Source organism: Chenopodium album, chromosome 15 (assembly GCF_948465745.1).
Source record: "Chenopodium album chromosome 15, dcCheAlbu1.1, whole genome shotgun sequence".
Classification (NCBI taxonomy): domain Eukaryota; kingdom Viridiplantae; phylum Streptophyta; class Magnoliopsida; order Caryophyllales; family Amaranthaceae; genus Chenopodium; species Chenopodium album.
In genome coordinates this window covers 30,899,146-30,971,234 of record NC_137848.1, presented here as the reverse complement: position 1 = coordinate 30,971,234, position 72,089 = coordinate 30,899,146, and the positions used below count along the sequence as shown (strand labels likewise).

Here is a 72,089-nt window from a genome sequence, read left to right as displayed (position 1 = left end):
CATAGCCCCCATTGTTTCTTTAGTAACCGTTAGGTATAGGCGAAGAGGAATTTCTAGAAGTGCGGGTGCTAATATAGGAGGATTAGCGAGATAGGCTTTGATCTTATCAAAGGCTTTTTGATATTCTTCGTCCCATATTATCGTCACGTTCATCTTGAGCTTCTTGAATATTGGTTCACATATCGTGGTGAGTTTCGATATGAACTTACTTATGTATTGCAAACGGCCAATAAATCCTCGAATTTGTTTCTCTGTCTTAGGCGGCGGCATTGACATGATTGCTTTTATTTTGGTTAGATCTATCTTTATTCCTCTAGAGCTAATGACATAGCCTAAGAGTTTTCCTAAGGTAACTTCAAATGCACTTTTGGCTGGATTTAGCGTCATATTATATTTTCTTAGTCTTTCAAAGAATTTCCTTAGGGCTATTTGATGTCCTGGTCGGTCCTTTAATTTTACAATCATATCGTCCACATATACTTCAACTTCTTTATGCATCATATCATGGAGTAAGGCAGTTGCTGCTCTTTGTTAAGTGGCACCTGCGTTTTTCAACCCGAATGGCATTACTGTGTAACAGAAAGTGCCCCAAGGTGTTATAAAAGTAGTCTTTTCCATGTTCCTCTTCTGCCATGAAGATCTGTTTGTACCCTGCATATCAATCCATAAACGAGAGAAGCATGTGATTTGCCGTATTATCTACTAAGATATCGATGTGTGGTAAAAGGAAGTCCTGCTTTGGACTTGCCTTATTCAGATCTTTGTAGTCGACACACATTCTTACCCTATCATCCTTCTTAGGAACTGGTACCACATTTGCGACCCATTCGGAGTGAAACCTGCAATTATTTGTTTTTGAAGAACTTCTTTTATCTTAAGAGCAACGTCGGGTTTCATTCGACGTAACGTTTGTTTTACAGGTTTCACTCTTAGAATTAAAGGTATAGTGTGTTGAGCAATTTCTCTATTTATTCCTGGCATATTTTCGAATGACCAAGCAAAAACATCGATAAATTCTTTTATTAGATTAATTAAATTGGTTCTTTCTTCTTGATTAAGAGTTAAACCAATTTTAACCTCTCTTTTAATAGTTGGGTCTTTTGAGATGTAAACAGTTTTAGTATCTTTAATTATTGGTGTTTTATTTTCAAGTGTTTCCACAACTTTAGTTATTTCTTTGTCATTTTCGTTGTTAGCAAAGCAATGCTCATCATCTTGGGTAAGAGAATGACAGGAGGAGTAAGCAAAGGATAACATATTATTAAACTCTGAAACCATTACATCAAAAAGAGATACGTCCGTTGGGACTTGACTACTAACTATCCTAGGAGTAGGTTCTAAACTAGAGGGGATAGAGGGAGATGCAACTATGGGAGATTTAGAAGACTCATTAACAGAAGACTTGAATCCAGACTCAGACTCAGACGACTTCCACCTGCGTAGTCACCTTCACGGTCTTTCGCCATCCTTAAACTAGTCCTTCTGCTGGAGTATTGAGCTTTGAGGGGTCAAAGTTCTCACTTTGCAATACCTTTTGGATAAGCGTGGAGTTGTCGTCAACATGCTTACGCTCATTCTTCTCATACCCAAAGAGGAGTCCCATAACATTGAAGTCGAAGCATGGAGGTGCTTGCTCTTTGTGGATGGGAATTAGGATCTCATCTAAGAAGTTGCAATCCAAGAATATTTCGAACCCTGGTTGTCTTATCCCATCTTTGACAAAAGGTTCAGGGAATTCAGGGCATGGATAATCTTCCCCCTCTTTATGAATTTTCCATTTAGGGTGAGAGGATAGTGATCCATTAGGATTGCTCTTTTCTGGGTATGAACATTTCTTCATGCATTGAACTTTTCTTGGGCTCGCTTAAGATCTTCTAGAGTTGGTTCGAAACCAAGTCCAAAAGTGTCTAACTTAGGGAGGCCAGGTAGTCCCATTTGATTTGCTATTCCTTTCTTCTTCCCTATAGTCATTCCAGGGAAGTGTCCTTATTTCCTAAGAATAGCATTGACTGTCATATTTGAATGGAGGTCGTAGCGAAGAGGGGTCTTTTCATCTTCCTCGATTAAAGAGACCTCTTCAGCATTAAAGCCCCATAAGTCTTCATCGTGCTCCACATTTATGATTGGTTTATCAATCGCTTTGATTCTCATAGGGGAAGCATCGATTGTGACAGGAATTCCTCCAACTATAGCCTTAACTTGTTGATGGAGGGATGAAGGGATGGTCTTAAGGTCATGAAGCCAAGGGCGTCCCAACAATAAATTGAATGATGCTTTAATGTCTACCACTTGAAAAGTAGTAGCATGTTCGATGACTCCCGCCGTGACATTCATAGTGATATTCCCAAGAACTTGACGACGAGTGGTATCGTAAGCTCTTATGCTTTGTGTTGATGGGGTCAAATCCTCATCTTTTATTCCTAACATTCTTGCACTTCGGAGTGGACAAACATTAATCGCCGACCCATTATCTACAAGAGTCATTGGAACGTTCATTCTTTTGCAAATAACTGTGAGGTTCAAGGCCTTATTGTGCTTGTCACCTTCAGGAGGTAAGTCCTTGCCAGAAAAGGTGATTAAGTGGATGGGACTGGGAAGATCACTAGTGAAGAAGTTAGCTAAACCTTCAGGTGAGGTTTTCGAATCTATTCCTACTTTAGCCAAGGCGTCCATTACTGCGAGCCTATGTTCGTGGGACGTGGCTAGTAGTTTCCATACATTTATCTCAACCTTAGTCTTTTTCCATTGTTTGACCACATCGTTGTCTTCTATGAGTGGTATTGGGACTTGTTGAGTGGTAGGAATGGGTTGATTTATGATGGGAGGTTATATTCTTCCTGATCTTGTGAGAACATCTATAGGGGAATCTTCTTCATCCCAAATGTCGTCAACCAGGTAGATTGTGGAGAGTGGGGTTTCTTCCATGTCTTTGAGGTAGACATCCTCATCCTCTCTTTCCCAAACTCCAATGTACTAGCATCTTTTCCCAGCTTAATTTGAACCAACTTTTTACTATCAATCAATCCTTGGACTAGATCTTTGAATTTGAAACAGTGTTCTATGGAATGTCCTCCAAATTGATGGTATTGACAGTAGAACCTATCCGTCCTTTTCAATGATTCAAATGGTCTTAGCTCGAGAGGTTTAATCTTTCCATTCTCGAAGAGCATTTTGAAGATGTTTGCGTAGGAGGTCCCAATAGGTGTATATACTTTGTTATTCCTTTTGGGTGGTTCGACTACATTGAAAGAAAATGGTTTTCTTTCAGTAGTTTTAGTGGGCATCATCTTTTCAATGATACGCTTATTTTCAGCCAATTTTGCTTGCTAGATGGAATCACGGAGTAGGCTCATTTCCTCCATCATTGTGTTTATGAGAATGTATACATCTTCCTTAGAGGCAAGCTCTTTAGTTGGGGGAAAATCACTCATGGCATCGAAAAAGGTTTCCTCCTCTTCTTCGCTAGCATGCATGAGTTACTTCAATCGGTTTGATGAGTAGTGATGGGTGTAGACACCTGATTGTGTCTCCCCAAAAACCAAACCTAGTGATGAATATCTTTCACGTCATTGATTATCGAACGAGGTGAAATGTGAAAGAGTCTCATGAATCTCTCTGTTTTTAATAAAAATACTTCTTTTTGTTTTCGAAAAACTTTCTTTTCGTACCCTGTTTATGAAAAACGTCCAGTACAGATATGTTTGGTCCATGATATGGGTCCAATAATTTTGTATTTGTATGGGGCTAAAAATTAAAGACCTTTCCAACGATATATTATAAGCCCAATTCCGATGAATAATAAGGAAGTTATGGCCAAAATACTAAACTGAGCTCAAACCGGATTTTACATACAAGCCCATGATCATGTGGAGGGTCCAAAGGCTTAATCACATTCCTAAACTAATTAGGATTTATTAGAAGCTTCTATAACTTTCTAAGAGATTTTAATTATCCTTTTTTGAAAAGATAAGATCAAAGAGTTTAAAATTGAATAAAACTCCTCTTTTTTAGAGTCCTTGTTCTGTGCGAAATGGAATATGTTCAGATATTATTTTCGTGCCTCATAATTTTTATCCAAATCTTATATGGTTTGATAGATCTTGAAATTATCTTTCCAATGATATATTATAATATTAATTCCGATCTATAACGAAAAAGATATGAAAAAATACGAAACTCTAACCAAAACTGACACTGTCCTACTATTTCGGCCATATCTTTTATTCTATAAAATATTTTATCTAGTTCCAATTGAGTTGGAAAGTAGACTTCAAGAGCTTTCCAACAACATATTATTTATCTTATTCCGACTTCTGGATCAAAAGTTATGATAAAAACAAAAACTGTTGTCCATCGAGTTTTATTTCGATTCGAATTCAGATTCTTTTCTAATCCTTCGACCCTCTTTTTTCCCTATAAATAGAGGTCATATCACCCCTTTTTCAATCATCAACAAGTTCAATCATCAACAAGCTTGATAAACCATCATCTATTCTATTCTCTCTATCTTTAAGCTAGAAGCTTATTCTTTCGCCCTCTTTCTAAGACTTGCCTTTTCAAATAAAATATACTCTCATCACGAGACTTAGACACACCTATCCAAGCTCGAAGTTGCCTTCACCCTAGACGTGAAAGGTTGATAATTTCTAAGGGTTTGGTCCCAAATCCCTATTTCAATTATTTAAATTAATCGTTTGATTTAATATTTTCCTTGAAGTTACTAACGTGTGTATTCTTTTGATAGAAAGAGATACGAGGCAACAAAGTAAGTAGTTTTATTTCTATATCTTTATAAAGCATGATTAGATTATTTTGATTCCTAGTATCATGTTAAGATGTGTCTTTATGATTCCTAGTATCATGTTTAGGGTATTAACTAATATTTCTAATATCATATATGTTTCTGGTATCATGCTTAGGTTGCTTCCTATTTCTTCTATCATGTTAGTATCATGTTAGGGATAAAGCTTTAATCTTTATTGTTTAGTAACTTGCTAGGATTTGTTATTAATCATGTTAGTATCATGCCTATGATCTTGCTATTATTATTATTATGCTTTATTGAGATTCTGATGATGATGATTTGTTGTGTCAATATTATTGTTGCTTGATATTATTATTGTTATTGCTTGATCACGCCCTCTCTTGCATGTTTAAAGTGAATTTGTATTTGAAATCATGATTAATAAGATAATTAATAATTTTATTTAAGCTAATATGATTTTAATTCAAGTGATCGCCAATAATAGATTTGTTTGTGCATTAATATTCAACCAACATAGATTAAACAGGTTTAAGGTTAATATATTGGTTGTATGTTAGACAGAAAGTGCACATGAATATGAGGAGAATAAAGTATAGGCCTATTTAAGGTAGTTTTAATCTCTTTTAGGTTGGATTTTTCATCCCCGAATATCCAATCATGGTTCAGGACCACTATGGAGTTAGCAATCTAATGGATCGTGAAGGGGTGTAACCTTCACCCTGTGAACGGTTTACAAGTTCCTAAAACTTGTTGGCGACTCTTTTGCTCTAACTTCCTTCCCTTTGGACACCACCATGCGTAAGTGTATGATCACAGTGGGGCTCAAGTGTAGGATGCTTGAAATATTCCCTACAGTTTTTGGTGACTCTACTGGGGAGGATTTCTACTTTAATTCCTAAAATTTATTTTGGCAATAATTTAGAATGAGTCGATGAGACTCGAAAAGTTCTAAGTATTATGTGCGTAATTTTGATTGACATTATTGACATAAGCATAAAAAGGTCCGCATTGGATAGACCATCTGTAATGCGTCAAAAACGTAAGCTTTTTACTCGTAAGAAATTTGGGAAATATCTTTCACAGCTAGAATTGAAAAAACGCTGCGAAAACTGGAAAATTTTAAGAACACAGAAAGCTGCTGAGCCATGTAGGAACTAGCGTTGAGAAAACAGTTCCCATCGCAGTGCGATGGCTCTATCGCGATGCGATAGCAATATCACGACGCGATAGGGCTATCGTCTCGCGATGGTCCCTGTTGTATCGCACCATGTTCTTCAAATACCGAGCCAGAAATCTGCCTTTTTGCTTTGACCGGTTCTAGTACTATTTGCTCGATTTCACTTTCTGATTGAGTTTTTCCCTTTTTTCTTAACCCATATGTGTTTTACATATGGCTATAACCCTTTGGGAATTCACACTCCATCTACCCAATCGAACGCTCATTGCAACGAAGGGTACATCCGAGTTTGTGAATTCACCAAACCATGGAAACAAGTTTAACTTGTGGGGTCCCATCCATACGCGCCAACCCTTCCAAAGGTAAGGCTTTTGTGCGATGCATCCGAACTCATAACAATGGACCCTGTTTGAATTATTATAATCCTTTAACTTTAGAGAACTAGAGCCATGGTTAGTTTGCAAACTAATTGCATCATGTTGTGACTATTTGACTACTTGTGCATTATTTGCTTGTGCAAATTTATATGTGATTAAACTAATCGTTCGTTTTGACTTGTGTTTGTAATTAAGTCTTAACAAACTAACCCATGACTAAAGGACTTTTCTTAATTAATTGATTAATTAATTTGAGCTAATAAATATGTCTAAAATCGAGTCATAGTTCCTTTGAGTCAACCCGGATTTTTATTCCTGTATAATGCACAAGCATCAACTTGTTTTGGTCATAACCGGAGTTCTATAAAGAGTTACAAGTCTTACAACCTATGGATCTTTAGCCCAGAGTTTTATTTCATTTGGCGTTGGTTTCGTCCGATTCGGAGTCACAGATCAAAAGTTATGACCGAAATACCACAGCCTGTCCAGTTTAGTGTACATACGTGAGGTCTTAACTTAGTCTTTGTTCGAGTCTAGTCACATAGTCTAGTCACACAGTCATGATACGAGTCTTGAAAATATCACTTATACTCACTAGTATTAGCACACACTTTGTACATAATCTTTCACACCATGACCATGTCTTAGGCTCATGCATGAGTCGTCTTTTCCATCATTTGAGTTGGGGGTCCACTCTATTCCTAAATTTTTCCATTTCTCTCCATCTACATCATCTTTCCAGTCTCTACATGCTTTCTCCATGCATATCACTCCCCACATTCTTCCATGATCTCTTCTCATCTATTGCATATTGAATTGAGTTTGAGTCAAATAATTAACAATAAGTATCCATAACTTTCCTTTCCACAGCACTTGGTCAAGGAGATAAGGGTGGTTAATCAAGGACAACACCTTCATTCAAGTATTACTATTTGATAAACCAATTCGACAAAAAAGGAAAGCTAAGAAAATGGCGTCCCAAGAAGAAGTTAATGAACTCAGACAAAACATGATTAACTTGACCAAGATGTTCAAAACTCTCGCTCTTTAGGTCAATGATCCTAGCAAACAACAACAGCTTGAGCGAATGGAAGAAAGCTTGAGCAAAATCTCCAGTGATTACAAGTTTTAGAGGATTAGCTCACAAGGGGTCTTAGTGGACAAGGAACTTCTTCCGCAGAAAATGACATCCCTAAATTCAAACCAACTGATAACCCTTATTTTCATTTAAGAGCTTTCGAAATTATAATGAATATTAAGGGAATTGATAGGAAAACTTTCCACTCGTTATTTTCACTATCCCTAGAAACCTTTTGTCAACAATGGTTCTTCTCCCTTAATAAAGATAAAATCTCTTCTTAGGACTCTATAACAAACACTTTCATTGATAGATACAAGTGCAACATTCAAGTTGAAACTGACCATAGGGAACTTGAGATGCTAAAGAAAAAGGAAAACGAAGGATTCACTTCCTTTTTCAACAAATAAAGAGAAACTTCCGCTAAAATGGTCGAGGTCCCTACTGAAAAGGAGTTAGTAAGGATGTTCATCAAGAATCTCCAAGAGAAGTATTCAAAGCATTTGAAATACCAACACAACCTGAATACATTCAAGGCCGGCTATAACATAGGCATTGACATTGAAGATGACCTTGCAAAACAAAAAGCTACTAACAATAATAACAACAGTGGCTGGAAAGGAAAGAAGAACGATAATCCTTCTTCTTCTGAACACACCTACTCTAGTAACAATGTTAGTACCTTTGAACTCAATGAAGTCTTAGCCATGAATAATCAAGGACCCAAAAAGCAACTAAGGAAAGAGTTCAGCCCCGTTGGGATGAGCTATGATACTGCTTTTGATCGACTCCATGCCTAGGGACTCATTACTCCCATTGGACCTATTCAAGATCCCGTACCTGAAAGTGGTTGCCTAGTTGGAACCCAAATGCACAGTGGAAGTACCATCAAGGTAGGGATCATACTATTGAGAGCTGTTGGAAGCTAAAGGAGGCCATCCAATATTTGATTGATAATAACAAACTTTCCATACCTCCAGCTGGCAAGAAGACCGAGTGATGATAAAGCACAAGACACAAGGCGGGCTACAAAGACAAGATTTCATGACCTTTTTTTTTCTTTTTTATTTCTCCTTTCCCCAATAAGTCTAGCATAGGCACCTTTTATTTTTCCTTAGATTTATTTTGTAGGTTTTTTCTTTTTTTTTCCCTTTAATAGAATGAGCATTTCTTTTCTTGCATACATCATTGCATTGCATTAAAAAAAATTACATGTAGAACTGAGCATAAGGTATACTAATGATTTGAGGCACCCCTTGTAGCCACATCATATCACTTTTCCCTTTCAAATGTATAATTCCTTTCTTGATAAACCACTTTGAGCCTCGTCTAACGATAGACCTTTTTTCTTCAACCCACATCTACCTAACCTTGGGATGGGATGGTGTGCAATATATGTAATTTTAGAAAAGACAAAAGCTTGAGTGATTTTACCTAGATCTCAAAATTTCAAAAAAAAGCAAATAACAATAAAAATGTGCAAACAGGCAAGTGTTCCAATGTCATTGACATGAACATGTCTTTGATATGAACACGTCTCAGATTACATCTCTTATCGAGTGCTCGGTATCGTTCCTGAGAAACATGAATGCCAAGTGAGTGATAGACCGCATGATCGGGAGTGCCCACATTTATTGAAAAATATTCAAATATGAAAAATGCAAAAGCAAAAAAAAAAAAAGAGAGAGCAAAAAAATAAACAAAAGAGAGTTTAGAAGTGAGAAACCTCAAGCATACAAATACAAATATTCAAATGCAAGGTTACACACCTTGGGGGCTTATCTAGAGTCTTGAGCCTTTATCCCCTTCTTCTTCAACCTTTAGCCTAACCACGTCACAACCCTTCAAAGACCTCTTTGAGGTATACACACACTTGTGCGAGGTTCGGCTAGAGCTACATTCGGCCTGATTCCTAACGGATACGTAGGCGACCTCACATTGGGGTGCGGCTATAATAAAAATGCATTCATACATTCACATTCATATTTACATTCATGCATGATCATATCAAAGGATTTCCAATGCTCATCCCTATCCACTTAGAGCTAGACTTGGGGGCTCGATCCCTACTTTATTAGCTTGCCTAGCCTAAGAGTCACCCTTATTTGACTCGTCCCAAAATATTTTTCCATACACTTAGCCTTTGCGGCCTAACTTTAGTGTCACTTTCACACACATCACGGATACATGACCAAATAATCCTTCCTTTAGGTACCCTTTGTCATGAAATCTTAACACAACGATGAAGCACGCCTTGTCATATCAAGATCACTCATTATCATAATCATCATTGCATCACAAAGTATGAAGTACTTAGCCTCCGTGCCTAAGTTACCTAAATACTTTCATCATCGAGTCAACAATTGAGATAGCCTAGGATGTTACAATCCTTGCACCATGAGATACAACATCAACGCTACATTGACTAAACTCATTCAACATGCACTCTTAAACCTTCACTTCTTCCTTTTTGCGTCATTCTTTTTAGGGAGAAAGTCGGCACCCTCCACAAAAATGACGAAATTTTTTTGCTTTTTTGCATTTTGAGTCAAGCACATCACAATACAATGCACACACGAGTCATGTACATTAAGTCATGTCGTGTCTTATCACATCGAGTGGAGTCTTGCACCTTGAGTCATGTTGAGTGTATGTATCAAAACACATTAAGTCGAGTTCACACAATGAGTTGAATAGCACCAAGCTTAGGTCAACCCTAAGAAAAACATGAGCAAAGTCCTATAGCCTAAAATATAAATGTAGGTACGCTAAGTCCAAAGCTGAACAAGCAGACAAAGCTCTAACTTAGGTTCAAGCGCTTTGCAATATAAGCCTTACAGCACGATGCACCCCAACGCAGCACAATGCACCTTAGCGCAGCACAATGCTCCCTGACGCAAAACGAGACTCCCTGACGCAGTGCGATACACTATGACGCAGTGCGATAGACCTGTCGCTGCGCAATGGCTCTGATTTGCCCGCGTCAGCCTTCGATGGTCTCATAACTGGGATTGGTTGGTCCGTGACCAATCCATTTGAGTCTCTTGATGAGAATTCGATCTTTTTGAACAAATGATAGATATTTGTTTGGTAATCTGCTTAATTATAGTCTTGATTGATCAGCCTGATGATGATCATACTTTGATTACATATTGAATGAATACTTTTGATTAGTAGTCAGCTCAATTACAACTTGATTGATGATCTGCCTGATGACGATCAAATGAAGCAGATTTGAAAATTGATTAAGAACATTTGAGTAGTGATTGATTATAATGAAGCAGATTTGAAAATTGATTACGAATTGATTTGAAGATTTTAAGAATCTCATAAATGATTCTTAGGATGAATTTCCAAAGATGGATAGGTCAATTATTTCTAAGATTAAAAACAAGAAAATTTGAAGACTCAAGATGAGGAAGCATTTGACAGGAGGCTCTAAGATTAAAGGGTCTCTCGCTTTGATTTGAGAAGGGCGATTTGAGATGAAGCGGTCTTCGATAGCTTTCGCTATGATGGAGGAGGTTATCATTTGATTTGAGAAGATGACGCGAGATGGGCAATCTTCGACGGCTTTTGCTAAGATTATGGAGGTTGTCACTTGATTTGAGAAGATAGCACGAGATGAGCGATCTTTGATAGCTTTCGCTAAGATTGTGGAAGTTGTCACCCTGAATTGAGAAGATAGCACGAGATGGGCGATCTTTGATAGCTTTCGCTAAGATTGTGAAAGTTGTCTCCTAGAATTGAGAAGATAGCACGAGATGGGCAATCTTCGACGACTTTCACTAAGATTGTGGAAGTTGTCAACCAGAATTGAGAAGATGGCACAAGATGAGCGGTCTTCGACGACGTTCGCTATGATTGTGGAAGTCGTCACCCAGATTTGAGAAGAACAGTTCGTGATGAGGCGGTCTTCGACGACATTCGCTATGATTGTGAAGGTTGTCACCATGATTCAAGAAAATAGCTCGTGATCAGCAGATCTTCGACAATGTTCCCTGGGATGTGGAAGATTGTCACAACAACAAAACTAAGGATCGTTACAAGCAGAATGGTCTTCGACGACATTCCCTAGGATGCGGAGGGTTGTCACAAACAACTGAAGATGACTACAAGCAGAGTCACCTTCGATGACGGAAGGTTGTCATAAAAATGGGAGATGGCTACAAGCAGAGCTATCTTCGACGATGTTCCCTGGCTTGCGGAAGATGGTCATAAAACAGCAGAAGATCGCTATAAGCGGAGCAATCTTCGATAATGTTCCCTAGCTTGCGGAGGACTGTCACAACAAAAAAAATTGAAGACAGCTACAAGCGGATCGGTCTTCGGCGATATCCCCTGGCATGAGGAAGGTCGTCACAAATGCAACATTAAAATCGGTTACCCCGAAGACGTGTACTCGATGGTGCAAAATACGCGTTCCTTAACTCTTTTATCTGTTTAACTAATGCTAGTTTGCAGGTATCAGTGTTACAAGAATGATTTAGGATCGCAAAACATTCTGAATCATTCTCCATCCCTACTGCTACTTTGACTTTTGTTTTCGAAACTTATGTTTCTCCTAACTCATTCAAAGTGGGGGCTTCTGTAGACACCTGATTGTGTCTCCCCAAAAACCAAACCCAGTGATGAATATCTTTCACCTCATTGATTATCGAACGAGGTGAAATGAGAAAGAATCTCGTGAATCTCTCTGTTTTTAATAAAAATACTTCTTTCTGTTTTCGAAAATCTTTCTTTTAGTACCCTATTTATGAAAAACTTCCAGTCCAGCTTAGATTGGTCCATGGTATGGGTCCAATAATTATGTAGTTGGATGAGGTTTGAAAAGATCTTTCCAACGATATATTATAAGCTCAATTCCGATGAATAATGAGGAAGTTATGGCCAAAATACTAAACTGAGCCAAAACCGGATTTTACCTACGACCCAATGATCATGTGGAGGGTCCAAAGGCTTAATCCCATTCTTAAACTAATTAGGATTTATTAGAAGCTTCTATAATTTTCTAAGAGATTTTAATTATTTTAATTATCCTTTTTTGAAAAGATAAGATCATAGAGTTTGAAATTGAATAAAACTCCTCTTTTTTAGAGTCCTTGTTCTGTGCGAAATGGAATATGTTCAAACATTATTTTCGTGCCTCGCAATTTTTATTCAAATCTTATATGGTTGGATAAATCTTGAAATTAAATTTCCAATGATATATTATAATATTAATTCCGATCTATAACGAAAAAGATAAGAAAGAAATACGAAACTCTATCCAAAACTGACACCGTCCCACTATCGACCATATCTTTTATTCTACAAAATATTTTAATCGGATTCTAATTGGGTTAGAAATTAGACTTCAAGAACTTTCCAACGACATATTATTTACTTATTCCAACTTTTGGATCAAAAGTTATGATAAAAACAAAAACCGTAAAAATTGTTGTCCATCGAGTTTTATTCCGATTCGAATTCGGATTCTTTTCTAATCCTTCCACCCTCTTTTTTCCCAATAAATAGAGGTCATATCACCTCTTTTTCAATCATCAACAAGTTCAATCATCAACAAGCTTTATAAACCATCATCTATTCTATGCTCTCTCTCTTTAAGCTAGAAGCTTATTCTTTCTCCATCTTTCTAAGACTTGCCTTTTCAAATACAATATTCTCTCATCACGAGATTTATACACACCTAGCCAAGCTCGAAGTTTCCTTCGCCCTAGACGTGAAAGGTTGATAATTTCTAAGGGTTTGGTCCCAAATCCCTATTTCAATTATTTAAATTAATCGTTTGATTTAATATTTTCCTTGAAGTTACTAACGTGTGTATTCTTTTTATAAAAAAAGATACGAGGCAACAAAGTAAGTAGTTTTATTTCTATATCTTTAGAAAGCATGCTTAGATTATTTTGATTCCTAGTATCATATTAGGATGTGTCTTTATGATTCCTAGTATCATGTTTAGGGTATTAACTAATATTTCTAATATCATGTATGTTTCTGGTATCATGCTTAGGTTGCTTCCTATTTCTTCTATCATGTTAGTATCATGTTAGGGCTAAAGTTTTAATCTTTATTGTTTAGTAACATGCTAGGATTTGTTATTAATCATGTTAGTATCATGCCTAGGATCTTGCTATTATTATTATGCTTTATTGAGATTATGATGATGATGATTTGTTGTATCAATAATTATTATGTTGCTTGATGTTATTGTTATTGCTTGATCACTCCCTATCTTGCAAGGTTAAAGGTAATTTGTACTTGAAATCATGACTAATAAGATAATTAATAATTTTATTTAGGCTAATATGATTTTAATTCAAGTGATCGCCAATAATAGATTTATTTGTGCATTAATATTCAATTAACATAAATTAAACGGGTTTAGGGTTAATATATTGGTTGTATGTTAGACAGAAAGCGCACATGAATATGAGGAGAATAAAGTAGAGGCCTATTTAAGGCAGGTTTAATCTCTTTTAGGTTGGATTTGTACCTTCATCCCCGAATATCCAGTCATGGTTCATGACCACAATGGAGTTAGCGATCTCATGGATCGTGAAGGGGTGTAACCTTCACCCTGTGAACAGTTTACAAGTTCCTAAAACTTGTTGGCAACTCTTTTGCTCTAGCTTCTTTCCATTTGGACGCCACCATGCTTAAGTTATGATCACAGTGGGGCTCAAGTGTGGGATGCTTGAAATATTCCCTACAATGGGTCAATGTGATCTTCCTCATCAGAAATTGCCAAGGCGTCTGAAAGTGGAGCACTATTAATACTTGGCTTCTTGCTAGCAAGAGGCAATGGAAGTTTATTGCTGTCAATTAAATCTTGAATGCCTTCTTTCAACTTCTAGCAATTCTCAGTGTGATGGCCACTGCCTTGGTGGTACTTGCAATGTGCATTGGGGTTCCAACTAGCCGTCCTCCTTTCGACTGGTGGATCTCCAAATGGTCCGATTGGAGTTATGAGTCCTTTAGCGTGAAGGCAATCGAACGCTGTGTCATAACTCATGCCAATAGGTGTGAAATTTTTCCTAAATGGCTTCTTTTGTCCTTGATTGTTCATGGCAAGGACCTCATTCAAGTTAAAGGTACTAACATTGTTTGAGTGGGTGGTTTTGGATGAAGAAGGATTGTCGTTCTTCTTTCCTTTCCAACCATTGTTGTTGTTATTAGCAGCTTTTTGTTTTGCAAGGTAGTCTTTGATATCGATACCTATGTCATAGACGGCCTTGAAAGTATTCAAATTGCTTTGGTATTTCAAATGTTTTGAATACTTTTCTTGGAGGTTCTTGATGAACAAACTCACAGACTCCTTTTCGGTAGGAACTTCTTCCATCTTAGCAGAAGTTTCTCTTCATTTGTTGAAGAAGGAAGTAAACCCTTCATTTCCTTTTGTTTCAACATCTCAAGCTCCCTATGGTCAATTTTAACTTGGATGTTGCATTTATACTTATCAATGAAAGTGTTTGTGATAGAGTCCCAAGAAGAGATCTTCTCCTTGTCTTGGGAGAAAAACCATTGTTGACAAACGGTTTCAAGAGATTGTGAGAATAATGAAGGGAAGACCTTCTTATCAATTGCCTTAATATTCATTATAGTCTTGAAAGCTCTTAAATGAAAGTAAGGGTTATCGGTTGGCTTGAATTTAGGGATGTCATTGGCATTGAACTTCTGCGGAAGAAGTTCTTTGTCCACTAAGACCCCTTGTGAGCTAATTCCCTAAAACTTATAGTCGTTGGAAATTTTTCTAAGGCTCTCTTCCATATGCTCAAATTGTTGTTGCTTGCTAGGATCGTTGACTTGAAGAGCAAAGTCTTCATCATTTCAGTTAGACTATTGAGGTTTTGTCTCAACTCATCAACTTCTTGTTGGGAAGCCATTATTACGAACTTTTTCCTGTGTCTGATGGGTTTGTCGAAGAGCAGAACTTGAACGAAAGAGTTGTCCTTGATTAATCGTCCTTCCCTTCTCGACTAAGCTCTATAATATTAAACCATTGACTTAATGACTTGACTCAAATTGACTTTGATTTTGATTGGTTTTAAAAGACAAAAAGCAAAAAAAAAAACATGCGGTGCATTTTTTTTAGGAATCAAATTTATGGTTCAAACAACATGGTTATGTTGGGAGGATTAATATCCGACTTACCCCCAAAAAAAATGACGAAAAACACGCGCACACAAGACTTCCTATACATGGTCATAGTGAAACATATGCAAAGTGTGTGCTTTTAAATAGTGAGTGAAGTGGCATGCTTGACGCTTGTGTAAGACCATGGGACTAAGTGACTAGACTCGATTAAGGACTAAATATGACCTTGGTTTATTAATTAATTCATCAATTAGACTCGTCGTGAAGACCTAAGCAAAAAACTAGACCATCGCATAAACAATGGGACTGTCACGATGCGACAGAGCCATCGCGACGCGATATCACTATCGCGTCGCGATGGAAACTAGCGTGTCACGCCACAGGACAAATTTCCGCGTCAACATTGAGACGCCAGTTTGAACCTGTTTCCAGTGTTCTACTCAAAAGGGATAAGCCTATAGTCGTGCTAAGTCATGTTTAGTAAATTTATATTAGACTTTAATTACTCATATTAATTAATTAATTAAGTAAAGTCCTTTAGTCATTAGTTTATTTAGACTCAATCACAAGTCAAACAAACAGTTAGCGTAAACACATACAAGCTATGCACAAGTAGTCAAGTAGTCACAACATGATGCAATGAATTTGCAATCTAACCATGGCTCTAGTTCTCTAAAGTTCAAGGATTATGATAGTCAAAGAGGGTCCATGGTTATGAGTCCGGATGCATCGCGCGGAAGCCTTACCTTTGGAAGGGTTGGTGCGTATGGATGGGACCCCGCAAGTTAAACTTGCTTCCATGGTTTGGTGAATTCTCAAACTCGGATGTACCCTTCGTTGCAATGAGCGTTCGATTGGGTAGATGGAGCGTGAATTCCCAAAGGTTATGGCCATATGTAGAACACATATGGGTTCAAAAAAGAAGGAAAAACTCAATCAAGAAGTAGAATTGGCCAAACGGTGCTAGAATCGATCAAAGCAAGAAGGCAGATTTCTGGCTCGATATTGGAAGAACTTGTCGCGAGATAACAGGCACCATCGCGAGGAGATGACCCTGTCGCGACGCGATAAGGTTATAGCACCGCGACAGGGTCATCGCACTGCGATGGGCACTATTTTCTCAACGACAGTTCCTACATGCCTCAGCAGCTTTCTGTGCTGATCAAAATTTTCCGATTTTTCGCAGTATTCTTTCGATTCTAGTTGTGAAAGATATTTCAAAATTTCCTACGTGTAAAAATCCTATGTTTTTGACGCATTATGGATGGTCTTTCCAATGCGGACCTTTTTATGCTTATGCCAATAATGTCAATCAAAATTACGCACATGAATATTTATAACTTTTCGAGTCTCATCCACTCATTCTAAATTATTGCCAAAATAAATTTTAGGAATTAAAATAAAAATCCTACCTAGTAGAGTCGCCAAAAATTATAGGGAATATTTCAAGCATCCTACACTTGAGCCCCACTGTGATTATACACTTAAGCATGGTGGTGTCCAAAGAGAAGGAAGCTAGAGCAAAAGAGTCGCCAACAAGTTTTAGGAACTTGTAAACCGTTCACAGGGTGAAGGTTACATCCCTTCACGATCCAAGAGATCGCTAACTCCATAGTGGTCTTGAACCATAACTGGATATTCGGGGATGAAGGTACAAATCCAACCAAAAGAGATTGAACCTGCCCTGTTCTTCTCATATTCATGTGCGCTTTCCAATCAACATACAATCAATATATTAATCCTAAACTTGTTTAATCTATGTTGGTTGATATTTATGCACAAATAATAAATCTGTTATTGGTGATCACTTGAATTAAAATCCCATTAGTCTAAAATCAAATATTATCTTATTAAGCGTGATTTCATGTACAAATTCCCTTTAAACCTGCAAGAGAGGGTGTGATCAAGCAATAACAAAAATATATCAAGCAACATAATATTGATACAACAATCATCATCATCATAATCAATCTCAATCAAAGCATAATAATGTTAACAAGATCCTTGGCATGATACTAACAAGATTAATAACAAATCCTAGCATGTCACTAAACAATAAAAATCAAAGTTTTATCCCAATATGATACTAGGAATTAATAAAGTAATCTGAACATGATTTCTACATCAAAAGAATAATAAAGAAGTAATCTAATTACTTACTTTGATGACTCGTATCTCTTTCTATCAAAACAATACACACATTAGTAACTTCAATGGAAATATTAAATCAAACAATTAAAACAATATTTGAAATTAGATTTGGGACCAATCCCTCATAACTATCAATCTTTCACGTCTAGGGCGAAGGCAACTTCAATCTTGGCTAGATGTATCTAAGTCTCGTGAAGGAGGAATCTTGTATTGTGAAAAGGGTGTAGAAAGGCTTAGAAAGAGAGAGAAAGAATAAGTTTCTAGCTTTGAGAAAGAAAGAGAATAGATGATTGTTGATGATTTCAAAACGGAGAAAATCGTTCATATTTATATAGAAAAATGACCGAAACGATCAAAAAAGAGTTAGAATTTCAATCAGAGTAAAATTGTTCGGTCGCGACGCGACAAAGCTAGTCGCACAGCGACAGGCCTATCGCGACGCGATGGGCTTTGTCGCAGCGTGGTGGTGCTGTATGATAAAATTCCGTACGGAGTCTGTTTTCCAATGTAATTGGGTTGATTAGAGTCTGTACTTATCTTTAATTGAAATCTGATTTAATCTTTTAAAACACTTGTTTTATTCCAAATAAAATCCTTTCTCTTTTCAAAATCAAATAAAAATATAATCATGTAATCCTAATTCCATTAGAACTTAAACCTTCTAGATTATTCTAGAAGATTAAAGTAATTCCTAATAACTTTAGGAATAATAATTAATATTAACAGACCCTCCACATGATCATTGAGTCACCCGTAAAACTCATTTAATATCCATTTTAGTATTTTGGCCATCACTTCCTCGTTATAACTCGGAATTGGGCTTATAATGGAAAGGTCTTTTCAAACCCCATCCAACTACACAATTATTGGACCCATATTATGGACCAAACTAAACTGGGTTGGACGATTTTTCATAAATAGGATATGAAATGAATGATTTTCGAAATAAGAAAAACATTTTAGAAAACAGAAGAATTCACGAGACTCTTCAACATTTCACCTTATTCGATATTCAATGACGTGAAAAGTACTCATCACTGGGTTTGGTATTTGGGGAGACACAATCAAGTGTCTACAATTACATTATATACGTAGTATATGTTTGTTTATCATAGAAAAATACCTATTATAAAATATATGAAAGATATGTTAAAATATTTTCATTGAATGCATATAGAATATACTCATAATAGAGTTGCCAAATTGAAAGTTAGATATTATAGGATATATAAATTAATATGCATGAAGATATGAAATGAAAAAAAAAAAAAAGTGAAAGTGGTGAGAAATTTTTTAATCAGAACATGACAAGTGTCATGTCAAATTTGCTTTTAATATGTTACTAGTTCTTTGCCCGAGCAGCGCTCAGATATTCACAGGAAAAAAATTATGTAATGTTTATAAATTGCTATAAGATTGTATTTGTTTATGATTGTTTATACATTTTAATATTTTATTTTTTTTTTGGTATGATTACATTTTAATATCTAATTATGTTATGGATCAAATTATTATAGATTAGATAAATTAATATAAATGTATCTCTATTTTTGTAATTTTCTTACAAATTATGAATTTAAAATTGAGTTAAATTTTTTTTTTTAATTTGTAAAGAACAATACATTTTATAGATCAACGACTAAAGATTGTAGAGAATATACATTTTATATATTTTAAAAAATATTTTATTTATTTAAAGTTGTTATTTTTCGATTTTTTTAGGCTACTTTAAAAAAAAAAAAAAAAAAAAAAAAAAAAAAAAAAAAAAAAAAAAACAATTATCTTACTATTTTTTATGGAAAAAAAAATAAATTTTGGCGGGAAATATTTTATTGTGGACACGACACATGTAATTTAGGGATAATGTTGGTGATTACTTAAGTACATATTATTGACTAGCTTATGGTCCCGTGCAATGTACGATTTTACCAAATTTTATAAAGAATTTCAACAATTTAAATTTTTTTTTCTCTTTATAAAAAATTATGTGACAAATGTCAATATTCTTTATTAAAATATTTCGTAGTAAATTTTAGGTTGTACATACCAGTATGATATACTCCGTACAAATTTTTTTATCAAAAATTATGCATATCTTTTTAATAAATAAAAAAAAATAAAAAAACCGCATTTTATAACATTTTTTTTTTGGTAAAAAAACACCTTATAAAAATTTTCTTGTGAAAGCACACCTAAAACCACTTTTTTTTTTTTTTTGCGAAGTAACAGCTTAACCCGATTTTCGGTGTTTGACTTGGTTTTTCGGCATTGACTTTGCACGTGTAGGTCACGTGATCTCATAAAACCATCTTCCTTTATTTTTTTTTCTCTTTTCCCTCACCAATACCACCTCACCACCACCACCTCTCTGCCCAATTCATTACCACCCTCACCAACACCATCTCACCCAATAAATCTACTCCCATGAAAATTCCACCCCCGTTAATTCACCCCCATCCACCCAAAAACCCCACCCCACCAGCTCACTCCCTTCCTCCATTGAAGCCCAATAGAGCAAGCACATACCTAAAAAAAATGAAGAAATGACCACATTGTTGTGCATCCTAAACACATTGATATTACTCCTAATTCCATTGTTGGTGGGCAAAAATAGCGTAGTAACCCTAGTTACAAAATCTAATTTATGAAAATTTGAAGACCCACAATAATTTACAAGAAATTTCAATAATTACAACAACTTACCTTACTCGAAATTAGGTTAATTGCTACAATTCACGCTTAAAAATAGAGTTTCCAATGGTAAGTAATTGGGACTTTGTTGGAGAAGAAGGGAGGAGAGAGAAAGTTGAATTGAAGAAATGGGGGTAAACTGGAGGGGAAAAATAGGGGAAAAAAAAAGAAAAGGGGGAACTCACAGAACACGTGCTTCTCACGTGCAAGTCAATGCTGGAAAACCAAGTCAAGGGACGGAAACTAGGGTAAAGTTTGTTTTTTTTACAAAAAAAAAGTTGTTATAAAAGGTGGTTTTTTGTAAATTTTTCCTTTTAATAATAATATTTTTCTTAATTTTCTATAAGTAGTTGTAAAAATGTGATTACGTTATTTAAAATATATGGAAGATTTGAAAATATATATATATATATATATATATATATATATATATATATATATATATATATATATATATATATATATATATATATATATATATATATATATATATATATATATATAAAGTGGGAAAGAAAATATTATAGTGAATTAAAAATCTCTCAATATATAATTTTAAGAAAAAAAATCCAATATATATAAATAAAGTAAGAATTTTTAGAGAGCATCTGGAGCACTACGTAAGAAATATACTTGATTCAACCAATAAGAAAAGATTTGTATTTTATTTTTAAAAAAAATTATTTTTCCACCTAGATAAAAGTAACGAATTAGATTTGATATATCTAAAATTTTAATGCCACGTATATTATAATACACGAATCAAATTATTATAAGGAAAAAAAAAGAAAGTAAAAATATAGGAAAATATTAATTTATTAAATCAATACTACGGGTATAAGAAATTCAAAAAAATATAGAAAAAGATAAATCTCCAATAATAAATAAATATTCTAATGATAAACGCTTATAATAAAGTTTGATATCTACCATTATAAGATAAATTTTGATAGTATTTATGATAAGAAATAAAAATTGTTCGTTAATTATAGTTAAATTAAAATTTTGATACCTACCATTATAAATTGACACGTCATACGACACAAACAAAATTTCGTAACAATAAAAACCTAATCAAACAAATTTTGTGTTAACTATTTCTGGTCATTAATGGCCGGGTAATGTTTAGCTTAATTTTTAAAATCATATGTTTAAATTTGTATTTGTATTATTACTTATATTGTGTTAATTTGGAACATTTAACGATTATATGTTTATGTTTTCTTTTACTAAATATTTTTTACATGCACATCTAACGCATCATATGACACAAACAAAATTTTTATTGGTAAATATATTGATTTATTTATTTTATATAAATGTAAAGATTTAATTTATATCAATTTCAATTTTGCTAACATTTCACGGTTTCAATTTATCCATAAACGTAGTAAATTGGTGTAAAAAAAATGAATAATGATTTAGGATTTTAATTATTAAAATTATAAAAAAAAATTATCTTTCACATTAAAGATTTTATATAACGGATAAAATATCATATTTACAATTTATTTATATTTAATAAATTCATTATGAATTACAATATAAAAATTAAAATTAAAATTTTTGTTATGAAATATCGTGTGGATGACCATTATCCTCTTTTGTATCATTCTGGAACAATCTAGATAGGGTTTATATTCTTATCCAATCAAGCCCTACCTATATTGTATGTATGTATATATATATACCTTATCATATGGAATGAAATACACAGATTAATTCTCCGTCAATCTCTCTCATATTTCTTCTTATTTTATAACACGTTATCAGCACCAAAGCTCTAATCTTGGTATATAATTAACAAGGAACATCCTACAAATTGATGGATGTTAAAATCTATAATACAACACAATATTCCCAGTGGTGATATCTAAAATTTAATAGGCGATATCGTGCGAAGATGATCCAAGAAGCCATTGTGAGCCGATCAGCAGGGAAGTTTCCTCATACTTTCATTTATTAAGCTTTAATTTTACAAAATATATTATATTTGTTATGTTGAGGGTTGAGTTAATGTTTAATTATAACTAAAAGTTATTAGTGTAACTCACCTTGGTGAGTATGTTCGGCAGAATACGTTTATGTAGCTTATTTGGCGTGGCTAATATATAATTGACTTGTTGATTTAAACTTAGGAAAAAAAAAATAGTGAAAAACACAATTTGTCCAATAAGAGAAGAGACGATGCGTGTAGATTGTTCACTCATTGACGAAAACATCTTCTAATCTGATGATTATCTTATTTGCTACAATTGATGCCAGTTATCCTAAAAGTATATCTTATAGTGCTTCCCACGCACGTGTATTTGGAGATTTGGAGTCAGCAATATGAAGGCATCTAATTACCATGACCTAAACCGAAATTATGGGCTTCAAATTAGAGAAAGTCCAATTGAAATTGTTATTTGTGTTGTTAAAGAATACCTCAAAAGTAAGGTACGCATTTACTATCATACATGTATTATTGATTTGTGATTGTCATGGTAATTAAATATAGTTAGCAGTAAGAATTAATTGATTAATAATGGTTTATTTTTATTTTTCGATATTGTGTCGATACCTATATTCTATAGAGTATATGTGAGTTATTTAACAATTTGTAATTGTTATGTTAAATATTGTGGCATGCCGACACTATTCTAATTAATCAGTTAGGGTATCTTGAATTTGTTTTTTTTTTTTCCAATTTTAGTGTGTCATGCATACGGAGAAGTAGGTTACGAAGTACTAGAATTGCATTTAGTTGGATCAGTTATCTCCTCGATTGTGGTACACTTTAAGAATAACCTAGTTTTCTCGGAAAAGTTTAATTTGGTTACTTCTTGGTTTTATGTAAAGTATAATAAATGAATTTTGCTATTATATTTTTTCTAATTTATGATTTATTTGCTGATGTTGGGATTATCAAACTTATATAGCTTTATCACGTGATTTTGTTATGTTTATATGATATGTTTACTATCAATAATATAAGATTATCTATTACTCATCATCATGACAATTTATTATAAATATATTTATCTAAACTAGATCCTAAGTCTTTATTTATAGTATTTTTTTCATGATATGTTTATATCTTATACTACGTATTGTAGATGGCATGTGTTTTACATTGGTTGAATGCTAAGAAAATTTAAATTAGTTTTGATTCATTATGGAGTATTGTTACGAATCTTATATCCCAAAATTAGAGGATATACTTCACCGTATTAGGAGTTTTTGATAAAATTTGTATACGTAATTCTAGGAGATAACTAGGTGGAATTTATGTAAATTAAGAGTACTCTGATTACGCACACGTGATCCTTGGCTTGAATCAAGGATAGATTACACTTTATTTTGCTATCACTTGTATCTATAGACAGTGAAGTGGAATATAAAAAGCAGAGAAAATATTGAGTATGGATTAAACATCATAGAATATTTTTATGGTAACACATTGAAGTCTTTAACTATGATTGAAATATTATTTTTACTTTTATGAGTGATATTACTTACACTTGAATGACGCTATAATTTCATTGACCTCATGAATAATAGGTTTAAAAATATTTACGTCATATTCAAGAACTAATATTTATGAGTATGATTGGTTAATGATACGTAGCATTATATTATTTCTTATATGTATGATTGCTAATATTTGCATGATGTCATAATCTCTTTCCAACTCTGGGATGGAATTAATGATTTTATATATTACTAGATTTACTCATTACCAGTAGTGAATGAGAATTTATAGGATTAAATTATTTCTTATGTTAGCATGTTTGCATGATGTTATTTTGATATAATTCATTGAAAATTTATGAGAATTACGGAAACAATTACATATATTAGCTAATTGAGCAAGAAATAGTATTATGAGTTCAAATATATTAATCCACGACATTACTTGTGAGAAACTTATTTAAATGTATTTTTATTATGCCCATACTTATAAGTGATTAATATGATTAATATAATTGGGCACGAGGAAAATAATAACTTTGCTTTGTTTGATACATGCATTGCTAAAAGAATTTATGGCTTGAGAAGAAGATGGATTTAAAGATTGTTGGACTAGTTTTATACCCCCATATGCAAGGATTAGGGGGAGATAGTGTTTATTCCACTGTTTTTTATGTAATCCTTGCACATGAATAATTAAATATGTTAATGGTCAGTTTGGTACATACACTAGCCTAAACATCAATAATTTATTCAATAGAGTTGGCCACATGATAATAAAATATGTAGCATGATATAACCATCCTGAAGATGGATATGAATAAATGTCATTACCTATAAAAATAGCTATAAATGTACATATTAAGTTGATGTCCTAGGTGGACAAGATCAGTTGCTATTGAACTAGCACACCTGAAGTGTGGTAATGCAAAAGGTTACAACGATAAGAATCTTTAGAAGAGGAAAGAAGCACTAATTGACAATGCAAATTTGAAAAAGTGACACATTTTATGTATCTCCTGAAGAGATCACTTTTAATACAATAAAATGTAATATGATGATTATATAAAGTACTCCAGAAGAGTATAAAATGTTGTCCAACAAGGTTAGCATGTATCAAGATTACAATCAATGCTCTAGTGGAGTATGAGTATTAGTTAATTGTCTTGCCAATTGTAGAAAGAAACACATTGGTGTACTTATATCACATCATATTCATGGCCATGCATAAAGTATCTCTAATAAGGTGATCACCATGCCAATATTATAAAACTGACCATAATTAAAATACTAAAGGAAAAGTGATTGGATGTGATAATAAATAAGTAGGTCATCTGGGGTTTAATAAATTCCCGTTATGAAAACCTGAAGTTTCATATGAAAGAAATAATGTGCTGACACTCTCTCAATGTTAGATACGTAGTATATGAAATGAATTGAATGGCAAGACATAACATTGAGATTGAGATATATTTGAATAGTGAATTTTTAGTTTATTTTGACGAAACACTTCAAGAGATTGTACATATATATTTATAAGTTTCTAGGATAGCAACTTTGTATGGGCATATGTAATGGGTGGCCAAAAGTTCACCAGAATAGTTTATATTTTGTACAATTTTAGGTAAGTAGAAGCTCACTGTATTAGGTGACTGAAGCTCACTAAGGCTACTTGTACGTTAAAATTTTGAGTAACTAATATCTCATTATTAAAGTCTTTTGATGATCCAGAAGATCATTGTCTAGTGAATTACATACAAGTGACTATATTTTGGGACTATTATCAGTCAGCACAAGAATAAATTTAAGAAATGATGAACAACTGCACCATATACTCTCCCTCCATGGATAATATTCTCCAGAAGAGATAAATTTTATTGAATGTGATCTTCCCAATGAAATGAATTATTTTGCAAATTTATATACTAAGTTGGTCAAGAATTTTAATGCCCCTATATATGAGTTATTTTACCAACTTAGAGGGAGAAGGGTTAGCATAAGTTGGCAAAAATTAAAAACTCGATGATCCCTGTAATGTAAGTTTGAAAAGCTATATGCCAACTATTGTCTACATATTATCAAGATATGTTGCACATTTATGATTTGATTTGTATTTAGTTATGACTCATGTTGCATAGCGTTGAAGATACATTTTGGTCATATTAATTATGTGTATACATTGAGATAAAATCTTGCCAATTATACTTGAATCACTACACCTGAAGTGTAGGTTGTATGATCGATTCCAAAATAAAGATATGTCTAATATATATATATGATATATGGCAAGATAGTGCAGTTAACACTAATAGTGTAATAGTATATAAATACCATAGTGTATGAAATACCCTAAAAGTGGTATAAATATCTGAATTATTACAAAAGATGGCCTATGATGTAAGAAAAATTATGATGGTACCAATGAAAAATGTTTTCAGATATCATTGTCAAAAATAGCATGCAAATTAAAATTGTACCTTGAGGAATTATACGATGATACCGGTATATGATAGAACCGATAATAATGCATATGCATGATATAATGGACTAGTGAATAAGGGATCTGGAATATATGTCCATTTTAATGTCGACATAATGATAATAATAAAAGTTTATCATGGACCAGAAGTCCAAAGAAATATGGATTTTTAAAATCCACATTGTACAGTGTCTTGCATTATTTCGAGTCTTATTTATATTCATATATATGCATGTGTGAGTCTTAGGTTATTGGATTATTCATTACATATGTTCAAAGTTGTAAATGCATTACTCATTGTATAATTTGTTAATTATGTTATCATATTTTTATATGTCATATTGCATGCTTTAATTAATTTCTATATAATAATTGTGGTGTATGTCAATGTTCATTCAAAGTATAGTAAGACATATTTACAACTCTGATGGAATATTAGAAAGAAATACTTATGTTCCAATGGGCTTATACTTGTGATGAAAATATTGATGACGTCGATTGAATACCATGTTATGAATCACGTAAGAAGAGTTCCTGAAGAACTTATGTACGACGTATTTAAAAATTCAGCCCTGCAAAGTTTATATCTTGAATATTGCAATTCAATTATTATCAAACTCTTGATAAGTCAATGTCACTACTGACATCTCAACCTGAAGATTGAGCATATGAAAGTTAGTGAGAATTACTATTTGTGTTTGCAAAAGAACTATCATGTCAATTATGAATATTCTAAAGAATATCAATGAGATACTTATGTGTGAAACTATTTTATTATGGTCTAGAAGAACCATGATAAATGTATATAATTGCATATGTTATATTAATTCATATGAAATTGAAGAATGGCATTAATGATATCAACTTTTGTCATCAAATTATTATTAATGAAGTTTGATCAAATAGTGATCATCTATTTCTATCATTAACGACTTCCAGAAGAAGTCATAATCGTATTAGTTTAATTTTAAAGCAACTACTAAAACAGATCGAGATTTGAAATAATGATATTAGAGATAAACACATATATGGTGAAAAGAAGACACTTCACATGTTCATGAGAAGACTTAAAGAATTGAAGATGCAACTTCAGCTTAAGAGAATTGAAGATCAACTAATGATATTTTACTTACTACATATGAGAAGATATGCAAACATATTGGATACAATGTTGCGGCACTAGAAGATCTCAAGTTATGTATTCATCAGGGGGAGAAAATACGCGCTGCACTCTTTTTCCCTTGACCATGGTTTTGTCCCACATTGGGTTTTCCTGGTAAGGTTTTTAATGAGGCAGCATATCGAGCGTATTACGAAGAATGTTGTACTCTTTTTCCTTCATTAGGTTTTTATCTCACAGGGTTTTTCCTAATAAGGTTTTAACGAGGCACAGTCTTCGATAATGGACATCCAAGGGGGAGTGTTATGAAATATCGTGTGGATGACCATTATCCTCTTTTGTATCATTCTGGAACAATCTAGATAGGGTTTATATTCTTATCCAATCAAGCCCTACCTATATTGTATGTATGTATATATATATACCTTATCATATGGAATGAAATACACAGATTAATTCTCCGTCAATCTCTCTCATATTTCTTCTTATTTTATAACAATTTTGTAATTTTGTCTAAAATTATTAAACACAATAAATCAAATAATCAAAAATCTCAAATGAAAAAACCATGCACAGCACGGGCTTTCATCTAGTGGAAAAATAAATTGGCAGAAAAATATTTAACCAGATTTTGACATATGTCATTTTTATTTACCTTTAGTATATGGTTATAAGTTGATTATTGATCACAAACAAGAAGTAATCTTCCTCTATTATTTAGATTACTTCTTGTTTACTACGCTACATTACTATTTACTTCATCATACTCTTTAAAATCAAGTAATTGCAACTAAAAATAAAGTTCATATACATCTAACAGGTTATACAAATGCTAATTTCAAAAGTTTATAAAGATTTATCTTATTTTGCTATAAAATAATTTATGCACCTAATACAAATAATTGGTTTAGAAATCAATGGGAAGAGCAGTCAAAAATGCCAAGGTATATGGAGAAGTGGACTTCCCAAAAAGTGAACACCAAGAAGGAAGCTTCATCAAAACTCTCTCTGATTTTGGAGTTAATCTGTTTATATCAGTCCTTAATTTTATAAGATATTTTTGTGCATCAGTATTGGCATGACTAGTAGAACGGACATAATTTTTGATCCATTGAAGGGTAAGATCAAATTTTGTTGGAGCATTCTTTCCTCCAGAAAACTGAATGACATGCCAACCACCAATGCTACTCTTATTGCTCATTGGAACTAGCTCCTTATGATCACCTGATACTGAGAGAGCACACATATGTCAATGTAAAAAATATATACATACTCCGCATATATGATTGTACGATTTTCTCTTTTCTTAAGCGAGATAATAAACTCGTTTAGATGAGGATGAAACATAAATTAGGACAGTTCCAACCATGATAATATTTCAATCTTGATCCCATTTAAAAGAAAAACACTAATAAATAAAAAAAATAAAAAAATCATATTGTATATATTACTAAAGAAAAGATTCTAAGATCTGTTATTTTCATTTTACTACAAACATAAGCCAGGAAAATCAAACTTAAGAGATACAGGTATAACTAAAGCATATGTCTCTCTTTCCTATTACCAAATCTTGTGATCCTCATCATATTAGCCTTAGATAGTGAATGGCTGTTTAACCAATCATCATAAGAATCAAATGCACCATGTTAACAAAAATATGTTAGGCTTTCCCAATTTTCCAGTAACACAGAATCTTTATATATACTACCTCCGTTAATAGTTATTTGTAACATTTGCCATAAACATGTGCTATCTATTATGTGCAACAAATGTTTTTTTCCCCTCTTTTAGTAAGTTTTTTTTGTAAGAAATGACCAAACTACCCTCACTTAACCAACTTACTCCCTTAATCATTTCACTAACCATACTCCATGATAACCCTAACTTAACTCATCTAATCTTCAAAAAAAAAAAAAAAATCAAATCTGTTAAAAAAAAAAACCAAATCTCTCAACATTCATCTTGTTCATCAAATTTCTCACTCCTCCTTCATCATCAAAATTTCTCACTCCTTCATCATCAAAATCTCTCTCCTCCATCTTCCCCATCTTCTGTCCAGATGTGGAGGTGGTTGCCTATAGATGTCATGGGTATGGTGTGGATGGTGGTTTAGGTTTTGTGGGTGGATCTAGGTGTCGGGGTCTAGGTGGTGGTCTAGGTTTTGTGGGTTTCGTGGGTGGTCTAGGTGGTGTTGGGTTTTGTGGTGGTGATGGTGGCTTAGTCGGGATTAATTCAATACGTGGGGGTGATGGTTGTTTTTGGTGGATTTTGGTGGCTGTTTTTGACAGGTTTTGGTGGTGGTTTTCGATGGATTTTGGTTGTTCCAGGGGCTTTAGGTGGTGGTTTTCAGTCAATTCGTGGGTGTTGGTGGTTTTTGTTGGGTTCTGGGTTTTCGACATGGTGCTGGTTTCTGGGTTTTCGGTGGGTTCGGTGGTGGTGGTTTCTGGGTTTCGGTAGTGATGGTGGTGATTCTGGGTTCTGGGTTTGGTGGTTTAGTGATTTTGGTTATTTTGGTTTTTTTTTATTGGATTAATACTTAAGTACTACCCTTATATTTCAATAATCATGTTTAAAACTTTTGCTTAGGAGTCCGCACTACCCCCTTTGTTGCAAATAACCGTTAACGGAGGTAGTGTATATATATATATATATATATATATATATATATATATATATATATATATATATATATATATTTGGTGAAGACAGAAAATCTATATATTAACCTTAAGGCTTAATCTCATCTTAAAAGTTTATGGGTGTCTTACTAAGTTTTGAAATTCATTGCTTTCTTTAAATATGTTTTTCTAATTTCTACTATATACAAAAATGGTCCACGTCAACAGGCAACAAATTCATAGTTCGTATAAATAGGAAATTGCTAAGAGAAATGGTGATTGAGGATTATCAAAAGAAGATGCAGTAAGTTATTTGAAAAACTATACCTCGGAATCCAAAATTTGCTATTTCATCTGTATTAATTGCAATAGACCATCTCGTGGAGACCTTTGTGTCAATTGAAAGCTTAGTCACTCTTACATCCATCTTCCTGTCACTCTTAACTTCAATTTTGGGAATATCAAGGTCACTCCATCCTTGTTCAGCTTCATTGTAGCTCAAGCAACCATAGTTCACAGAGAAAGTAACAAAATCCACAACCGTCTCTCTACCACATTCAAAACCTTCATTGATCTGTTCAATCTCCCTATCCAAGTTCCCTGGAGTTGAGGAAAAGAATGAAACATACGAGGTAGGGTCTCTTGCATTATCATGTCCACCCATTGTATCAACAACGTGAACAACCTGAGAAGCATTAATAAAGGTTATATATTCGAAAAAGTGAATGTTGAACATCTGAATTTGGTGATATGAGAGACTACTAAAAAGAAAAAACACTGAATTCAGACACAACAATTATAAGACAGTATGCAGCTTTACATGGAATACATGATATGAACAATTTATTTTCGAATGAATGTTGATGAATCAGGTAATAAGACCTACCTAAGTGCTTTTGTATATGAAATATATTCTGAATTTATTTTTCTTGTTTGGTAAAGAAACGCATTGCATAATACAAAAAAAAAAGAAAAAAAAAAAAAAAACAACAAAACAAAATCTTTATTCCAAAAAGTATATAATAGACTACATCAACCAAAATTAAATCTCATTCAATCATCCAAAAAGAATCTCTCCACCACATTCACTTCTATCTATTGCCGGTTTTGCCACATGCACTTTAAAAACTGTTTTAATCGTGTAATTTTTAACTCCCTTCACACAATAATAAGAAACAGAGGTAGTACTTTTTTTTGTTTAAAATGATATAGATTATTTAGTGATCATATCCCAGGACTAACTTTAGGAATTAAACTTGGATGAGGAAGCACATTATATCAATTCTCTTAGCTTCAATGTTTACTTGTCCTACATAGCTATGCCATGACTTTTAAGATTAGAAAAGGCGAGGCTTTTCTTTTGAGATCACAAAGGTGGGGGTATTAGGCTGTTAGGTTTCACGCACTTGGATTATAGAAACAAGGGTTTTATAGTTTTATTCTTTCTACATAATGAATCTTAGTCACCAAAACCATGAACATAAGATAACATTAAATAGAAAGGACAGATGGTCTTGATACTCTTGAAGCACAAACTAACTCAACATTAACTCTCTGTATAATATTACTTTTTACTACCTTTGTTCCTTAATATTCTTGAAAATTATTATCTTCACTGGAATTAAGGCATCAGGGTAGAATGAGTTAAGGTGGGGAACAAGTGATAAAGAAATTGTGGATATTGCATGTGGAGGACTAAAGGAAGGTAAAATGGTAAAAGTTCGTGGTCAAAAATGGAATAAAGTAGATGTGTAAAGAGCATTAAGGAAGTACTTATTGAGAAAGAGCAAGGAGCCTTTAGGAACAGAGGTAGTACGTTCTATGGCTTTGTATAGCTAGAAACAATAAATAACTTCAAGAATTTCCTAAATGAAAGAATTCTAAAAATTATAACTAACATTAAACACCTAATGTGCCTAGAAATATTAGAATAGGAGTACATAACAATTAGAACTATAGTATTCTGAGATTAACATTCTATGCCTTCTAGATTTATTACCCAATTCTGAACCCACAACGCATAAATATTACTTAGCCCATCTGCTCAGAGCATCAAAAAAAGTTTTATATTCCATACCACATATCTGCCAAATATTAAATTTAGTGTGCAACTGGAAGTGTGACTGTCGTTTTTACTATCCCATATCATTATTCGAAGGTAGGAGAAAGGTTTACGATAGTACTTAGACAGCATACAAGTTTGCTGAGCCCAATCCTAATACTATATCAACAGATATCAAATCTGGTCAGATAAAGAAAAATGTACAACTTCCAAGTTCATAAAGCTATGTTACTTGGACTCGGGTACCCATGCCCAACATGAGTACGTGTCCAAGCGTCCGACTCGGCTATTTTGTGAAAAAATCCTTGATTTTGAACTAAAAGTGAAGTGTCCAGGCGTCATACCCATGTCCGAGTGTCGAGGGTTCGACTCCAGTACGTGAAGTGAAATGAAGAGTTCGAGTAACATAGTCATAAAGTAATCACATGCAGAATCATTTTATTTTAAATATAGGCTGATTGCTGACGATTATGGCAATGAAAGAACATCTTTCTGCTGAAAAAGTATATGCTATCAGTAACTTACATTCACAGTTCTAGCAGTCTCTTCGGTGTAACTTGGAATGACACCAGACCATACTGCAGCCAGGGAGAGCCCAAAACAAACAAAACTCACCAGAATGATAGACTTTTTAGCTCCTAGACATGTTGCAAAAAAACACAAACCGTAAATTAATTTGGAATAAAACTGTACAGAACATTTGACAATCTCATTCTATTTCAAGACTAGGGTGGCTAACATAGCTAATCATGTCCGGGGAGCTATTTCAGTTGTTGGCAACATGGTGAGGGAAAATATGTAAACAAATATTTTTAGGGCATATAATCCCTCAGCGTATACTACCACATAACCCCAAAATTTTCTTTACATTTTTTAATTTTTTTTGAAAGGAAAAAATTTCTTTATATACAAAAATAAAAAATAATTCTTTTACAAAGCCAATAAAAATGAAAATTCTTCTGTGATCTTGCCCATGGATTCAGATACTTTCATGGTCAACCAATCTATAAAAGGATGGAACTATGAATCTAGATTGATATTTCTGAGTCACTAGGTTCATGTGAATATCAAAAAATCTCCCTAACAGTCAAGCACTCAAGCATACTAAGAATATAAGATGCAAGAGATGAATAGCAGCAGACCTGAAAGGTGGATGTAAGAAAGTAGATACACCAATGTCAAGCATACAGTAGCAGCTACAACAATAGATACAATTACATTCAGCAGCCATTCAGGAACACCCCCAGGATTTCTGCACAGTAATAAACCAGCAAAATTAGCATCACTCTGAGTGCCTGATAAACATACACTGCTTTTTAAGAAGATAACTCTTCTGCACATATTTATTGATAATGATATATGAAATTATGGAAGCAAGTTGGGGAAGTAAGGCTCAATGACAATCTTACTATTGCCCTAGTAAGGCAGCACAAATCTAAATTCCTGCCTAGGGTGGGCATGAAATTTATATTTACAATCTCAGATACACAGAAATACAGAATGTGATGAAGAAAAAACTAGAACCAAATGCCAATGAGAAGAAGATGAATTTATGAATCTTTGTGCTGCAATACATCATAAACATATGGGAACTGTAGATCATTCAAGAATGCTCTAAGAAGCACCCGATATGTTTTCTTTATCAAGATGCAGAATTCATTCTCATACTTTGCAGCCTACTATTGTTTAAGGACGATTTCTTTTTTCTTTTTTTTATTCCTTTTACTTCGCTTGTATTCCTTTTTCCTTTCTCCTTTGCTCTTTTTAACAACATTCTATTTACTATTACCTAAAAAAATTAAGGAAAAAGAAAGCAACAACTAGCTTTCAGATACTTAATATCACTAATAAAACTTTTACCTGTCAAAGCGTACAGCAGTCCCGATAAGTACACCAACTATTCGAATGATCGAACCAATAGAAACTAAGAGAGGAACTGATAAAGCAATAAGTAAGGTTACAATCTTCAGCGGCTTGGGTAACCGAATTGGGGTCAGTGTTGCCTCTAGTAGCCCATCTACATGAAGACAAAAGTTAGTTCGGAAAAATGATTGCAAAAATTGCAAATAAAGAAGATAGCGTTCCAATGCCTTCTTTCACTAAGGTTGCACATGGAATGAACACAAAATACACAAAAGCAAGAAGTATAAGAAGATAGAGAGGAAGGGAGAGAGTGAGCCAAGTATGAGCAGAGTAAATGGGTGAAGTTGTAAAAGTTACCATAAATTAAGCATTGTGATTTATTTTTAAACAACTTAAGTTAGCAAGTGTTGCAGAAATAGAAGGAGTATATAAGATAGATAAGAGAAGGTTCTGTTTTGTTTGTTTATACTATTATTATGTCAGTCTACAATAAATTTCTCTAAATACAGAATTTAACATACAGAAGTGTATTCACTTACATGAGAAAGCCGGTGCAATAAGCCAAACCAAGGGTATATATGAACTACCAACTTTATAGTAATGTGCCAGAACCAAAATAATCAGCCACTGCATTGTTCCTGATTTAAAGAGCCACCTTTCAGCCTCTAACCTGGCTAAATTAACTTCAACGGATGGCAATAAAGTCTGCTTTCCCTGGGCATATGCATTAGAAAGATACTTTTGCAGAAGGAGAAAACCAAGATTTTGACCAGCAAAAGCCCCAAGAAGAGAAGGGAACCCAAATAAACCAATAACCAACCACGGACTTGCAATGTAAGGCACTGCTGCCCACGATATGCTTGAGAGGATGAAGGCAACACCAATGGAGAAGCTCAAAGAAACTATCCACATAAGGATAACACTTAAAATTGACAAAGAAAACGAAACTATAGCTGGATAACCGCCCATAAATAAGGACATGAACCATATCAACAGCGACTGCAAAATCACAGAGTTGTTCAGCATATTTGCAAACTGCTGACCATACACGATCATGTAGCTCCCCTGACAATTGCAAACATATAGGTATTATATACCAAAAAAATAGAACAAAAAAATATACAGAAACTATATATCGAGCATACAGAAAGTCAAATCAAACAATAATCAATTTTCCACAAGTATTACCAATATGTCAAAATATATGGCAGAGTTTTGATTGGCATGTTCTGGTTCTCTGGAAGCATTGCCTTTCACAAGATCAGTTGAAGATGCAACATGAAGCAAAAACGCCAACATATTTTCTCCAAGATGCTGAAGAGAACCAGGCTTTAATAGCTCAACTTTGTCATTCTGCATATGGATATTATCTTAATCAAAATATTTTCTCCAAGATAGTGCACGATATTATCAAATATTCAAAATATTATTCTCTTTCATCAAAATATGTTTAATTAAGGAAATGGTAAACTAATGGGATCAACTGAGGTAAAAGGCTACTTATTCACCAATCTCATGAGAGGGGCCATGTGGTGGACTGTAGACATAGTCTACAGAAAGCTTGATACTAGGAATTAGCTTGGTTACAGCACTATTAATGGCAGAAATTAAGATGAAGAAGATGATTATAGCATTAAGATGAGAACTACAACTAAATTGGATGATAATTCCACTTTCGAGAGGTGGATTCTCTCCTAATATGAGCTTTCGAGAGGATCACTCTCTCCCAATGACATAACCTCAACAATATTCAACATCATGATTATTCCTCCCAATGAAACCTATTTATAGAAAAACTCCCATAACAAACTCTAACTTATTCCCCAAGCTACTACTAATAGACTATGACTAATATGCCCTTCCACTAAATATTGATTCCTTGCATTACCCGCCGCCCAAACTTTCACCTTGTCCTCAAGGTGGTTTATAATCGGAACTGGATTCCCGGCCTTGGCCTCGGCAACAGTGACTGAGAGACGGCAGCAATGTACACTAAAATTTGCGTGGTAAAAGACAGACTGGGCTATGAGTGTTGGAGAGGAAAAATTGGGCCTTGTGTCAATAAATCCATACTCCAATATTTGTGTCTTCCCTTGCAAGGAACAAAGGCTTTTTAGGTAAGCAGGCCCAATACAACTAATCAGCCCACTATTTTGCTTTGGGCTGGATTGCAATCTGCTAGCTTTTCTTTGTTTTAGTAGCACGTGACCTAGCTGATTGAATTCTCTCTCAATAGCTTCCAGTGATATTACCATAATACCCTTACAAGCATATTCTGTCTTCTTCTCCAAGCCAACAACAGACCCAAAGCTTCTCTCACACCCATCTCTGTCTAGACTAATCTGGAAACCACCAAGCAGCAACCATTCCATTTTTTTACCATCAATTCCGCCGCCCTCAAAGGGCCCTCTACCTCTTCTGACCAAGGCAAACTTGTTTTGTCCTCTTCCAACCAAGCCACCTCCGCCGGCAAACTTGTTTTGTCCTCTTCCGACCAAGCCACCTCCACCGGCAAACTTGTTTTGTCCTAATCCGACCAAAACTCTAGAACAGCCACCCAAGAAACCACCACTCCTGGCACCAAAAAGTGGCGAAAAATTGATTTCACCAGAGACCATTCTCGACCAGCGCCGCTTCTATCACAGTCGGTCTTGTACCCTTCACCACCTTCTTCTCTGGCGACCCAACAGCCCGGACCACCTTCAGACCCACTTGCTCCAGATCCGCCTCTCACTAAGACACCTTCCCTGTTCAGGCCACCACCAACGGTGGTCTTCCCTCCACGCTCAACTTTTCCAGCGAACACTCCCTCTAAATCGCTGTGAACAGCACCAGCAAGCCCACAATATCCACTACCCAGATCGCCCACCATGTCACCTAGACCTCCACCGGTAAATCCACCTGCAAAATCACCTCGCCTTCCACCCATCGTAAAGTCGGTCCTGCCACCAGTAGCTTTGTATTCTCCGCCAACAAAGCCACCCCAACCATTAGGACCACCGTGTAAGCCTCCTCCGAAATTACTGAGAGTGTAACTAACTATTGTATTTTTCAGATCTTCCACTTCCTCCTCCTTTGATGTCTCTGCCCTTAGTGAGGTTGCCACCATGTGAGGGTTGAAGATGCCTCCCTCACCTATGGAAAAGGTGGCTGGCTGCAACTCCTCGCCGGCATGGATTTCCTCTGGCACTTCCCCCTCCTCCATTAAATCTGCTTGGTTCTCTTCTTCCTCAAGCTCTTCTTCCATTTCCTTCAACTCCAATTTCATGGAAGAGAAAATCGGAGAGAAAACATCATCAATATATTCTTCCAGATTTCTTTGAAGGTTCTCAACAATTCTCTTCGTGGCTTCCTCGATCCTGTCGGAGAATTGCTCAAGTGATTGTGACCAAATCGGAGCTCCGGCGACCTCCATTCTCATTTTTTTTTTTTTTTGGCTGAAAACAGAATTTCAGAGGCTGAATGCTGAATCTACCAGGACAGAACTGCTCTGATACCAATTTGCTAGGAATTAGCTTGGTTACAGCACTATTAATGGCAGAAATTAAGGTGAAGAAGATGATTATAGCATTAAGATGAGAACTACAACTAAATTGGATGATAATTCCACTTTCGAGAGGTGGATTCTCTCCTAATATAAGCTTTCGAGAGGCTCACTCTCTCCCAATAACATAACCTCAGCAATATTCAACATGATGATTATTCCTCCTAATGAGGCCTATTTATAAAAAAACTCCCATAACAAACTGTAACTTATTCCCCAATCTACTACTAATAGACTATGACTAATATGCCCTTCTCCTAATATTGATTCCTTGCACTTGATTGGTGAAGGAAACCACATATTGTATTGTAAGGCACAATACAACTATCTAATCACATCTTTTAGGGGTAGTAGCCTTATGGCCTTATGTATTAAACTATTACTAATTTCATGATTTCTATTAGTATTTTACCACTCACAACAGAAAATAAATAAACATATAATAACATGTTGCTGTTGCACACAAGAATCAGTCTAGAGAAAGCTATGCAAGACTTTTTTAAGTGCGTAAGGAGCAGTGAGAGGGATAACCTTGGGGGTAGTTTGAATTCTTACCAATGAGAAATATATCAGCTAGTATGCATCCCTTACTAAGCTTGCTCAATAAATAATTCTCAAGTCATTAATTGTTATAAGCATCATTTGTTAAATTTAATTCAAAATATATATTTATCTTACAATTTCATGACTCATATCAATACAAAGAATAGCATCCTTCATGCAAAACAGCAATAGAAAATGCTTTCACAAGAAGTGACTAACATTCGTATTGCAGCCTCTACCATTACCGAAAATACGACCACATCATTTCTGGCTAGGCAGTATTGCAAGGATTTTCAATTGACCATTCGACAAAGGATGTTTCAAAAACCCACGATCTTGTCCAAATCAAATAATCCCACACCAAATCGCCCAGAATTGAAGGCCATATAATGTGTCTCAGTCAAATGTTACTTGCTATTCAAGTGAATGATTCTCCATGTCTCTCTAATTATAGCTCCAAGCCTCTAATTGTCATCTATAGCTACCCTAATATCTTACCATTAATATAAAATCCTAAAAAAATTTAATAATCAAATTCATATTGCAACAACCGCAACACGGACTGTAATCAATACATCAGTTATGTATCCTCAACAAATGATCGTTTCCTTGATCGTGACCAAAACCGTATTTTTCAAACCATGGCCTCCACTAAAATTTAAAAGCATATGAAGAGTGTGATAAGGTCTATAGATCTAGCAACAACAACTAGTTAGGTCAAAAAACCTGGAACCAAGACGTATTTTATTCAACTCTTCATTTCATCAGACACTTTGACACTTTAATTTGGGCCAAAATCAAACAGAACGTTCACAAAGCAAACTCTGGTAATTAAAGCAACCCTAAATGGAAGTGATAGGATACAAGTGATACAACTCTTAAAGTGCTCAATATATTATTGGTGCCTTGGTGCCATTGGTGGTAAGGAATTTTATGAATCTTATGTTCTTGCATTCTTGTTTGGCTTACTTCTTTCATACTCTCCCAATTTTATTTTACTTTTTTGCTGCATGGGTATTAAATATATCGTTAAACAAGGAATTATAAAAAATAATAATAAAAATAATTTAAGTAGATAGAGAGAAATTAAAAAAAAGGTAGGGAAAGTATAAATTGTCAGATATCAAAATTGATGTGGTTTAAAGGGAAAACAAAAGGTTACTTTTACTTTTAAATGAAAAAGGAAATTACATTTTTGCCTCATGGAGGAAACAACAAATTATTTATTTGCTACAATGAAGAAAAGATGAGTGTTACACGCTCTCATGTACCATTTGCATTCCACACTCCACTATACTTTTGGGGGGGAAAGAGGAGGGTATTAAAAAGATCTTCTAGTCGTGAGTTTTCCTAGAATAAAATTTTCACATTTACATGGTATCATTCAGGTACCACTCGTAATAAATATAATTAGTTGGGAAGAGTGTAAGCCTGCATAAGTGTAACCTTCAGAGAAATATTATTTTCTTAGGAGGTTTGACTGATAATAAATAATGTGTAATTTGCAAACTACTTTTCTTCATAGTTCCTTAAATAAATTATCCTTGTACTACCTCCGTTTTTATTTTAGTTGTATCATTTTGGTTTTTACAGACTCCTAGGTAAGTTTGGGAGTAGAGAGAGGTAGAGAGGAAACAAATAAATGGGCCCATGTGATATGAGAGAAATAGGTTAATTAGTTAAAAAGAAAAGTGATGCATCTAAATTAAAACTTCCTTATTTAGAAAGTGATGCATCTGAAAAGAAATGGAGGAAATATAAAAGAGATAAAACTTGTTCTAGACAAATTATCACAGCTGCATAAACAAAAAAATAATTCTTTCCAGCTAGAAACACCAACACATTGTGAACATGCCAGATGGCAGCATATTCTTACCCAGAAATTTAGACCACACAATATACAATGCCATAATTGTAAAATAATATTTTCTCTTTTTTATAATTGAACCATTTAGTGTTTCACGCTTGCCAGCGCAAAACTTTGGACATTAATATCTTTAATTTGGTTTTAGTAAAAACTATAGTCTGTAAAGATTTGATATATGAAAAGAATAATTCAAGACGAGTCCAATAAGGTAACACATGATTATATTTTTTCTTACCTATAAAATACAAAAGATGTTCAAAGATGGATGGGTGAATAGTGAAAGAATCGAAATGGTGCGATTAAAAAAAAATGAAGGAAGTAATAATATATGACATAGCTTAAGCTTTTAAGTTGGTCACATAACCTCATCAAATTAAAGTATGATGATGACCAAATCAAAACTATACTTACAGTTTTTTTTCCCATACAAAAATTGACCCAAATCAGAACTGCACCAACCTGAATTATTGATGCCCACAGATTGGTCTGCCGTAAATAGTACTTCCTCCATTCCCTTTTATTCACAGCATATTCCTATTTGTAAGTTGCAAAACAATTGCAACATTGTTTAATTTGGCCAGTGGTTCTCACTTTATCTCTCTCCTCTGTTTAAAATTGTGTGACCCCCTTCCCCCCCCCCCCCCCCCCCCTCCAACCACTTTGAAATTAAATAAGGGTCGAGGAAGTACAATGAAAACTCTGAATAACAACACATCATATAATCAAAATAAAAATAAACTAAACCAAACTGAGGCCTTGTTTGGTTCCCAGCATAAAATGGGAGAAATGGAAATTCATAGAAATTGATAAGTTGGGTAATTGTTTGGTTGTCAAACAAAAGTAAAAATGGAGGAACTGAGAATATTTCCACAAAATATGGGAAGTATATTACCAAGCCCCATTGACGAATTAAAATTCATGGGAATTTTAAATTCCCACAATGCCAACCAAACATAATAAGGAAATCCCTAGGAATTTTATTAGGTGAATAACTTCCCATTAAATGCTTCCTATGGGAATTTAATTCCCATGTCAACCAAAAGAGGCCTGATGGATTATTGCCTGATGTGACCCAAGCCAAATTTAACCAAAAAACCCAACAAAACAACCCAAGTGCTTTTCTCATTATTTATGCCTAACCCATAAGAAAAAGCAACCTCACGAACCACCTGATATCTATTCAGATGTTTAAGTCAGAGATTGCAAAGAGTGCAGAGTTGCAGACGTTACTGGACAGAGGGAGAATTTTTTTTCCCAAAAGAGACCCTTTAAACATATTAATAAGTTGGAAATCAAGCAAAACAAACCTTTGTGTGATACACTGCTGTATTGTCCGTGAAAGCAAAGTCAAGTCCAGATAGACCAGCTTCCTGGTAAACTTGAAAGTCTGTAGCAGATTTGATAATACCGGAAGTAAATAAATCCTGCGACACTAAATCAATTGTAAGTGTTCATGTGTAAAGAAGCTAATGAAACAAAAACAAATAAGAAGGTGCACAATGTAACAGAAAACTCTATATTACACCCACAGTCACAATGACAAGTCTGAAAACTATTAACTTAGTCTCAGGATAAAGATGTGCGCTAGACAAACATGTAGTTTAAAATTTTATAAGCAAATCGTTACAGTTCAAATAGCCATATAGTTCATTTCTTACTTCAGCAGCGAAAATGAACATAAAGTTCACAAATTATGAGATATTTGGATGAACATCATGGTCCCAGCTCCATGAGTAATAATAAAGTGGCTATATTCATGCATGATCACATACCATAGCGTACCTTATTGCTATATGTAGGCCATATTGGGAAGAAAAAAAAATTGATTTGTCATGAATTCAGTATTTATTGGCAAATACATCCAACATTTGTTCTTATTTGAAACTGCAATGTAGCACACAAGGAACTAACCTGTGCCATGATATTACCAGATGGATACTTAGCTACTAAGGCAAATTTTTCGATAGCCCAAGGATGAGTTCCAGCCTGAAAATATATATACACAGAGCACATCAACTTAATAGCTCATGATTTCTTATTTCCAAAGCGAGCAGGCAGTGTTATTGTATAAGCAACAAGAAAAAAGAATTTAGAATTTAAGGAAAACCATAGAGCACTAGAACAAAAAATAATATGGATTTTAATTAAATTAAATTTTTTTTTTTTGAAGGGAATTAAATTAAATTATTTTATCCGTGAGATTGACTATGGAAACCTATGGCATGAAAATATTTAGATTTTGACCTGAAAAATCCCGGCCTTTCCTCCAACGCCCATGGCCTCCAAATCAATAGCGACACGAACAGTTTCGCTCCATGGATGCTGCATAAAGATAGCAGGTCAAACTTAAATTCCAAGCAACTATACCAATTCTCTTCCTTCCCGTGATAAATTGGAAAGATAATATGGAAAGAAAACGCTATCACCTTGAGCATCTAGATATGTAAGATACCTGATTAATGAAGCTATGAGCACCGTTTAGACCCTCTTCCTCACCTGTGTTAAACAAGAAAATGACACAGCTCTTGAAGCTGTGAGCCCATTGTGAGACTCCTCTGGCAAGCTCCAACATGACTGCAACACATGAACTGCAATCACCAGCTCCTCCCCTAAAATACAAACAGTTCTCAACAGATTAAGACAGAGAGCAAATAAACAAGTTTTCAGTAAAATATGCACAGTGCACTTACACAATGCTGCAGGATTTGCAACTATTGTGTAGTACTACAACAGTTACAGAAAGCTTGATGCATGTTTCACTCAGAGAAAACGACGGTCTACTAAAAAAACATTCAAAAGATGACTATTATGTCAACCAAAGAGGAGCAAGGTATGTGGTCCTTGGTTTCTCACACAGCAATGTCAAGATAAGCCAAGGCTTTCCTATAATAATGAATAATCATAAAAGATTTCACATTATATCCCCATGCGGACATCACAGAATTTTCCTTAGTAATTCAAAAGGGGATCTGCAGCCCTGGATATTTAAAGACAAAGTCAAGCCCCAATCTCCTAGTGGCCTAAGCAAGAAATGAGGAAGCAAAACTAAATAAAAAAAGTAAAAATATATCAATTCCTAGATAATGCAAGTTCATTAACCAAATAAAATAAAAAATAATAAAATAAAAAAATAAAAAAAGACAGAGAGAGAGAGAGATACTCCGTATTTTATTACTTGCTCCATATGCACTTTTTGCACTATTCATTTGATCTACTTTGACTAATGTGTTGTGATTTATACATAAGTAAAAATATAGCCTTGTGGGTACTTGTTGGAATCGTCTCAATAAATAAATTATTAATTATCAATCACTATATATTATACTTCTTGATAATTAAAGATATTAATGATCAAAGATTTACATCGGCATACGTGCCAAAGAGAAATGTAGCAAGTAATAACATACGGAGGGAGTAAGAGAATAGTCATTTTTTGCAACGGAGCCAATGGCACTTGACAGTTTCATATTTAACTTATTCTTCATTTTCATCACTCAAAGGGATTTTGCTTTCTAGAATTTTGACTTTAGTCTAATCTGACCATGTATCTGTTTCATTAAAAAAGTTTTCTTTGTACTAGAAATCTTCAGAAAGGATTCAAATAGAAATATTCAGCTCTCCAATCAAGAATCAAGAGAGATTAAAGAAAACATTGAAGCTATAATTAAAAAAAATCTCCCAATGCAGCCAGGAGATGACCAATACACTATGTCTCCATTTATGTTTTCTTCACACAAAAACTATCGCCAACAAGAATTCCTTACTTTCCTTACTTTTAACAACAAAACATCATCTCGTAAAAATTTATGTGTAACGCATTTCACTAATGGCCAGTGGTCAAAAGAAATAAAAAAGTTTATTCTAAAGAGCATCTAGATAACATGTACTTCACTATTATAGATCTAACTACTAAGAAAAACAAAGTTCAGAAAATTAATTCATATACAATATGTATAGTAAATGTAGCTTTTTAACATAAAAGTAGGCATGATTCTATTAACAACTACAGGTGAGGTAATAATGTATTAGTAGAATACCAGTAAGATGTGGTTTCCTGAAGTTGATTAGCAAATGCAATTATATTAACACTAAAGGGCGTAGAATTTTTGTTGAGTAAAGGACGTATTTTGGAATTTTTTATGAAACAAAAAATGCTACTAGCTATTTAATAGCGTCAGATTAACTCCATCCACTCCTTTAAAGACATGAAACACAGGTCCAAGCTCTAGTCCGTCAGAAACGCATACATAGATATAGATGTTTCAAGAGAATAAGTATATTACTAAACTCTTCTTCAGAAGCTTGTCACAAATACCGAGACAGTCAAAAGTCAAAACAACAGTGAAAGATATTATAATCACATACGTACGTTGAGAAAACAGTATCAATGTGTGATGAAACCAAAACAGAGTTTTCCTTGGCTTCAGATTCATATTTGGGGGTGATCCTCAAGATAATATGATTTAGATCAGCATAAATAAGTGTTTTCCCAACAAATAAGCCGCCATTAAGATGATTTGCACCCTCCTTGACATAAAACTCTTCCACCTCAACATCAACTTCCCAATGAGATGTGTTTTTTATCTTTTCTGCAGCAAGCAGCACATACTGCCCAGTAGGAAAAGGAAAACCATAAGAGAGATTAAAAATGATGTATTTAGAGAAACTGTATTCAATAAAATAATTGCACAGTAGACAAAATCGCAAGGATCACTTAAGTGAAAGGCGAGTGATGCAAAAGCCATGAAGAGAGGCTTATCAAGTATGCAAATTTTAGTAGACAGAGGGCATACAGAAGTCCAGACAGCTAAGGGCCAACACAATCAGAGTATCAGACAAAAAACCAAGAGAGAAATTAAAGAGTGAAAGTCAAACAAAAAACCAAGAGAGAAACTTTAATACCCAGGATCCTTAAAATTAAAAGTATCAGAATTCAAACATACTGCTACACATATTTTTTTTGTCGAAACAAGTTAGCTATTTCTAATTTCGAATGGAATTTTTTACTTACAAGTTGTGAGTCAGTGATAAAACATCACAACTATTCAGACTTTCTAATTTGCACGAATGCCAGGAGTAATACTATCCAGCAGTCTACCAATTAGAAATGAAACACTATCCAGCAGAGAATTAGTTTTCTAGATTTAGCTCTACTAGTTCATATCAACTTGCATGAATAATGGACAAACAATACAGAAAACTGAAGAAAATGGTTTTTATAGATAATGGTAGTAGATTTAAGGTTATACTATGTTTGAGCTGATATGTTAAGAAGAGACCCAGAAACGAAAAACAAACCAAACAGTACTAGCAGGCGTCCATGTATTGTTTACAAAGCTAGCTTTTTTGCGGCACTCATATTCCATTTTGGAGAGCACAATGCTGACTCAGATACCCTACCATCTTTTAGGCAGGGATCAACAGCAAAATCAGGGGAAAAAAAATTTCCTAGGGGCATCATGGGTAGGACAAATAGTAACTACTCCTAGTAAAAAGTCAAAATATATTCTACAACAAAAAAAAACTGAGAACAACAGCCCTTCACAGATTGTTACAGAGAAATTCACAAAATAATCACTTCCACTCCCAAAGACCTATTTACTTCACCATAAAATACAGCTACACAAATGAAACAAGTGCATGGTACTATGAAAGACGAAACGAAGCTAACTCTTTTGAAGTTCCCTCCTTATTGATGATCATTCACATACAAATTTTCAAACACAAAAGAATACAAGTTCGTCCAGGGTATAAGAACATTCAGCAACATGAAAGAACAGTAGTCGTTTCGTTATACCCCCCCCCCCCCCCTCCTTGTTGAAGAATTAGTCACATTTTCCTTGGAAATACACATTATCAACTTACCCCAGTAATCACTTAGCTAATGAGATGTGCCAAGGATCCAATAGTAAGTATAATAAGGTGGTATGTTGCTAATTTTACTTTAGTCAATTTATTTTACACTTATTTTATTCATAATCTGCTTAATCTTTGTTGATGTTCAGCCATCCTAGTAGAACACCTATAGAAACTGATTAATAAAAACAGAAACAGGATATAACAATCACATTGTAGATAACAAGTACCACCATCAACCCCACTGCCAAATTGCAATAATAATAATCGATTTGCCACACTAACTAAATGTGGCACATAATTTAAAGACAAAAGAAGTTTCGAACTATGAGACTGAGATACATAATACTCAAGAAATAGAACCTTCAAAGCGGGGTCAAGAGCATCAGAACCAACAGAATGAGGACCCAACTGAGTCAATTCCTTGGCATGTTTCATAGCTTCTATCTCCGAAAATCCCCGTTTGCCAGCCTTATCAGCACTCAAAGGTACCGGCAACACCTCGTACTGATAATGATAAACACTCCATGAGACATAAACGAGTAATGCAAAGAGGGTCAGCATAACATACGATGACCTATTTGCACTACGCAATCGTGGCATTGCCTCATCCCAAGAAGGATCTTGTGCATAAGAGGAACTACCAACTTCATCACTGCCATCAGCTTTCGATTCTTGTGAGGACCTTTTGTTTCTCTTCCGCATCTTAATTTTTCTGTAAAATTCAATCAATTATAAAACTATATGATCAGTTTTTTCCCAAAGATCAACAATTATGTCATTATATTTCTAGCAAAAGCAAATTAAGGAACATCTTTATCAAACTATACAACAAAATTCTCTAGCTTGGTTGTTAGTGTCGCCAATTTTCATAATTGACATGATTGTTTCTCAAAATCAACATACAAAAAACAAATATTTAGTTCATTATAGAACTCCAAATCGGAATTCATAAATAAAAAATAAAAAATAAAAAATAAAAAATAAAAAAACAAAAACAAAAAACAGACAACAGACAACCATTAATTTAGGAATGACACGGAGAATAAAACAATTTAATCTGTACCCTAATTTCTTGATTCTCAATAATCTTATTTGATACTTTTTGCAATTTAGATGGATAAATTGAATACTCTAATTACAAATACAATTTATATGATGTATAGAAATAGAATTTGATCATATGAGTCGTTAATTAACAATGTGTAGAGTATAATATAGCACAAGAGAGAAGATAACCTGAATAAAAATCGGAGAAGTAAACGACGGCGGCGGCGGAAAATTAAAGCAGCGGCGGTGGAGACGGATAGAAGGAAGTCAACAACCACGAAAGGGTGGCAAGAGGTTTCAAGGGCGCTATGCTTTGAAATCTAAACTAATACCAAGTACTATTGTATCAACAACTCGAGATGAGTAATTATGTAAGTGAATATACTCCCTCCCTACCATATAATATAGTTGTTATTTGTATTTTTTCATGGTATTTAAGAAATAAAGGGAGAAAATAGATGAAATACATTATTAAAAGCGCAATTTCTATTAAACTCTCGGAGTACCGTGAGCATGGTACTCCGGGGTCTAAATGACGCCGTTTCTAGTTAGGACAATAGGTAGTCAGCTTCTTCCTCTATTATCTCCTCTTCCTTCTTGATTTTCTCCCTTTTCTTCCTGATATAATTTGCTTCCCTCTATGTTCTTTCAATTTCTATGAATTTAATCCTCTTTATTCCAATTGCAAATTTTTCATTCTAATTTTTCTCTCAATTCAATCAATCACTCTTTTTCTCATCTCTTTTCGTCAATTACTTTACTAAATTGAAGATAATTTTGCGCAATTTGCTGGGTATCGAGGTCGATGATGTTCGATTTGTATCGGCTTGGCTTCGTCCCAAACCAAGGCAAGTAGTACGGTCCTTGTTGAGTAAGGCTTCGGCAAGCAGAACTCTCACCAAGAGCTCCTCAATGACGACAGAGGAACCACCCAGTCTGCTGGGACGGGGCGGTTCAATTTTACACAATTGCAAATTTGAACCGCCCCGTCCTAGACTTCCTTCCAGAAGCTAGGGGCAATGCGGCGCTTAGGCACGAAATTTATCGCTTAAGGATGACTAGGGCATATAATTGCCGAGTGTCAAAGCGTCCGCTAAAAATGGGAGATCTGGTACTGAGAAAAATAAAGGCTGTAGGCCGAGCAAATGAAGATGGCAAGTTGACCCCAAACTAGGAAGGGTCGTATCGAGTCAGTGAAGAGGTTCGAGATGGTACATACCGTCTCGAAACCTTAAATGGTCGTCCAATTCCGCGTACATGGAACACGGACAATCTCAAAAAATATTATGTTTAGAAGTCTTTGTACTTGGCTAAAAAGTTGTATATACAGCTAGGTCTTGCTGACCGAGCCTTCTAATTAAAGTCGTACGGCCCAACAATGTAATCTTGACAAAATTAATGAAAGTCAGGCATTGTTATCTTATTTAGTTATTTATTTTTGCATGCGTATGTCTCTGTTTTTTGAATAAAAGGACGAGTAGAAGCCATAACCATGCTGCTTGCAACATAGCAACACGGCTTATCAAAGCCAAACAAAATTACTTAAGACATGGCAAAACGGTCACAAAGGACTGCAAAAAAAATAATAATAAATAATATATACTTTCATAAGTACAGGCAAACGTTCGCCTCCTATTGGGGCAGACGGAGAAAGGCATAAGGTACCCTAAATCCGTCAAGGACATTTACCTCCTTAAATGGGGGCAAGGGCATACCTAGGCAAAATAGCCCAGCCAAGCTTAGAAATTTTAAAGTTGAGATATTACTTGAAATTTCTTGAGTATGTCCGAGCGATAGATTCAACGGACGGCTCACATGAAGCCCGTAATACGGCCGCAATAGCTGTTGATTCGGCGTTGCACCTAGTCCAAGGGCAATCATTACTATGATTTGATTAACTTGCTAGTAGTCATACCCTTTGAGGTATAAAAACTACCAAGTCAATCAAACTATTTAGAGTATGGACTAGGCGAACACCGAATAAAGGGGCATCCCCCCCCCCCATTGTACGAAAGCATAAGAGCATAAAAGCCTAAAAACGTAAAAGAGCTCAAAATTTGCTAAGTACAAAATAGATAAAATGGAAACCGCTTAGAAGGCGGCAAAATTTGCATTAATTAAAACCGCTCAAAAAGGCGGCAAAATATCTTACAAAGCCGCTCAAAACAGGCGGCACTGAATAAAAAGAAAAATTGTTCAACAAAAGAAGACTGAAAAGCTAAAATCAGGAGACGGATGGAGGAGGACCTGGGCTCTATTTAGCCAGATCATTGTCTTGGACAGGCTCCTCGGAGACAAGGGCGGACGCACCATCAGCAGGCTTTTCGTTGTTCTCCTCTTCGCCCTCGGCTTCATCTGCCTCCTCTTCATTTTCCTCATCCTCCGAAGTGGCCGCTGTAACGACCAGTTTGGGAGAAGGCTGACCAGCCTTCTTAGCCTCTTCCCTGAGGCAAACGAAATTTAGACGCTTGGTAAAGCGCTCCTGATAATAGGCGGCCTCTGCTTCATCCACCATGAGCTCAAAATGCCTCGAAGAAGTGGCTCTTCAACCTGTCCTCGACATTTTGCTCGATGCGGACGACCTCGTCTGCACTAGGTGGCCGAGGTGCCTTCAGCTGTTTAGTTAAGTCCTCAACGGACTTCTTCAAAGTCTCCACCTCGGCCCGGAGAGCGTCCGCCTCATCCAAGGCCTCCTTGAGATTCTTTTGGGCTAGGGCCACGTCGCTCTTCAGCTTTTCGGAGGCCTCGAACCCTTCCTTCCAATGCTGGCCGTCTAGGACAGCCATATCTCTTTCCTGCCTAATGGTCTCCCTTGCCAAGGTCTCTTGCTCGAGAGCCTTGCCTAGGTCCTCAACTTGTCGCGCCGCCTTGTCGGACAGCGCGTTGATCTGAGTTTCGAAGTAGGTGCGCTGGACAGCGGTCGTCCCGGTAACGGCGTCTTGGGCTTTCTGGACCTTTTCCCAAGCTCTTCTCAGCTTCTCGTTCTCTTTATCCTTCAATTCAAGGAAGGCGGTCAACCGCAGGAAGAGCTGCGTACAAGACAAAGTGAGTTAGCAAAATAAAAATGAAAGTATTCTAAGTATGAATAAGTTGCGGAATGCTACCTCAGCGTTGCAATTAATCATAGGGCCGAGGAAGCCCTCATGAATCCCCCGCAGCTTGTCTCGCTGCTCAACAGGGACGGCCCTAGCCATGGCTTCCCTCATGGCCTTTCTATCAGCCCCAGTAAGACACTGGCCGGGCAACTTCATATTTAACTCCTCCGTAATATCTGCACACGGACGCAAAGGAGTTTAGTTTGAGCAATAAGACTTAAAAAGACAAAATTGTGCAAGGTTGTCTAAACTAACCGTCCGAGAAGCTCGGAGGAGAAAGAGGATTGAAGGTAAATGGAGGAGGCAGTGCAGGTTCGTCGCCCTCCTCACCTGTGCGGCGGGGTTGGTCACTAGCCGACTGAGAGGCCTCGAGCCAATCAGATTTTTGGACTCTCTAGACGGGCAGAGTCAAGATGGGTCCGGTCGGTTTTGTCGGGGTCGACGGACTTGGAGACCCCGCTATCACCCAGTCGGGGTTGCTCTCCTTTAAACTACTTAGAAGCAGTCCTAGAAGCAGTCCGCGACTTAGTCTTCGCCGCCGTGGTGGAAGGGGTCTTGGATGCGACCGTCTTCCTTTGCTTGGACGCCATTCTGTCCTTGTCATCCTTAGCAGCCGAGGACGACTGCTTTCGTTTAGCTCTGGGGGTAGGAGTGGCCAGCTTAAAAAAGCAAGCAAAAGTTAAAAAAAAAAGAATATATATATATATATATATATATATATATATATATATATATATATATATATATATATATATATATTTGGAACAGCGTTCATGTAGACTTAGGTACAAGTCTCCTTCCAACCTAGCAACACGAACGAAAAGCTTTATACCTCCTTGGTTTGCTCGTACATCTTCTGACGAGCCTTGTACTGAGCAAGATCAATCTCGGACATGTCAACTTCCCCCTTTTGCTCCTTGTCCAGCATGGCATACGCTTCCTCTGCAAAAACAAAATTTAACCAACAGTTAGAATAATTTCCAACACGAAATGAGCTCGGACGCCAGAGAGAGCTAAAGTCCCACCTCAGGGAATGTTTATGTACAGGCCACATGCGGACATAAAAATTGGGTCCCTGAGCCAGCCGGCCAACGGGATCCAGTTCTGGGGCACGACCACCAACTTTCCATCCCGTCTAACCTTCTTGACTTTAAAATATTCAAGTTGGTGAGCCTGGTCTGGGTGGACGGGTGGTTTGTATGGTCTATGATCCCCTTGGCCGAGTTGGATCGGCTTGGCATTAAACCGATTCATCTGCAAATTGAACTTTCTATCCTTGGTTTTGATGCGGTAGAACCGATTCTTCCAATCACGCCACTTCGACACACGGTCCATCACCACCATATAATCCTTTGTGGTGCTAAGTATGAACCATCCGTGTGCTTCTCGAGGCGGATCATTGCGTGCATCTCGCAGAAAACCGGGAAATCCGTCTTGAAGCCCTTACGGATGCACGTCACCAAGTACCCAAATATGTTCAACCAGTTGTTTGGCACCAGCTGAAAGAGGGCAATATCGTACTCGTCCAGTACTGTACGAATGAAGGGGTGAAGGGGGAAACGAAGTCCAACGTCTAAAGCAGCTCGGTAGACCCTGAATGATCTACGGCACGGCCGCTCATCCTCCCAGGCGGCCACCGAAAGAGACCTTTTCGGGGCCTTAAGTTTAAATCCTTCTCCCAGCTGGAGAAACGCCTTGTACTTGTCAAAGCCATCATTCAAGTAGGCTAAGGCCGTGTTACCCACCGTACAGGCGTACGGGTCCTTAAAGGTGTCTGCATTGGCAACGACCTCCTCGGCCGTTGCCTCACCCTCGGCCGCATTCCCGCCTTCGACCGTATCCACTGCCTCCTCTTCTCTAGGGTGAGCAGCAGATCCAAACTCAGTGGACAGAACTCTGTCCAGATCAGCAGCCTCGGCCGAGCTCCTACTTCTGGAGCCGTGGCCGCCCTTAAAGACAGCTGCCTCTTCAGGAACTAAGAGACCCTTGCCCTTGTCCCTTGCAGCGGCCGCCTGATTTATCGAAGAAGGGTTGCTGCGAGGTGGCAGGTCGGACGGCTCATTAATGATGACCCCAGTCCTAGGACTGTCCGTTCTGCTATGTTGGAGATGGGATGGTGCAGGAACTGAGACGGACGGACCATCAGTGGCCGCCCGAGAAAGGGAAGGAGGCCTCTCACGAGATAGCAACTCGGCCGCTTGCATGGCCGAGTTGGCATGTTGTGAGGACCTGAGTTCCGGGGTTGGCCTGGACACTCCCACAGAAGAAGAGACGCCTTGTGCACGTTGGCGCTCTTCAAAAGAAGAAGTTACTTCCACAGCTGAGCAATGAGTACCCGTGGAAGCGATTGTATGGATAGTAGACCCGGTTTCTACATCCGTGTTATTTGGGTCATAAGGATTCCTAGGATTGACCAGACTACCGTCTCGATTTCTAGCCGCATGAAGATCATATGTTTGCCTTGTCCTTGCCATGTCCGATTGCAAGGACATAGAAGAATAGGTGGAGGTGAGTAGGTACGCACTAGAAATGGACCCACTCCCTGAAGGAGACAACTCGTCTCCGTCCACTCTAGACTCCTCAGTCCCAGGCGAACGGCTGGCCTCATGAGGAGAAACGGACGAAGCCGAGTGTTGAGCCAGATTTGAAAAAATAAATAACACAAAGGAAAAATAATAATACAAGTAAAGGTAAAGGGAAAGAAAACAGGCGACCTACCTCTGTTCGTGTAGAAAACTCGAAGAGTTCTTGAAAAGTCTTGAGAGTTGACCGGAAAACTCAAAAATACGCCCGGAAAACTCAACAACACGACGGAGCTCTTGAAGATTCAAAGAAAAAATAGTTTCTCTCTCTAAAAGCTCTGACCTCTCTCTAAAAATCTCAAAGTTCCAAAGTGTGAGAATGAGGTCAAAACCCCTGTATATATAGGCAAAATTTATGGGGGCATATCGGTAAATTCATCTTTCCTGACTAAGGAAGCTGAACGGTTATAATTTGAAAATTTGACCTAGAATTTAAGGGGGCAAAAGGACAATGCTGTTAGAATGAACGGAAAAAGAGACGGTCAAATAACGACGCGTCCGAAATGATGGACAAAATAGACGGAACTAAAGCTTCCATCTCAATAGATAGACGTCCGCTTTCCCCTGAAAATTTAGGCGGCGTACCTTGTCCGCTTCCTTCTCAGAGCTAGGCGTCCTCTAGATCATTAGGCGGACGAAAGCAGCATGCCAGCCTAAGACGACCAACTTCGAATGGGGCGGACAAATCTATGCACCTCAGCAGTCCGCCCAATCTCTATATACCCGCACGCTTCAAGGCAAGTGAAAAATTAGAGGAGGCGGCCTTTATCGTACGAGCCACCTCCTATGAGGGGCAAATGTTTAGGGTAAAAATACCCCATGTACGTGGACCAATCCCGTAACGACACGTGGCCCAATCAAAGGGCAACACGTGTCACTATGGGAAGATGACGCGTGTCCAAGGCATAAAAAGCCCTTGAAATCAGCATTAAAAAGGCCTTATTACATCATGGCCAAAATCCCGAGAGATGTTCATGAAAGCCGCAAAACGGCGCCCCCCATACTACACGTGGCATCGCTTGATTGCGCAACCAATCACGTCAAACCCTAAAGGGGCACAAACTCCCACCCCTATAAATACTCCAATCATTTATGATGGGAGGGGTGGATTACGACATTAAATAAAAGGAGCATAAAATAGCTCCAACTTCTCTCTACTTTCTCTTTTTAGCCTTTCCGTTTTAGATCTCTAACTTGATCGTCGGAGGCGAATATTCCGGTAAAGGAATATTCGTTCATTTTACAGGTGTCCGAGTCTCGTTGCCTGAAGAGCGTGACCAGTATCCGAGGAAATCCAAAAAATACCCGAAACACTTCAAACCCACAAAAGGGCAATAGGGTACAGTATTGAAGATCTCAAGGGTATTAGCCCTGATTTTTGTATGCATAGGTGTAGACACCTAATTGTGTCTCGCCAAAAACCAAAACCAGTGATGAATATCTTTCACATCATTGATTATCGAATAAGGTGAAATGTGAAAGAGACTTGTAAATGCTTCTGTTTTAACAAAAATATTTCTTTCTGTTTTTGAAAATATTCTTTTTTGTACCCTATTTATGAAAAACGTCCCTTCCTGTTTAGTTTGGTCCATTATAAGGGTCCAATAATGGTGTATTTGGATGGGGATTGAAAAGACCTTTCCAACGATATAATATAAGCCCAATTCCGATGAATAATGAGAAAGTTATGGCCAAAATACTAAACTAGGCCTAAACCGGATTTTACCTACGACTCAATGATCATGTGGAGGGTCCAAAGGTTTAATCCCATTCCTAAACTAATTAGGATTAATTAGAAGCTTCTATAACTTTCTAAAATATCTTAATTATCCTTTTTGAAAAGGTAATATCAAATAATTTGAAATTGAAAAAAACTTTCCTTTTTTAAGTCCTAATTCTATTCGAAATAAAAGACGTTGAAAGAAAGTCAGATATTATTTTTTTACCTCATAATTTTTATCCAAATATTATATGGTTGGATAGATCTTGAAATTATCTTTCCAATGATATATTATAATATTAATTCCGAGCTATAACGAAAAAGATATGAAAGAAATACGAAACTCTATCCAAAACTAACATCATCCCACTATTTCGGCCTTATCTTTTATTCTACAAAATATTTTAATCTGATTCTAATTTGGTTTGAAAGTAGACTTCAAGAGATTTCCAATGACATATTATATGACTTATTTTGACTTTTGGATCAAAAGATATGATAAAAACAAAATCCGCAAAAACTGTCTCGTCGCGCCGCGACAGCTCTTTCGCTCTGCGACAAAACCAATTTTATTCCAATTCGAATTCTAACTCTTTTCTATCGTTTTTGAACTATTTTCTCTATAAATAGGGTCGATATTCTCCGTTTTTAAATCACCAACAAACAATCATCAACAATCATCTAATTATCTTTCTCTTCTCTTTCAAGCTAGAAGCTTATTCTTTCTCTCCCTTTCTAAGACTTCCCTTTTCCAATAAAAATACCGTATTCACGAGTTCTAGACACACATAGCCAAGCTCGAAGTTGCCTTCGCCCTAGTTGTGAAAGGTTGATAATTTTTGAGGGTTTGGTCCCAAATCTCTATTTCAATTATTTAAATTAATTGTTTGATTTAATATTTTCCTTGATGTTACTAACGTGTGTATTTTGTTATTAGAAAGAGATACGAGGTAACAAAGTAAGTTGTTTTATTGCGCTATTTCTTTAGAAAGCATGTTTATATTATTTTAATTCCTAGTATCATGTTAGGATGCTTTTATTGCTTCCTAATATCATGTTTAGGTTGCTTCCTATTTCTTCTATCATGTTAGTATCATGTTAGGGATAAAGATTTGATCTTTAATGTTTAGTGACATACTAGGATTTTATATTAATCATGTTAGTATCATGCCTAGGATCTTGCTATTATTATTATGCTTTGATGAGATTGGGATTATTATTATGATGATAATTGTTATTATGTTGCTTGATATATTATTGTTATTGCTTGATCACGCCCTCTCTTGCAGGTTTAAAGGGAATTTGTACTTGTAATCACGCTTAATAAGATAATTTATAATCTTGTTTAGGCTAATGTGATTTTAAATCAAGTGATCGCCAATAATATTTTGTTTGTGCATTAATATTCAACCGGCATAGATAAATAGGTTTAGGATTAATATATTGATTGTATGTTAGTCAGAAAGCGCACATGAATATGAGAAGAATAAAGTAGAGGCCTATTTTTAGGGCAGGTTCAATCTCTTTTAGGTTGGATTTGTACCTTCATCCCCGAATATCCAGTCATGGTTCCAGACCACTATGGAGTTAGCGATCTCATGGATCGTGAAGGGGTGTAACCTTCACCCCGTGAACGGTTTACAAGTTTCTAAAACTTGTCGGCGACTCTTTTGCTCTAGCTTCCTTCCCTTTGGACGCCACCATACTTAAGTGTATGATCACAGTGGGGCTCAAGTGTGGGATGCTTGAAATATTCCCTGCAATAGGATAAATTTAGAGGACAACTATAATCCATGCATTCAACCCGTGAAGGTGAGTAACCTTCACCCTGTGAACGGTTTACAAGTTTCTAAAACTTGTTGGCGACTCTTTTGCTCTAGCTTCCTTCCCTTTGGACGCCACCATACTTAAGTATATGATCACAGTTGGGCTCAAGTGTGGGATGCTTGAAATATTCCCTACAATAGGATACATCTAGAGGACAACTATAATCCATGCATTCAACCCCAAAGGAGGTTGAATCCCAATATGCAAGAAGTAGTCAAGAAAGAGGTTATGAAATTACTTGATGCAGGTATTATCTATCCTATTTCTGACTCAAAATGGGTAAGTCCTATTCAGGTGGTTCCTAAAAAGGTGGGATGATTGTTATAAAAACTGATAAAAAAATAATTCCCACTAGAATTGTTACAGGGTGGCGTATGTGCATAGATAATCGTAGATTAAATATTGCCACTAAAAAAGATCACTTCCGTCTCCCCTTTATTGATCAAATGCTTGATAGGTTAGCTAATGATAAGTTCTTTTGCTATTTAGATGGGTGTTCGGGATTTTTCCAAATTCCAATTCACCCTGAAGAACAGGAAAAGACTACATTTACATGCCCTTATGGCATTTTTGCTTATCGTAGAATGCCCTTTGGTTTGTGTAACTGTAGGGAATATTTCAAGCCATTAACCCCAAGCTTGAACCCCACTGTGATCATACACTTAAGCATGGTGGCGTCCAAAGGGAAGGAAGTTAGAGCAAAAGAGTTGCCAACAAGTTTTAAGAACTTGTAAACCGTTCACAAGGTGAAGATTACACCCCTTAACGATTCATGAGATCGTCAACTCCAAAAGGTCTTGAACCAAATAGGGGTCGGGGATGAAGGTACAAATTCAACCTAAAAGAGATTGAACCTGCCCTAAATAGGCCTCTACTTCATTCTTCTCGTATTCATGTGCGCTTTCTGACTAGCATGCAATCAACAGATTAACCCTAAACCTATTTATCTATGTTGGTTGAACTTAATGCACAAATAAAACTATTATTGGCGATCACTTGAATTATAATCATATTAGCCCTAAAAAAGATTATTAATTATCTTATTAAGCGTGATTACAAGTACAAATTCCCTTTAAACCTGCAAGAGAGGGCGTGATCAAGCAATAACGATAATATATATCAAGCAACATAATAATTATCATCACAATCATAATAATTATAATCATGTTAATCATAAAGCTTAAATATAATAGCAAGATCCTGGGCATAATACTAAGCAAGATTAATAACAAACCCTAGCATGTCACTAAGCAATAAAAATCAAAGCTTTAGCCCTAACATGATACTAACATGATATTAGAAAAGAGTAAAAGGCACCCTAAACATGATACTAGAAAGCAATAAAGACATCCTAACATGATACTAGGAATTAAACAAGTTTAAACATGCTTTCTACAAGAATAGAGCAATAAGATTACATACTTTGATGCCTCGTGCCTCTTTCTAATAACAAAATACACGCGTTAGTAACTTCAAGGAAAATATAAAATCAAACAATTAAATTAAATAATGGAAATAGAGATTTGGGACCAAACCCTTAGAAATTATAACCTTTCACGTCTAGGGTGAAGGCAACTTCGAGCTCGGCTAGGTGTTTCTAGATCTTGTGTATGCGGAATTTTGTAAGAGGGAAGGTTTAGAAAAAGAATATAGAGAGAAAGCTTCTATCTTTTGAGAGAGAAAGATGATTGTAAATGATTGTGAATTCTTGATTGATGATGATTGTAGATTGTAGATTGTAGATTGTAGATTGTAGATGAATGAAAACGGAGGTTCAGGACTCTATTTATAAGAAAATAGTCCGAAAATAGGTAGAATTTGATAAGGAATAAAACTCCACTCTGTCGCTACAAAACCGACCTTGTCGCCAGGCGACAGGGTCTGTCGCGTGGCGACATGCCTGTCGTCTGGCGATAGCCTGGATTTCTACGCGCTTTCAACACGGAGTCCACATATGAATCAAAATCGATTTGTAAAGTCCGTATGAAAACTTAAATCGTATCTTTCATAAAATAATATTTTATTCCAAATAAAACTTTATCAAAATAATAATTATTAATTCTAATTCTATTAGGATTAAAGAGAACCCTCTAGAGAATTCTAGAAGACTATAATTAATTCTAATAACTTTAGGAATAATAATTAACATTGGGCCCTCCCCTAGATCATTGGGCCACATGTAAAGATCCAACCGGGCCCAGTTTAGTATTTTAGCCATAACTTCCTCATTATTCATCGGAATTGGGCTTATAATATATCGTTGGAAAGCTCTTTGCAAGCCCCATCCAACTACACTATTATTGGACCCTTGTCATGGACCAAACTAAACTGGATTGGCTGTTTTCATAAAATAGAGTTGTTTTCGAAAACAGAAAGAAAGAATTCTAACAAAAACTAACCGCAGCACTTGACCTTTCACACTTTCACCTCATTCGATAATCATTCGACGCAAAAGGTATTCATCACTGGGTTTGGTTTTGGGGAGACACATTTGGGTGTCTACAGAAGCCCCCACTTTGACTAAGTTTAGAGAAACGCAAGTTTCGAAAACGAAAGTCAAAGTAGCGATAGGGACGGAGAATGATTCAGAACATTCTGCGATCCTAAATCATTCTTGTAACGCCGATACCTGCAAACTAGCGTTAGTTAAACAGATAAGAGAGTTAAGAAATGCGTATCTTGCACCGTCGAGTACACGTCTTTAGGAGTAACCGATTTTTGTTGCATTCTTTAAAGACCGCTCTGCTTGTAGCTGCCTCCTATTTCATCGAAGATGACTCTGCTTGTAGTCATTCTCCGCCGCTTGTGACCATCTTCCACATCCTAGGGAACACGATCGAAGATAACTTTGCTTGTAGCCATCTTTAGTTTTTTTTATGACCATCTTCCTCATCCTAGGGAACACGATCGAAGATAACTCTGCTTATAGCCATCTTCAGTTTTTTTTTGTGAACATCTTCCACATCCTAGGGAACACGATCGAAGATAACTCTGCTTATAGCCATCTTCAGTTTTTTTTTGTGAACATCTTCCACATCCTAGGGAACACGATCGAAAATAACTTTGCTTGTAGCCATCTTCAGTTTTTGGCGACCATCTTCCACATCCTAGGGAACACGATCGAAGATAACTCTGCTTGTAGCCATCTTCATTTGTTGTGACAATACTCCAAAGAATATCACCGAAGACCAATGCCTGTTGATCCTTTAAAGTTCGCTTGAACTTTGCTTCCACTATGCCAGTACGTCGGCGCTTCTGCTGCTTGTGAACCATTATGTCGGTGCCTTTGAGCCAATGTTTAGGCACTTTAAGCTAAGTGAGACGATTTTTTTATCAGGTCAATCACTTGATTTAATCGTGATTGAGCCGATCATTTAATCATGTCAAGTTGCTTAGAGGGGCTAACTAGCGTACTAAGGAACCCGAAATTGCTGCACGAGGTTCACATAACCATATTATAGAGCCCAGTATTCTGGCATCACTCCAGCGCTAGCCAGAACTGCTGGCGACAGACTTGTTGTTTGGCGACAGAGTCGGGTTTTTTAAATACCCTCCCTTTCTTCTTCATTTTCCGTCGCTGCTGTTCTGTTTTTCGCATTTGCTTAAAACTTCAATCTTTTCGTTCTCGCTCAATTCTCAACCGAATTTGCTCAAACTTGTTGCAAATCAAAGCTTATTCCATCTATTTTCCCGATCCATGTAAGTTTATTCAAACTCAACTCGGTTTTCGCTGAATTATGCGTTCTTTGTTCACGAATTTTTCGGAAATTCGAACATGTCTTTGCTTAATTCGCTTCTTTTGCTGAATTTTATGCCTTGAAATTGCTTGATTATGTTTATGCATTGCCTTGGGAGTGTTTTGAGACTTGTTTGACTCAATTTGGTGAAGAAATGAGCGATTCACCATTGTCGGACCTCTTGAGGTCGTAAAGAACAATGTGATCCGTTCTTGATGTTTTTACTAGTTCCTCTTGTACAATTTGTCACAATATTTGTCATAGTATTGTAAGAAATTGTTTGATTACTAGAAAATGCTAATTATGCTCATGTTAAAATCGTGCTCTGTTTTTTGTACTACGTACTCCATTTTTGCGAACATAGTACATGCGGCTAGGCGAACCTTAGATACCATAGAGCCTTATTCTTTATTATTTGCATAATATAGCATGGTTAGGCAACGCGGCTCTGGTTCTCAGTCGAGGGACGTACGCCAGGAGGACGAGCCCGTCGGCGAGGGTGAGGACCTCTCTACTAGACTTGGACCCCTTCTAGAGTGGGATGAGCACACTCTTTTCTTTTCTCCCGAGCACCATATTTCCGAGCGGGTGCGACGCGGGCTCATCAGCGGGAGGACTCGCAGTCATGGTTCTGGCAACAACGTCATCGGTACGCTATATAAAGTGTATTTCAGTAGAGACGAGGTGTTGCGACAGCTCTGGGAGTCCTGTGGGTTGATTCCCCTCTTTCGGGCTACTCAGGCCATGTACTCCTATGATGGGGCTAACCTCGTTGTCCGAGCTTTGGTGGAGTTCTTTTGGGACACTACCAACACCTTTCACTTTCCCTGGGGTGAGATGACGGTCACTCCTGCCGACTTTAGTCTCATCACAAGTTTGGAGTTTCATTCTTCTCCACTGCCATTTGACAGTGATATTATTGTCTACTCACCGATGGTTTCGGAGTTATTGGGTCCGATTACTGTTCGGGCCCATGCCGAGGCTCAGTCGGGACAGCTTAGTTCCCGGTGCATCCGCCGTTCTACCCCAGTAGCGGCTTTTAAGGATGATGCGACCACTCGCGAGCAACGGGTGCGCATCTTTGTTCTTATTTTGCTGTCAGGGACCTTTTCTCCCGACAAGGTTAGTCGAGTACTTCTCTACTACCTAAGAGCTGTTCGCAACCTTTCTCTGGTCGGGACGTATGACTGGGCCAGCTTGGCCTATGCTGACTTTCTTCTAGGCCTGCGACGTTCCTGCCGTCATAGGGCCTTATCTGGAGAGGTCGCACTTTCCAGTTTCTAGAGGGTCGTAGAGGTATATTTCCATCCTTTTAAAATTAGCTCTAGACTTGTGCAAGCATTTGCTGACTTTTCCTTATCTATGTAGATTTGATTCTACGAGTACTTCCCCTCGCTTGCACTGGTGAGACCTTCACCTCGCGAGCTTCCCGTTGGCGCTGGTTGGGGAGGTCGTACTGGCCAGGTCGAGATTGCACGCATTTGTGATCTGATCCTCTCGGTAGGTTCTCGTGAACATTTGTTTTTTGATATTACTTTTTTGAGTGCATTGATCTTACATAGTTGTTTTGTAGGAGCCCTGACATGGTATACCGACCATGGGCTGATTTGTTTATACCTGCGTCGGCCATGCGGTATACTGCCGAGCGTCGTTAATTTCAGGGGACGTATGACGCTACAGTGTATCTTGGCGAAAGGGCAGCTATTCAGCACTTCTCGGATGTTTTCGTCGTCCCCGCTTGCCCGCCTCAACATATGTTTCACGAGGCGTTGATGCATGACTGCGCGAGTCGGTCGTCTCCTGGCACTCCCTGGCGGTCTCATGTCCATTCAGGGCAGAGTTACGAGGATGACATGCTGCCTTTGCTAGCGCTAGCCCCTGTTTTGTCTGAGGAGGTAGCGGTATACTTTAGCTTTTATTTCTCTTTAGGTAGCCCCCAAGTGAATTCTAATTTTTTGAATTTTATTTTATCAGGCTGGGCCTAGGGAGTTCGTCCCTCCGAGGATGTCTATCTATTACCAGGGCACGTTCAGACCGATCAAGGAGATGATTCCTCCAGCCCCCGAGGATCAGCGTTTTGTGGAGCGCTCCATTCCTCGTTAGCAGACTCGGGTGAGCTTATCTATTTTCTTGCTTTTGTATTTGTTCTGTATTATCACTGACATTATTTCTTTGACAGTTTTCTCGCGAGGTGGTGACAGCTATGGCGAGATGTATAGACGCCTTTCGTAGCCAGCTCGTGAGGTTACGGGACCGAGCTACCTGTCAGAGGAACGACGTTGAGGAGGTATCTCTCTTGTCTTTCTTTTGTATCACCTTTCATTATATTATTTCCTTAGTGTCTGACTTGATTTACCTTTGTAGGGACAGCCTATTCCTTCACCCTGTACTCGGTCGAGACCCGAGGCTAGGAGAGAGCCGAGTAGATCTGGCTCAAGGCGTCGCCGCACTTCTGATAGCGGCCGAGGTGGCCGGTCTAAGGCTGCTCCGACCGAGGGCTCGGCTTCTTCACCTGAAGATGTCTTTGCTGGGCCGACGGGCCAAGGAGGTGCGACATCGGCTCCTTCGATGGGTGATGGGACGTACGAGGTCGGCTCGTCGTCGCAGCAGCCCTTGCAGCCTCAGTCGTTGTCGATTGGTGAGCCTGGGTGGACTGGCCCTGAGCTAAGGTTTCCGCCGACTGATGGGTCAGGAGATGGTGAGGAGCATACTCCCCGGACTACAGCGTTCTTTGATATGATGGGCGTACCTCATCATTTACGGCCTCCGGCGCCATAGTTTGTACCTGTACTTATTTTTGACTTCATAGGACTTTGTCTTTTGTATTATATGACTCATATTGTATATACAAAATTTTTATATTAAGTCTGTTTTATCTTTGCATTTTATTTTTCATTTTATGTGCATGTGAGTGTGTGCATCTGTGACTTAATTTTTGCGCAAAAGTTTCCGTCATTTTTATTATCAATGGAAGGTATCCGACTTTCTCCCCCAAAAGAAAAAATGAAAAATAAAATGATGTCGACTAAAAATAAGCCTAAGCTCAATTTAATCAAAAAGAAAAAAGGCAATATGGAATGGATTTGTATGAGGGTATTGAATAACAAGGTGTAATGTGCAAAATCAAAGTCGAATCGAAGTCAGAAAAACGCGGGTTGCATAGCGCGTAATTGTCGCTTGCTCAGACGCGTTGTCGCCACGCGTATCCTTTTGTCGCCAGGCGACAAGCTTTGTCGCCAAGCGACAGACGTTGTCGTCAGGCGACAAACTTGTCGTTTGGCGACAGACTTGGTTTTCCAAATCCTTACAAAATTCGAAATCTGCCAAAAAATTGTTTATAAATAGCCCCCAAATCTGCCGATTTCATTATAATTCGAACAGATTAACTTAAAAAATTAATCATGGGTTTAATTAAAAAGAGTTTTTGTGATTTCACTCGTGAGTGGTGTCGTTCTTTAACTGCTAAGGAGAGAAAAGAACTCAACTTTTTTCATATGGGGGTTGTTTATGGCATAAAGGGGGTAGATCTTGATATAGACTTCATTTATACTGCCTTAGAATATTGGGTTCCTAATACTCATTGTTTTAGATTAGGCTATGATGAAATTTGCCCTTTACCAGAAGAGTTTGGTGCCATTCTAGGCTTTCCTCCATTAAATCTTGTGGTAATGCCTTCGGTGAATGAGTATTATTACAAAGATTATGAGCGTTTCCTTGACCTTAGGGGTAAAGATCTAAAAAACATAGTGCATGGTAATAATGTTGATTTAAAAGAATTTGCACGTTTTTATTTTGATAGACCACGCTCCGAATCTTTTCATGTCTATAGGAGAAGAGCTTTCCTCTTTTGCATGCTTAGCCAATATTTTCTTACTAATGGTAAAAATAATGATGGTCAAGCAATTATAATATCTAGGCTAGAACAAATCGAATCTGGGAGAAATCCAATGCCATTAATTGTTGGAGAGACTATGCTTAGTCTTGATGAATTGAAAAAGAATCCAGAAGCACCTCTTCGAGGCTCTCCAATTTTATTACAGGTAGAAAAATAATATTCTTAATTACAGAAATTAAAAATATATTTTTGCATAGCAATACTGATTATGTGCATTGGTTTTGACAGATGTGGCTCATGGAGAGACTAGAATTGATTAGTCCTCCTGATAATATTGACAAATATACCCCAAATTGCTTTGTTCGACGAAAGAAGCGTTTCTCCTTGAAGATGGGTCGCCATGAGTGGGGCAAAGTGTTTGCCTATTGTGACTTCTCCATTAAATGGGTCATTCCCTGGTGGAAGCTTGAAAAGATGATTGGTTGTAATACTCAACCCTTTTGCCGTCTTCCTGGTTTGTCAAAATTGACCTTTTATTATCCCTGTAGAGTAAAGAGGCAATAGGGATTGCTCAAACTATTCCTATGGGAGATCTTCGTCGCCCTTATGAATTTCCGGTTTCACAGGAAGTTGAACGATTCGACGGGTATTGGTGTGCTAGGCCTTTATGGAAAGTGATTATCCAAAAGGCTCCACCTTCTTTGTCCAATGATGTGAAGCGGTGGTTGACTGGTAGATCTCAAAAGGACCGAACCAAAATAGAGAAGACCAATGTGAAGACTCGCCTTGGTGACAAGAAAATGCCTGCGAAGGAACGCCCAGGTGAAAGAGTTGAGTTTAAGACTCCTCTGACGCTTAAAAAGAAGAGTGCTAAAAAAGACAAAGGGAAAAGACAGGTGGACTCTTTAAAAAATAAGGTTTGGGTAGAGAAGAAGCATGGAGTTTTAGCTGTGGGAGAGACTATCCATACTAAAGTCGAATGTAGAGCCTCTAATGGATGTCTCTTAGCAAAAGTGATGGATGAAGAAGAAGCCTCTGATAAAAATTGGAAAAGGATGAAGAAAACAAAGAATGATTAGAATATTGCTTTTCCTTCGATTTAGTAGACATGTTAAGTTAATTTTAATTTTTTAAGCTTTATTTAAATTCCATCAATGATGTAATTCTTTTACTTATTAATGCAATTTCAACTTTTTAATTAAATTAACTTTACATTTGTTCATTTAAAGCAATGAAAACAACTTAAAATATTTTTTCCGAAAAATTTCTTCAAGTACGGAAGTCGAAAAAATTTCAGAATGCACCGAAGTTGTCCAGATATACGTAGAAAATTGGCGTTGCTCATATGAGTCTGTCGCCAAACTTTTCGCCTTGTCGCCTGGCGACACGCTGGTCGTCTGGCGACAATTTTTTTTTTTGTCGATGCTGGGACGCGAAATGCTTGATAATTAAAGTGGCCGCACCCTTTAAAGGGTTGCCTACGTATCCTTTCTTAAGGAATCAGGCCAAACGTAGCTCTCTTGAGTGTCCTACTCAAGTAATTATGGGTAGTACTTCTTAAGTTGGTCAAGATTGGTCATGTTTGAGAATTCATTACCGTCCCTGTCGGTTAACTGAGCTGCACCTCCTGACAGGATTGTTTTGACAATGTATGGTCCGGACCAATTGGGCCTGAATTTGCCTCTTGGATCCAACACATTCTTCTTTAGTGCTTTTAGTACCAAGTCTCCAACCTTGATGTTTCTTGTCTTGGCCTTTTTGTTGAAGTGTCTAGCCATACGAGTTTGGTAGCATTGGGTATGATGTAGAGCTTCTAGTCGTTTTTCATCAAGTAGAATTAATTCTTCATACCGTGCTCTAGTCCATTCAACTTCATCGAGTTTACTTTCTAACGCAATGCGTAGAGAAGGTATTTCTAGTTCTACAGGGTGTACGACATCCATTCCATAGACTAAGGCGAATGGCGTGTTCCTGTTGACGTTCGAATTGACGTGCGATAACCCCAAAGTGCAAAATGGAGTTTGTCAGGCCAATCCTTGTAATTTTCTGTTATTTTCTCGATGATAGTTTTTAAATTTTTGTTAGCTGCTTCAACTGCTCCATTTGCTCGAGGTCTGTAAGGGGAAGAATGGTGATGTTGAATACCATACTTTTGTAACAATTCTTCACATTCGGCTTGAAAGTGAGTTCCATTGTCAGTTATCCTCTCATGTGGGACTCCATATCGACAAATTATGTTCCTTTCGATAAAGAGTGCTACATGTTTTGCAGTGAGTTTAGCATATGATTGTGCTTCTACCCACTTTGTGAAGTAATCGATTGCTACCAAGATGTATTCGTGACCTCCTGTTCCAGGAGGTGTGATCTTTCTGATTATATCGATTCCCCATGTTGAGAATGGCCATGGTGAGGTGTAAGTGTAGAGAAGGGATGGAGGAATATGTTGCAAGTTTGCATATATTTGGCACTTAGGGCATCTTTTTACATATTGATGACAATCCCTATTCATGGTAGTCCAATAATATCCTTCTCGCATTATCTTTTGGACTAGCATTTTGCCATTAACATGTGTTCCACATACTCCTTCATGGACTATTCTCATAGTTCTTTGAGCGTCCTTCTTGCCTACACATAATAGGGCTCGACCTTTAGGTACCCTTTTGTGTAGCTCATCATTTATGAGTACGTATTGGGAAGCCAAAAGTCTCAAAGCTCGTTTTGCTCTTTTGTCAGCATGAGGAGGGTATTCTCCTTTGGTGACATAATTGAGTATGTCGGCATACCATGGTTCTTCTTCTTCTTCTTCTTCTTGGATTGTTTCATCATCCTCTATAGCTTGAATATATGCTGGTTTGTGTCTTTTCTCTATCGTTAAAGGCATTTGCTCAATTTCCTTAGGAATCCTAACCATTGAGGCTAGTCTTGCCAAGGCATCGGTAAATTGGTTTTCTTCTCTAGGTAGATATGTGTATTCCACCTTTTCCAATTGATCGGTGAGAGTTTCCAGATAGGTTTGGTAAGGGGCTAAGATTTCGCTCCTTACTTTCCATCTTTTGGATATTTGGTTGATGATCAAGGAAGAATCTCCGAATATTCGAAGTTTCTTTACACCTAATGCTAAAGCTGTTTCGAGGCCTACCACGCATGCTTCATACTCTGCAGCGTTGTTGGTAACGTCGAAATCTAACTTTATTGAAATTGGAATATGCTCCTCGTTAGGTGATACTAATAGGACTCTTACGCCGCATCCCTTTTGGTTCGAGGCTCCATCGAAGTATAAAGTCCAAGTATCATCTTCTGTGACCATTAAGTCTTCATCTGGAAATTCATTGTCATGTATTGGTGTTGAATCTTCTATTGGAAAGTCCGCTAAGAAGTCCGATACTATAGATCCTTTAATAGCCTTTTGCGGCATGAACCTTACATCAAACTGGGCTAGGTTGACTATCCACCTTGAAATGTGTCCGTTAAGCGTGGATTTCTCGAATAAATACCTGAGAGGATCCATTCGTGACACTACAAAGACTGTGTGAACAAGCATGTAATGTCTTAACTTGGTTGTGGCCCACACTAATGCGAGGCACAATTTCTCAAGTGGTGTATAGCGTGCTTCATATTCAAGCATCTTTTTGCTTAGGTAGTAGATGGCGTTTTCTTTTCCTTCTACCTCTTGTGCGAGCATAGCTCCCATTGTTTCTTTGGTGACTGTTAAGTACAGCCTTAGAGGAATTCCTGGAAGCGCTAGGGCTAATACGGGAGGATTGGCGAGATAGGTTTTGATCTTCTCAAAGGCTTTTTGACACTCGTCGTCCCATATTACTGGCACATTTTTCTTAAGCTTCTTGAATATTGGTTCACATATTGTTGTTAGCTTAGATATGAACCTACTTATATATTGCAACCGGCCAATAAATCCTCGAATTTGCTTCTCGGTTTTGGGTGGTGGCATTGACATGATTGCTTTGATCTTGTTGGTTCTATCTCTATTCCTCTAGAGCTTATGACGTATCCCAAGAGTTTGCCTGAGGTTACTCCAAAAGTACACTTGGATGGATTCAACCTCATGTTGTATTTTCTTAGCCTCTCGAAGAATTTTCTTAAGGCCTCTTGATGTCCTGGACGATCTCTAGATTTCACAATCATGTCGTCCACGTATACTTCGACTTCTTTGTGCATCATGTCATGGATTAGGGCAATTGCTGCTCGTTGGTAAGTGGCACCCGCGTTTTTCAACCCTGACACGGGAAAAATGTAGGTCGTCCTCTACCCTTTCCTAGAGTCAAAGAAAATTTATAAACACTCGACCAACCTAATACGAGTACAGGGTAAGTCAAGGGTCGAACCCAAGGGAATGAATAGGTGTAAGCTATAGCCTAGGTCAAGCTACTTCGAAGTTTGCAGAAGATGCGGTTGGTAACTAAGGTATCAAGAAATCTAGATGAATCGAGAAATTCAATATACTAAACACTAGGGATATGGGTTCCACATGCAAGCTCAATGATTATGCGAATTGAAAAATCACTCAATCAATTCAAACATTGGAAAGGACAAACAATAGTTGCAATCAAAGGAATTCAAGGGCTATCTCCTATAAGCCAAGCTAGGGGTCACTATGAATGGATAGCTAGGAAAATCACAATCAAATTCAATCAATTAAAGCAATTCTCAAATCAAAGGTTCATGTCATTGAAATTTGCAATGCAATCTAGATTAATCTTATAGGTTGATCACTCCTAGTCCAATCAATCACATGCACAACTATGTCAACCAATTTAATTGCACCATTCAAATCAATTTAACATCATCAACTAGCAAAAATCATCAATCAAGCATGCTTCCCCTTCTCCTTAGCAACTAATATACTCACTAAACATGGTGGAATTTAGAAACAAAACAAATTCAATCAAATTCATATTCATTTAAAGCTAAATCAAAAGAAAATCAATCAATCAACAATTTGTAAAGCTAGGAATATAATCTCATTCAAAATCCAAGAAACTAGAAGGAATTACATTAAAAGTAAATCAAGGGAAAGAAATCTTACAAATATCCATTGAATTGAAGAAGGAATTTCAAAATTAAATTGAAATCTAAGATCAAATTCAAGTTCTAACAAGTAAATCTTAAGCTTCTCTATCTACTTTCTCTCTCTACTATTTCTGGAAAAACTCTCTCTCTAGTACAAAGTTAAGTCGTCCCCAAAAAGAAAGTCAAAAGCTATAAATAAGAAAAATCGAGTGAAGAGGGCTGCACAGGCCGTGCGCACGCACAGCCCAGCCGCGCGCACGCACAGCTGGGTCTGCGCGCACGTACCCCTGTGCCGCGCGCGCACCCCTGTGCGATGCATAGGCTTTGGCTCCTTCGCTTGCTTGATCGAACTCCGCGCTCCCGAGCATCCCCAACATCAGTGCACTCGAGATGATGCTCGTGAACATGGCAGTCCTAAAATGAGCAAATTAACTTGATTTGTCACCTACAAAACACAAATAAAACAAAGAGAGGAAGCGTAGCAAGGTAAAACTAAAACTAAAATTATGAATTATCAACTTAAAATATGAAAAACTCGTAAAAACCAATCGAGAACTAAAGTGAATTATAAAAAATGGAAAATCAAATAAAACTAAAATTATATGAAAATGATAAAAGAAAATAAAGAAAACGAACCTAAATCTTATTCTTTTGAGCGCCAAAAACGACGCTCATCAAATTCCCCCAAGCTAAACTTTTGCTCGTCCTCGAGAAAAACAAAATCAAACCCAAGGGAAAATGATGACACTACTCAAGCAAAGAAAGAAACAAGAAAATTAGGGAAGATGAGAATATACACTAACACACTTTCGTAGGAATCACAGTCAATTTTAGCAACTAAAAACAAGCCATTTAAACCCCTAGATCGCTCTAGAGGACGAGTGATGCTCTCGTAAAGGTTTCTAAAGAGGTTAACCTATAACTCTTTTTATTAAAAAGGAGGCAAAGTAAAAAGAAAAGAAAAGAAAAATTTTAAAACCTTAAAAAGAAATGCTTATACAATGGCTTTTTGCACATGATCAAGGCACAAAGGATATCAAGCTTTCTAAAACAACAATGGTAAGCACGTTCTAAGATATCGAGGGTTGATTGAAACATAGGGTATGCTAAGCGTAGAGAACTAATGAGGCGCAATCCACTTTCATCCCAACCAATCTAACCACGTTCTCCCTAATGGCCTCAAATCTTCTCTTAGTAAGCGTCTCTATGGTTCCACGAAGGAACCGGAAAAGATTAGAATTTGAGGGTTCTCGACATCTCGACCTTGCATCCTTTTTCTTTAGGCTTTAACTCATAATGCCCTTCCTCGGTGCATGACTCAACCACTAGGTCGAAAGGACTTTCCCAAAGGTTGTAACGTAAGGGCAAAAGGTTAGGGGTAGGCTTAAAATTTAGAATTTGGTGGTACACCTAGATTATGAAGCAAAGGTTGGCCACACCTCAACACCAAAACCAAGAAGTCACCAAACAAAAACAAACTAATACCCCCAAGCTTATTCAAAGCTATATCCACAAGCATATATACAAAAAGCGTGAACGCTTCTCCCCCTAGCTAAAAGGAAGCATTGTCCTCAATGCGAGAAAAGGGAAAAGAATCACATCAAACTATTTTTTTTTGAATTTTTCATTTTTTTTTTCTGAATGTAATTTTCATTATATCAAAGCAATTGTCCTCGTCTCTTTTAACATTGGACGGTTTTTTCGATTATATTCATTTGCCATGCCATTAATCACAATATGTACAAAAGACAAGTTCACATACAAATAAAACCAATTTCCAACTTTATGGATCACAAACTCCAAAGGCAAGACCATTTACTTCACAAAAACCAAAAATGGAACGAAAAGAAACAAAAGGTTCAAAGTTCTAAAGATGTGGCTTCAAAAGAAGTGGAATGGCTCAAATGGTTAGCAAGATGGCAAATGTAAACCCAATGAACTAAAAAGAAAGAAGAAAATCCTAGAAATGAAAAATTACCACCCCGAAAAATGGCCTTTGTCCTTCCTAGTTGGTTCGGTCTCGTATGTGAGAATTATGAGTCAAGATTCAAGATTAGGGATGCAAAGGTGGAGGATCCACGCCGCACAATCAAGAGTGATGAAGGCTTGAAAAAGAGAAACCTCACACGGTTGTAGCAAAAACTTACTAAAGGGGTCAAATCCACCAAAGGAAGCAACTCCGTCTTACCACAAACCAAAAGAATCCGGCTTCAAGGCCCCAAAAGGTCTAAACCGCTACCTTAGCATACTCTATCCTTGAATCAACCGAAAATACTCTCAAACCGTGCAAACCATTGTATTTAGGAAGAAAAATAGCCAATGTGCAAGATCAAGTGGTATTAAAGCCAAAGGAAAAGCAAAAACATTTATTCATATTCACAAAAACAAGGTTAATTTGTTTTTTTTTTGTCTTTTTTTTTAGGTCATATTCACAAAAAGAGAAAGATATAGGAGAAGCAGAATGCAAAAAGGAAATAATGCTAACACACATAAATCCCAATCAACAAACAAGTGAACATTCGGCCATTCGGCCACAACGCCAATGTTCCCAAACACACTAGGGTGTTAGAAAGCAAACAACCTCGAACCATTCAACTTCTCCTAGAACTAAACCTAGACTAAGCAACCAAGGGAAGAAAAAGAAAAGAAATAGAAAGATCTCACCGGGCGCCAAAGCTTTTGCACATTAAAAAGGTGAAAAAGCACCTAGATGAATCGTCGAAATCCAAAGCATAAGCAATAGAGCAAGGTGAGGAATAACAAAAAACTATATACAAAGAAAATTGTTAGTAACTTCAATACAAAAGAAAAGAAGAAAATAGAAAATAAAATGTAGGAAAATAAAGAAAAAACCAGTAATGGCAGCAGCAAAGGTCAGAATCAATCAAACGAAAATAGTATCAGGAGATAAGAAATCAGACAGTCATCATCAGGAATCATCATAAGAAAGACATAGAAAAACTCAGCGGACAACAATCAGCGAAACAAACAACAAACCAATAACCGGGCAGAGAAATCAGCAGAAATACAGCAGCATCATCATAAAACCGAATAACACAGAGATCAATATCAGAAGAATAGGAGACCATGAATGAACTACAAAAGCAGGGGGGGAAATATGGGAAAGCACAAAAACAAATGCAAAAAGCACCCCCAAGCTTAGACTGGACTACCCCCCCTAACTGTAAACCTAAAGACATATAGGCAATCAAGAAACATCATATAAAGCACATAAGAAGGGGGGGGGGGTAGCCATGGTAGAATCACTCCGCACTATGGTAAGGGGTAGAATGAGAACTCCCCTCACCGGTCTCCATCACATGACTAGAGCTAGCTATCTCACTCACGTCTATGGGTGCCTTACCCCTTAACCTACCATTCCTCCTAGCTCTATCATCCTCAAAATATTAAGACCAATCATCTATGACCGGCTCACCCGACCTACCCCACCGCCCAAAAGTCTCAGGGTCCAAA

General features: G+C 36.7%; 1 protein-coding gene across 3 annotated transcripts; it reads right to left on the bottom strand.

Moving 5' to 3' along the window:
- Positions 1-28,152: 28,152 nt before the first annotated feature.
- On the bottom strand, positions 28,153-47,142 carry LOC145583086 (uncharacterized). 3 transcript variants are annotated; one of them, XM_081640213.1, is made up of 14 exons: positions 46,981-47,142; positions 46,105-46,456; positions 44,255-44,493; positions 42,338-42,494; positions 42,130-42,207; positions 41,797-41,871; positions 41,193-41,309; positions 35,120-35,284; positions 34,471-34,996; positions 33,929-34,085; positions 33,211-33,320; positions 32,594-32,706; positions 30,334-30,691; positions 28,153-28,618 (listed from the first exon to the last, which is right to left on the bottom strand). In XM_081640213.1, the coding sequence occupies exons 2-14, from the start codon at positions 46,444-46,446 to the stop codon at positions 28,296-28,298; spliced, it is 2,760 nt and encodes a 919-aa protein (XP_081496339.1). In that variant the 5' UTR covers positions 46,447-46,456; positions 46,981-47,142; the 3' UTR covers positions 28,153-28,295. The 3 variants fall into 3 exon arrangements, with proteins under 3 accessions (XP_081496339.1, XP_081496340.1, XP_081496341.1); XM_081640214.1 differs by lacking the exon at positions 46,981-47,142 and adding an exon at positions 46,808-46,908; XM_081640215.1 differs by lacking the exons at positions 46,105-46,456; positions 46,981-47,142 and having other exon boundaries at positions 42,382-42,494; positions 44,255-44,452.
- Between the last annotated feature and the right edge of the window lie 24,947 nt (positions 47,143-72,089).

Excerpts from the sequence above, each read along its gene's own strand:
- LOC145583086 (XM_081640213.1), bottom strand. The coding sequence starts at position 46,446 with ATGCGGAAGAGAAACAAAAGGTCCTCACAAGAATCGAAAGCTGATGGC. Across the intron at positions 41,872-42,129 it reads GAAAGGCCGGGATTTTTCAG|GCTGGAACTCATCCTTGGGC; the intron begins GTCAAAATCTAA and ends ATATATTTTCAG. Across the intron at positions 34,086-34,470 it reads TATTGCACCGGCTTTCTCAT|ATGGGCTACTAGAGGCAACA; the intron begins GTAAGTGAATAC and ends GTCTTCATGTAG.